General features: G+C 42.2%; 1 protein-coding gene across 5 annotated transcripts; it reads left to right on the forward strand.

Annotated features, from left to right (window-relative positions):
• Nucleotides 1-29,647: 29,647 nt before the first annotated feature.
• Nucleotides 29,648-50,954, forward strand: TCHP (trichoplein keratin filament binding). Of its 5 annotated transcripts, none has more exons than XM_031948793.1 (13): nt 29,708-29,808; nt 30,800-30,894; nt 44,209-44,419; nt 44,927-44,983; nt 45,214-45,282; nt 46,223-46,396; nt 47,550-47,662; nt 47,796-47,862; nt 48,009-48,181; nt 49,212-49,293; nt 49,556-49,741; nt 49,842-49,985; nt 50,386-50,954. In XM_031948793.1, the coding sequence occupies exons 2-13, from the start codon at nt 30,863-30,865 to the stop codon at nt 50,416-50,418; spliced, it is 1,341 nt and encodes a 446-aa protein (XP_031804653.1). In that variant the 5' UTR covers nt 29,708-29,808; nt 30,800-30,862; the 3' UTR covers nt 50,419-50,954. The 5 variants fall into 5 exon arrangements, with proteins under 5 accessions (XP_031804655.1, XP_031804653.1, XP_031804651.1 ...); XM_031948791.1 differs by lacking the exon at nt 30,800-30,894 and adding an exon at nt 41,803-41,993 and having other exon boundaries at nt 29,729-29,808; XM_031948790.1 differs by lacking the exon at nt 29,708-29,808 and adding an exon at nt 41,803-41,993.
• Nucleotides 50,955-59,919: the final 8,965 nt, after the last annotated feature.

A 59,919-nucleotide genomic window follows, 5' to 3' on the forward strand; every position in this document is an offset into this window, starting at 1 on the left:
CCGTGCCCCCAGACGGGCAAAGCCCATCCTCATCTGTGACACTGAAGACTGTGCCACCCGGGTTTCTGGGCAGAGGATGGCACCTCCCTGGCTTGCCCCATGCCTCCCTCCATGCACTCTAAATCACATTCACTTTCTGGGGTGCCAGGTCACCCAGAGGTCACCGGGACCATTGGCCTCCATCCCATCCGTGTGCTTATCTTTTATTCACAATCCTGGTAAAAATCCACCTCAGTGACCTCCCACCTGTGACCCCAAGCCCAGCACCCAATTAGCCAAAATAGCCAAACTTTTGAATAAAGTCATGGAAAGCTCAATTAAATTTGGGACTAGGAGAGCACTAGGTTCAAAACCAAGCTCTACCCGTCACCTTGTGATCCTGGGCAAATCATGTAACCTCACTGAGGCTTCCCTTTCTGGAGCTGCCTCTGCCACAATTGAATCTGTTCTTTAATTTGGAGTAAAAACACTTTTTCCCCCCCAAACCTCAAGACTCCTTAGGATGGAAAATGACTAGGTAAATGTAGCAATCTTTGTCCCATTTTTCTCCCCACAGCTGAAGCTCTGCCCTCCCCCGTGGCACCCAGAAATCCCGTCGTACCTACTTCGCAGGTTTGTGGCGAGGCTCAAATGAGATAATGTACATATCCATCTGTCTCCCATCTGTCGATAGGAACGGAGTATGGACCTTCTGACAAAGACAAAAAGAAAACAACCCTTGTTTCTCTTTTTTCCCTCTCTACTCTCTCACTTCCTGATCTCTTCAGTTCAAGGGCTCCACTTAGCACAGACATCTTATTAAGACTAATGGCAAGTGCTGAGAAGCCCCTGGGTCCTCCCTTCTTGCCCCACCACTATCTCCGGAGTAACAATAGTCTGACTGACTCTCCAGTATGGCTTGTGGTGGATTCTATTTAAAGACTCCCTGGGAGGGGGTCAGGGGGATGACCTGGGATCTTCCCCCACTCAACTCTTATTCCCCTTTGAAACAGAGACACTTCTAGGTGATCTCATGTCTGAACCTCCGATTGCCTTTTCTGCCTTTCTTGAGTAGGGGATCGAACCCCATTCTCAAGATGGACAGATCCAACTAATGCATTGTCGGTGGAATTGTGAACTGGTCTGGAGAGCAACTTGGAACTGTTCCCAAAGGGCTCTAAAACTGTGCACACCCTCTGACCAAGCAATATCCCTAGTAGGCTTATATTCCAAAGGGATTTTTTAAAGGGGGATGGGAGGAGCATCCATGTATACAAAAATATTTATAGCAGCTCTTTGTGTGATGACATAGAATTGGACACTGAGGTTGTGTCCTCTATCGAGGGACAGCCAAACTAGTTGTAGTATATGGTTGTGATAAAATGTTAACAGAGATTATTGTGTGTCCTTCATTCTGGAAAAGGACATCCATGGCATTCAAGTGAATTGGATTTAAGTGAGGGAGAGCTGTGCAAAATCACCAGATTTACTTTCTCTTCCAGAGCCATCTGGGTCCAGTGGTTAGATCAGGGCAACTGGAGATGGCTCTGGATGCAGTGAGGAACCTTGAACTTTTTTTTTATTATAGCTTTTTATTTACAAGATATATGCATGGGTAATTTTCAGCATTGACGATTGCAAAACTTTCTGTTCCAATTTTTCCCCTCCTTCCCCTGACCCCTTCCCCCAGATGGCAGGTTGACCAATACATGTTAAATATGTTAAAGTATAAGTTAAATACAATATAAGTATACATGTCCATACAGTTATTTTGCTGTATAAGAAGAATTGGACTTTGAAATAGTGTACAATTAGCCTGTGAAGGAAATCAAAAATGCAGGTGGACAAAAATAGAGGGACTGGGAATTCTATGTAGTGGTTCATAGTCATCTCCCAGAGTTCTTTCCCTGGATGTAGCTGGTTCAGTTCATTCCTGCTCCATTGGAATTGATTTGGTTCATCTCATTGCTGAAGAGGGCCACGTCCATCAGAACTGATCATCATATAGTGTTGTTGTTGAAGTATATAATGATCTCCTGGCCCCGCTTGTTTCACTCAGCATCAGTTCCTGTAAGTCTCTCCAGGCCTTTCTGAAATCATCTTGCTGGTCATTTCTTATAGAACAATAATATTCCATAACATTCATTTACCCAATTTACCCAACAATTCTCCAACTGATGGGCATCCACTCAATTTCCAGTTTTTAGCCACTATAAAAAGGGCTGCCACAAACATTTTGGCACATACAGGTCCCTTTCCCTCCTTTAAGATCTATTTGGGACATAAGCCCAGTAGAAACATTGCTGGATTAAAGCATATGCACAGTTTGATAACTTTTTGAGCATAATTCCAAATTGTTCTCCAGAATGGCTGGATCCGTTCACAACTCCACCAACAATGCATCAATGTCCCAGTTTTCCCGCATCCCCTCCAACATTCATCATTATTTTTCCCTGTCATGCTAGCCAATCTGACAGGTGTATAGTGGTATCTCAGAGTTGTCTTAATTTGCATTTCTCTGATCAAAAGTTATTTGGAACATCCTTTCATATGAATGGAAATAGTTTCAATTTCATCATCTGAAAATTGTCTGTTCATATCCTTTGACCATTTATCAATTAGAGAATGGCTTGATTTCTCATAAATCAGAGTCAATTCTCTATATGTTTTGGAAATGAGGCCTTTGTCAGAACCTTTAACTGTAAAAATGTTTTCCCAACTTATTCCTTCCCTTCTAATCTTGTCTGCATTAGTTTTGTTTGTACAAAAGCTTTTTAATTTGATATAATCAAAATTTTCTATTTTGTGATCAATAATGATCTCTAGTTCTTCTTTGGTCACAAATTCCTTCCTCCTCCACAAATTTGAGAGATAAACTATCTTATGTTCTTCTAATTTATTTATAATTTCATTCTTTATGCCTAAATCATCAACCCATTTTGATCTTATCTTGGTGTATGGTATTAAGTGTGGGTGCATGCCTAGTTTCTGTCATACTAATTTCCAGGAACCTGTTCTTCTAAATCTCCAGAATCCTCTAACCCTGAATATGTCCATGATTTGATTTTTGTTGTTGTTTTAAATATTTGCACTTGCTTTGTTAATAAATTATGATTATTTTTCTATACACATGTTGTTTTCCTACACATGAAATATGCCTCAAAAAGAGGGAAAAGATGGAGCCTACCTTTAAGGACCTTACCATTTAAGGGGGAAACAATATAAAAACAAATATATACAACGCAAGCTTTGTAAAAAATAAAAAGAAAATATATTTCAAAGTCCAATTCTTCTTGTGCAACAAAATAACTGTATGGATATGTATACATATATTGTATTTAACAAATACTTTAACATATTTAATATGTATTGATCTACCTGCCCTCTGGGGGAGGTGGTGGGGGAAAGGAGGGGAAAAGTTGGAACAGAAGGTTTTGCAAGGTTCAATGCTGAAAAATTACCCATGCATATATCTTGTAAATAAAAAGCTATTAAAAAAAAAAAAGGCCAGGTTAGCAGGAGATAGAACAAAAAATAAATAACTAAATAAATAGTTCCTTGACTATTTAATAAAATAAATCCTTGACTTTCAAAATAAATAGATCCTTGACTTTCAAAAAAAAAAAAAAGAATCCTTGACTTTCAAAAAAAAAAAAGAATAAAAATAAAATAATCAACAGAGAAAAAGTACTGGAATTAGGAGGGGTTGGGGAAAGCCACCCTCAATCAATGATTAAGAATAGGTAAGAAATGAGGCAAAGAATGGTCTTTTTTACTTAATTTTTTTAAAAAATCAATCTGAGAGGTAAAGATCTCCAGAGTTTCTGGCCAAAATAGAAACAGTTGCTATATACATATACTGCTGGGCTATAAGAAATGATGAGGAGGATGGTTTCAGAAAGATTCACACAAACTAATATGAAGTGAGCAGAACTGAAACTGTACGTAGTAACAATAATATTGTAACAGTGATCAGCTGCGAATGACTTAGCCATTCTCAGATATTCAATGGTCCAAGATAATTCTGAAGCAAAAGAACTAATGGAATCCGAATGCAGATGGAGGCATACTATTTTTCACTCTGTTTATTTTTTTGGTGGTTTTTTTTTTTTTGAGTAGGGAGGGGTTGTGTAGTCTTTCACAAACCAGCTATTATGGAAATATGTTTTGCATTACTCCACATACATAATCTATGTCAAATTGCTTGCTTTCTCAATAAAGAGGGAGGGAAGGATGAGAGATAACATATAATTCAAAATTTTAAAAACTAATATTAAAAAGTATTTTTATATGTAATTGGAAAAATAAAATGTTTAGAATAAAAAAAACTAATCATGGACATATTCATGGTTAGAGAGTTCTGGAGATTTTTTTTTCAATATAGGCATACATATTTATACAATAATCTTGCTGCACAAGAAAAATCAGATCAAAGAGGAAAAAAATGAGAAACAAAATAAAATGCAAACAACAACAACAAGAGTGAAAATACTATGCTGTGAACCACAGTCCTCTCTCTGGGTGCAGATGGCTCTCTTCATCACAAGATCATTGGAACTGGTCTGAATCATCTCATTGTTGAAGACAGCCATGTCCATCAGAATTGATCATCGTATAGTTTTGTTGTTACCATGTACAATGATCTCCTAGTTCTGTTCATTGCACTTAGCATCAGTTCCTGTCAGTCTCTCCAGGCCTCTCTGAAATCATCCTGCTGGTTGTTTCTTACAGAACAATAATATTCCATAACATTCCTATGTGACCATAAATTATTCATCCATTCCCCAACTGATGGGCATCCACTCAGTTTCCAGTTCTTTGCCATTTCAAAAAGGGCTACCACAAACATTCTTGCACATGTGGGTCCCTTTCCCTCCTTTAAGATCTTTTTGGGATTATAAGTCCAGTAGAAACACTGCTGGATCAAAGGATAAGCACAGTTTGATAACTTTTTGAGCATAGTTCCAAATTGTTCTCCAGAATAATTGGATCAGTTCACAACTCCACCAACAATGTATCAGTGTCCCAGTTTTCCCCCATCCCCTCCAACATTCCTCATTATTTTTTCCTGTCATCGCAGCCAATCTGAGAGGTATGTAGTGGTATCTCAGAGTTGTCTTAATTTGCATTTCTCTGATCAGTAGTGATTTAGAGCACCTTTTTATGTGACTAGAAATGATTTTAACTTCATCTGAAAACAATCTGTGCATATCCTTTAACCATTTATCAATTGGAGAATGGCTTGAATTCTTATAAATTTGAGTCAATTCTCTATATATTTTAGAAATGAGGCCTTTATCAGGGGTTCTGGAGATTTAAAAGAACAGGTTCCCAGAAGATCATTATACATGGCAACAATAAGACTATACGATGATCAATTCTGACAGACAGGGCTCTCTTCAACAATGAGGTGATTCAAACCAATTCCATTTGTTCAGTAATGAAGAAAGTCATCTACACCCAGAGAACGGCCTGTGGGAACTGTGTGTGGAGCACAACATATCATCTTCACTTTTTTCTGTTGATGTTTGCTTGCTCAGGTTTTTGTTTTCTTTCTCAGGTTTTTTTTTCCTTCTTTACTCAATTTTTCTTGTGCAGCAAGATATCTGTATAAATATAGATAGATATAGATATTGGAATTAAGATATACTTTAACATATCAAGTATTGGACTATCTTCCAGCTAGGGGAAGGAGGGAAAAATCTGGAACTGAAAGTTTTGCAAGGGTCAATGCTGAAAAATTACTTAGGCATATATTTGTAAATAAAAAGCTTTAATAATTCTTTTAATCTAAAAAAAAAAAAAGAACAGGTTTTAATAAGAGAAGCAGAAGGATCCAGCAAATGTTGGGAAAGCCTTTGATGGTAGATAGGACTGATCAAGAAGTTAGAGGAGATTCCAGTTTGGACTAGAACACCAGTACAAGAAGGAGATAAAATGTAGAAAGCTCCAATTCCTCTACTTTCTGATGAGGTGTGAGGATGACTCTCCCAGCAGACTGGATCAATGTTGTTACTGAATACTTTTTCAAGCCAAATGCATCCTTTGTGATCATTCTATGTTTAATATTCTTTTTCTGTGCAAGAAGAAATTACCTGTCCCACACCTGATTCATATTGTACAATGAGTATTTTTTAAGGCCTTCCCTTTTCAGAAAACCTTAACCATAACCTAAGATGTAAGTAATTCTTTCCCCAGATGCTGGTGGGGGCTGGAAGGAACATAAGCAAAGGGCGAGAAAAAGAAGCCAAATTCTGACTATTAGAGGTAGACTCCCCAAGACTGAACTGAGTCCAAACCACATGCCTGGACAGTGATCAGGGAGTGCCATGGCTTTAGATTAGACTGATATGTAAACATTTTGAATATAAGCCCTGTGCTCATAGAAAGTGTTTTGTTTCTGTCTTTTTTCATCCTTAGCATCTACATGGTAGAACTCTCTGGTTTCCTTTAATTCCCATGTAAATTCTCATCTCCTACAGGAAGCTTTCCCCAACTCCTCTTAATTCCAGTGCTTTCTTTCTGTTGATTATTTTCTTTTTATTCTTTACATAGTTTGCTTTGTATATATATTTGTTTTTATATTGCCTTCCCCTTAAATTGTAAGGTCCTTAAGGGCAGGCTCTGTCTTTTGCCTCTTTATTTATTTATTTTTTATTTTTTTGCTGAGGCAATTGCCAGGGTCACACAGCCAGGAAGTGTCAAGTGTCTGAGGTCAGATTTGAACTCAGGTCCTCCTGACTGCAGGGCTGGTGCTCTATCCACTGCACCATCTAGCTGTCCCCTTTTTCTCTTTTTGAGGCATATATTTCATGTGCAGGAAAATAACATATATACAGAAAAATAATCACAATTTATAAACAAAGTAAGTGCAAAATAATTTTTGGGAATGAGCTGTAGCATCTGAGGGAATTGGGATAGACCTTATAAAAAGAAGTATTCGAGCTGATCCTTGAAGGAAGTTATGGATTTTAAGAGGCAGAGTTAGGAAGGAAGAGAGCACCAGGCCTGGTGAAACAGCCTGTGCAAGTGCCAGTGCTAGGGATGAAAGTCAGTTTGGTAGGATGGAGGACAAATGGATAATAAGCTGAGAAATGACAGCTGGAGCCACACTGAGAAGGGCTTTCCAAGGCAATCATTAAATCGACAAGTATTTATTCCAATCAATCGATAAACATTTATTAAGCACCTACTATTCTCCAGGTACTAAGCTGAGTGCCAAGGAAAGGCCAAACCACTCCAATATCTCTGCCAAGAAAACCCCAAATGGGTCATGGGAAGTCAAAGATGAATGAAACAACAATGACAACAAACATGTGTTAGGCATTGAAGGAAGAGATCAAAGAATGAAACAGGAACTCAAGGTAGTAGCCTGGCTAGAATACTAGAATACTGTGTTCAATTCTGGACACCATATTTTAAGAGGGGTCTTAATGAATTGGATGAGTATCCAGAGGAAGGTCACCAGGATGGGGAAGGACATAGAGATCGTACCACATAAAAATAAGTGGAAGCATGTTTAGTTTGGAGAAGAGAGGACTTGGGGGGAATAGCATGGAAGCTATCTATCCTCAAGGATAGAGGATATCTCCACCATATCAAGGTGGGGGAGGAAACAGCAATTTTTCTGCTTGGTCTCAGAGGTTAGAAGCAAAAGCAAGAGGTAGAAGCCAAAAAGAGGAAGATTTAGGATTGATGTCAGGAAAAAGCTTCCTAACAAGGAAAGTCATCCATAAGGGGAGTGGGCTGCCTTGGGAAGTAGTGAGCTCCCCATCAGTGGAGGTCTTTGAGCAGAGGCTGAATAGCCACTTTCTGGGAATGATATAAAGGGGATTTCTGTTCAGATCCAGAACACATACTATTCCCTCTCATTCCCCAGTCCCAAAGACATCTAGTTTCTTTTTATTTTGTTTTAAGTAAGTATTTTCAATTTACTTTACTTTTTTGGAACTTTATAATAATCGATTTTTTTCCCCAAATACCTGCAAAGATAGTTTTCAACATTCACTTGTGCAAAACCTTGTGTTCCAAATTTTTCTCTTTGGAAGAGGGAGAAAGAGAGAAGGAAAGCTTCTCTTCCTCCCTTTCCCTCCCCTAGACAGCAAGCAACCCAATATAGATTTTAAAAGATATCTAGTTTCTAAAACCCACACCTTACACATCAATAAGATTATTAAAAAAATTTTAAATACTAGGTCAGAATATGACACATCATCAGCAACTAGCATCTCTGATAAAATACTGGCCAAGCCAGTTAAAGACTTGCTGGGTGACAATCCTTCCCACCAATCAAAGGAACCAAGCACCAACATGTCAAGATGATTTCACACTCCCCGGGCAGACACATTAATAGATCACAGCCTATGGACCAATTCTCCCTATCACACTAACGATGCTGTCATAACCCAAGTTGCCCCATTCTCAGTGGGGCATCATTGCTACAATGGTGAAATGTAGTCACACACATTTGTATTCAAAAAGTCAACCTCATGAATACACAAAGGGAAGATGCGAGATTAGATAGTAATTCCTGTTTAGAAAAAAAAGATCGGGGGTTTCAATAGGTTATATGCGCAGGTGATAGAACAGCCAAAAAGCTAATGTACTCTTCAGTTACATTAGCAGAGACAACACTGGAAAAGAGATGATTCTCTGTGGTGATAGGACTGTATCTGGGATGTTGCATTTAGTCATGGGCACCATATGTTAGACAGGACATTAATGAACTAGAGATTTAGAGGAGGGTGACCAGGAGGGTGAAAAGCCTTTACTTTAGACTTAGAGATTTAGTTTAAAACTCAGAATGTTGTTGTTATTATTTTGTTGTTGTTTGTCTCTCGTTCCCAAAAAGGATCATGACACTCATCTAAGTGAATTGGATTGGAGGGAGGAAGGGCTGGGCAAGGTCACCTGCCTCACTTCTTTCTCCAGAGCCATCTGGATCCAGTGGCAAGATATGAATCAGGAACTAGAAGTGGCCACAGATGCAATGGGAGACCTTGGTCTTTTTTAAGCTAAAGTCTTTAAACGGTCTCAATTTGACTGAGGCAATGACCGATCAGTGATTAAGGCTAGGTAAGAAATGAGGCAAAGAATGACTTTCTTTGCCTAGTTAAAAAAAATCAGTCTAAGAGGGGAAGATGTCAGGATTTTTTGGACAAAACAGGAACTCATTGCTATTTACTCTCACTTTGAGGCAATCAGAGACCCAACAATGACCAACTGGGAATTGGTAGGGGACTTATTGTTGGCCAGTCAATGAGATCCAGAGTGATCCAGAGTTTGAGGTATGATCCTTAAGAAAAATCTAGCCCCCACACCCCAAGATATCTTGGGAGGTTTCCGTGATCAAAATTATATTCCTTTGGGTAGAGCACCCACAGGTCAATGTATGATACCCGATGTAGATAGAGGGAAGGGGGAAAAAAAGAAAAAGGAAAGGGAAGGGGAGGAAAAGGAAGGGGAAGGAAGGGGAGGAAAAGGAAAAAGAGGAAAGGGGAAGGAACTGGGAATATCTAGCCTGAAGAAGAGCTGGGGAAATGAAAGCTGGCTTCATTTATCTGAAGGGCTGCTATATCAAGGAAGGATTTGCCTTGTTCTTGAAGGCAAATCTAGAAACAATGGGTAGAGAAATCATAGAGAAGATTTAGGCTTGATAGAGGCATAGAAAAAAAAAACAATTAATAATCAGAGCCACCATAGAAGATAGCCAGATTTGGACTCCAGAAGTCTTGGATTCAAATCCTGCCTTGTATTTATACTAGCCCCAAGGCAACTCTCTATACATTACATATGACTAACTGATCTTCATTGATGAAGGGAATTTCCAATCCAGAATTTCCTCACATGGATGAAGTCCTAGGTCTGGATACAATATACAAACAGCCCTCCCCCACCACTATCCTATTCTCCTTAAGTGGAATGGGTACCAGGAGAGATTCCTTTCCAGCAAAAGTTGGTTGGGCTCTTCAGAATATAGATGTCTCACAGACATCTCAGTGGTACAATGGCTAGAGCACAGGGCCTAGAGTTAGGAAGAGTTCAAATCTGGCCTCGTGAACTTGCTAATTATATGACCCTGAACAAGTCATTTAACCTGTTTGCCTCAATGTGCTCAATTGTAAGATGGGTATAATCATCATCCCTACCTCATGAGGTTGTTGTGAAGATCAAATTCGATAACAATTATAAATGTGTATATATTTATAAACTATATGTTTGATATATAATAGATGCTATTTCAATGTTAACTATTATTGATAATATTAACTGATAACAATAATTAATATGGATTTATTGATATTGTTCATAATAGTTAACTATTATATAGTACTTTACATACTTTATCTCATTTGATCCTTCTAAGAGACAGATGGGGAAACTGAGATTGAGAGTGGGTAAATAATGCTAGTAAGTATTCGAACTTCTTAATTCCAAATCTAACACTTTCACCACTAATGCCACTTGTTGGGATGTAGGAGGAGTAACTCAACATATCCAGGGGCTTCTCATTCAGAGGCAGGTTGGTCTAGATGGTCTCTTGTGCCCCTTTGAACTCTGATATCCCATGATACAGCTCCCCAAAGTGATTCAGCTCTAGAGAATATTGCTCGATTCTCTGAGATACATTTCCTTGGATTGTTCAGAAAAATGGCTGCTTCTCCCTCCCTCCCCGCCTCCCACTGCAGAGTGACCTTGCCTCTTTGGGCCATGGGATTGCAGGGGTCCTCAAACTACAGCCAGCCGTGGGCCAGATGCGGCAGCTGAGGACGTTTATCCCCCTCACCCAGGGCTATGAAGTTTCTTTATTTAAAGGCCCACAACACAAAGTTTTTGTTTTTACTATAGTCTGGCCCTCCAACAGTCTGAGGGACAGTGAACTGGTCCCCTATTTTAAAAGTTTGAGGACCCCTAAGACCCTTGAATTCTTTGGGTTGTAGCTTGAACCTATATAATCTCCAGCTTGCCCTGAAATGTACGGCTTTTAAAATAAGATCCAGGACAAAAACAAGATCAGATAGCTTGGGGGTCCCCGGAAAGAAGCCTGGCTTTGGAGTCAGAAGGATTGCTTGCTACCTAGGAGACACAATCTCTGGCACAGTTTTTCTTTTGATTTGACCTGAAATTTCATCAGTGTAGAAAACTCCTTACAAAGAAATCCCATTCAGAATGGCCACTGAGCTTAAAGAGCTGGAGACGGGGGTGAGGGTGACTGCCAGAAGTACACAGACTGAGTCAGAGGTAACACTCAAACACAGATCTTCCCCACTCTCCAAATGAGCCTCTATCCATTATCCCCAAGTTAGCTCTCTCTCAGGACATAGAAGGTATTTAATAAATGTTTTTTTTTTCTAAATTGAATTGTCTTAAATATACTCTTTTCCCCCTCTGGGTCTCAGTTTTCTTCCTCTGTAAAATAAGCCTGTTGAACCACATGATCTCAAAGGTCCTTTCCAGCTCTAGATCCTATCCTTAATGTTCCATACACTTGGGGTCAAGGTCACCCATTCTCCTTGTTACATACTAGTATCAGCTTGCCTTATAGAGTTAACAGGGTTGAGGTTGACTCAGCAAAGCTAAGTAATTTGTTCACCTTGAACCACATCATAATTTTCCACTCCACCCCAATTTAATAGCTTCCCCTCGTCCTTAAAAACCTTGCTTTACCCAATCCTGCTCATCCAGCTACCCTCATTTAAGGATTTCAAACCGAACAGAGTTGACAAAGAATGATAAGTTAATAATTTTCTACCAACTTACCCAATAGTAATCAATCTTCGTAACCTGTAGTCATTGATCCTGGCATTAAATGAGCTCATGGGCTACCAATGACCCCGGCCAGGGTGACTGGCTTCATGTAGGTAAATTCTAAATATGAAGCTAGGATCCACATCCAAAGAGACAACTATGGAGACTGAATGTGGATCGAAGCATAGCATTTTCACCTTGTTTTGTTTGATCGTTTCCCTTTTCTTTCTCATAGTTTTTTCCCTTTTAGTCTGATTATTCTTGTGCAATATAACAACTATGGAAATACACTTAAAAGTATTATACATGTTTAATTTCTATCAGATTGATTGCTGGTAAGGGAGGGAGAGAAAAAAATTGAAACAAAATCTTTACAAAAATGAATATTGGGAACTGTTTTTATATGTATTTTGAAAAATAAAATACTATTGAGAAAAAAATTAAAATTAGAAAATAATAATAATAAATGTAGAGGTAGATGGAGCAATGGATCAAATATTTAACCTGGATTCGGGAAATCTTGAGTTCTAATTCTGCCTCAGACACTAACTTGGGCAAGTCACTTAACTCTGCCTCAGTTCCCCGTCTGTAAAATGGACTGGAGAAGGAAATGGCAAACTACTCCCACCAAGAAAATCCCAAATGGGATTGTAAAAAGTCATACACAAGTGAAAATGAACATCCATAAGAGGTAAATTCTCCCAATGCCAGCCTTCCACAGAAATCCATTACACCGAACTAACCAGCAATCCACCATCTTTTGGTGTTAGCGGCCAACTTAGTTGATTTTTTCAATTAGCCTCACCTGGAAACTCAGATTAAACTAGAGAAGGGCCATTTGTCATCTTAACATTTAACGTTACAGGTCATTTAAATGTTTCTCCAACATTTTAAACCTCATATTTCAAAGACATGGGGGATCTTTGGAAGGCCTCATTCCTTTGATAGGGGGAGAGCAGGCATCATCTATAGGATAAAGTGAAACCCCCTTTGTAGAGCATTTAAAACTGGCCAAGATCTCTCTCCCACTTGCCTTTCCCATCTTGTTCCTTTCACTGAGTGTCCAGGTTAGCCCCAGTTGCTTCGGCCAACCCAGCAGCATGATCTTGAAGCCCTTCACCATAACGGTGGCTTCTCCATTTTTCTTTCCCCATCTGTGAAGCTCCTGAGTTATCAACATCCTTCATAAAATGTGCTCCCCCCCAAGACTGAACAAAATCTTGAATAAAAGACAATTTTCTTTCCTCTCTTACTCTCTTAGAACTCCAGAGATATAATTCTTCTCAGATGGATGCCCAGCATGAAGTAGAATATAAACTTCTTATATTATTGTGCCTCAGTTCCTCATCTATAAAATGTACTGGAGAAGGAAATACATTTTGTAACTTTGCCCGAACGTAATCCTGTTAGTTCAATGAAACTTGAGATGGACTTTTTTTTTTTAATCAGCCAACACCTTAAGAAACCAGAGATTGAACCTCATCATCCTTTAGGTCAAAGAGAGGGAATATATAGCAGACGAGGAGGGTCAAAGCTTTCACAGAGATGAAATACATAGAAAGTCCAGATGACAGCTTAGAACAGAAAGAAGTCGAGAATTCTTGTGGTGCAAGAATAAAAGGACCTTGTCCCAAGAGATATTGCATTTTGATTAACTTTCTCTTTCCTAGAATATCCTCTGTTCTAAGATTCCAGTCAGCCCAGACATTCTCTGTTCTCAGATCCCTTCCAGCTCTGACATTCCATGTTCTAAAACTTCTCCCACCCCTAATATCACTTGTTTCCAAGTCCTGCCATCCCCTGTTTTATGAATAAAAGGACCTTTTCTATTTACCTGATCCGAGTGCTTCTAACCTCTCTGTGTGACTCCCATAAAATTTCAAGGTCCCTCAAAAAGAGCAGAGTGTTCTTGATGGGACTAGAACAGGGCACCAAAAGAAGGAGTTTAAGCTAAAATGGGAATAATCTAATTCAAATTTTTAGTTGATTTGTGGCTTCACTCACAGCCCTCTCCTCTGCTGACATGTCTGTGGAGCCCAGGGCGCATCCTTTAGATTGTTGCCATTTCCACTTCCATTTGTTTGATAATGAATAGAACCAGCTACACTCAGCGAAAGAACTCTGGGAAATGAGTGTGAACCACTACATAGCATTCCCAGTCCCTCTGTTTTTGCCCGCCTGCATTTTTGATTTCCTTCTTAGGTTAATTGTACAATATTTCAGAGTCTGGTTTTTCTTGTGCTGCAAAATAACAGTATGGATATATATATATATATATATATAGTATTTAATTTATACTTTAACATATTTAACATATATTGGTCTACCTGCCATCTGGGGGAGGGGGTGAGGGGAAGGAGGGGAAGAGTTGGAACAAAATGTTTTACAATTGTCAATGCTGTAAAATTACTCATGCATATATCTTGTAAATAAAAAGTTATAATAATAAAAATTAATTAGATTGTTGCCATTTTCTCCCAGGAAAATCATCAAGGCAGAGAGCTTCATTTCCCATGATGCTTGCCTTTAAGAATTCTGGCTTCTCCCTCTTTCGTATTTCCCAATGCTGGCTGAACAAGAATTTCCAAGCACCTCCCTTCTGGGGGCATGAAGAAAACACATCTTAAAATTAATAATAGGTGATAGTAATAGAATGGGGTGATTGAAAGTGCTCCAAGTCAGGAGTCAGGACTTGCCAGTTCTGGTTCTTGATGGGCCTTGAAATGACCATGGGATCTTGAGCAAAGCATTCCTTATCACTGAGCTTATTTCCTCATTTCTTAAAATGAAGATATGGATATTTAAGACTTCTTCCAGCCCTATCTGACATGCCCTGTCCTAGGGCTCCTCCCAGCCCTGACACTGATGTTCAGGGGCCCCTCCCAGCCCTGGTATCCCCTGTTCTGAGGCCCCTCCCAGCCCTGACATCCCCTGTTCTGAGGTCCCTCCCAGCCCTGACATCCCCTGTTCTAAGCCCCTCCCAGCTCTGACATCCCCTGTTTTAAAGTTGCTCCCAGCTCTGACATCCCCTATTCTAAGTTTTTCCTGGCTCTAACATTTTCTATTCTAAGGTCCCTCCCAGCTCTGACATCCCCTGTTCTAAGGTCCCTCCCAGGCCTGACATCCCCTGTTCCAAGGCCCCTCTCAGCCTTAGAATTCCCTGTTCTAAGGGAATATTCAAAGAGTAGAACTGGCGAGATTTGGACGAGATTAGTTTTTGAGTTCCCTCCTCTTACAGCATCCCGATGAGACGTAGATGATTTGTGATTGGCTAAATGTTTGAGACGAGGTTGCCGACTGTGCATGAAACTCACTCGTCTCAGAAGCAGGGGAGACTCTTAAGGATGTTGAAATTGACCATAGGACAAAATTCTCTTTTCAGTCAATCAATTTCAATCCATCAATTTCACTAAGCAGACACTAAGCCGCTACTATGGGCCAGGCCTTGTGCTAGCCAGACACCGGGAACAGATACAAAGACAAAATTGAAACAGTTTCAGCCTTTCGGGAGGTTACATTGTATTCTACTATACATTGTATTTCTACAAAATGAGTTCAGCATTTGTGGGACTCTACAGGTCAGGAAAGGAAGCTAATATAGGAGAGTGGTGATCTGGGCACCTGGGTCCTAGCCTGACTCAGGCACCAACTCATTAGGTGACCTTGTACAAGTCAGATTTCCCTTTAATGTGCCCATTTCCTCACCCAGGACAAAAAAACTTGGCTGTGTTTTGTTTCAATAATGTATGACTCCATTCCTGACCCCGTTGGGGAACATCAGTGTCAGGGCTGGGAGAGATAACTGGCGTTGTTGGCCATTTCCTTCTCCAGTTCATTTTACAGATGAGGAAACTGAGGCAGGCAGGGTGAAATGACTTGTCCTGGGTCACACAACTCGATTCGAACTCAGGAGATGAGGCTTCCTGCCTGCAGAGCTCCATGCTCTGTGCACTATGGCACCCCCAGCCACTTTGTTAAGCCCTATCATTTTCAGCTTTGTGAGGCTCTCAGATCTGCTACCCTTCCCCCCACTTTTTTCTCTTCTGACCCTGGTACAGACCTTTGTCACTTAAGGCTTGATTTTCCTACAGCTCAGGTCTGACCATGTCCACTCCCCTTCTCAATAAGCTTCAATGGCTCCCTAGGGCCTTCGGGAGCAAATACAAAATGTTGTTTGACATTCAAATCCCTTTCTAACCTATTCTTTCACAGCCTTCCAATCTTTTCACACCTGACTTCCTATCATGCATGTTTGGATCCTGGCTATTCCAAGCACACAACACCGCATTTCTGAACCCATACATTTCTACCAGCTGCATCCCCTGTCAGGCTCTCTCTCCCCTCTTCATCTCTGCCTCCTCTCTTCCCTTGCTTCCCTCAAGTCCCACTTTCTGCCCCCAAATCCTTCCCCGCCCTCCTCAATCTCAGTGCTCTCCCTCCGCTATTTATTTCCAATTTATCCCATCTATAACTTGTCCATAGCTGTTTGCTTATTGTCCCTCCATTAGACTGTGAGAGCAGGAACTGTCTCTTGACTTTCTTTGCATCCTCGGTGCTTAGCCCAGTGCCTGGCACATAGTAGGTATTTAATCGATATTAATTGACTGACTGTTTGATGGGCTTCCCACAAAACCAAAGCCACATGGACTCAAAATTAAAGAAATTGAGAATGTTTTAGCTTAGAAAACTTTCAACCCACAGCATGAGATCTCTCTTGTCATACGAGTGAGGGATTAGCTTTGTCTCCTTTGGTCCTAAAAGGCAGAAACTTCTTGAGAGCACATTTAGGTCTGATATAGCTATCACGCTTGAAGATTTGCAAAACGCCTTACAAATAAAATCTTGTTTACAAAATAATATCTTCTACAAAACATATTATTTGTAAACAAGATTTTACAAAATCTTTGGATTTTGTGGATGCTATTATCCCCATTTTACAGATAAGGAAAATAAAGGCTAGATAACTTCATTGACTTTCCAGCTAGCAAGTAACTGAAGCAGGATTCAAACTCAGGACTTCCTGATTCTGAGTCTGGCCTTTTATCTATTATATTACTAAATTCCTTTAAGGGAGAAACTTCCCCAAATCCAAGTCTCATGCTGCCTCCTACAGTCACATCAATATATCACAATGAATTCATTTTCACCAAAGGAAGGGTAGAAGAGAATCTAAGCTCCCTGAGGACAGGGCCAATTTCTTGTATCGCCAATTGTTTCTCCTTCCTTCTCAAAGAGAACCAAGACATCAAGGAGGTGATGTCATGACATGTGAGTGAATTGGATTCAAGTGAGGGAGGGTGGTGGAAGGCCACCTGCCTCACTTTCCCCTCCAGAACCATCTGGGTCCAGTGGCAAGATATAGACCAACATGACTAGAGATGGCCCTGGATGAAATAAGAGATCTCGGCCTTTTTAAGCTAAAGTCTTCAACGGGTCTCAGTTTAACTAAGGTTGAAGCCATTCAGTAATTAAGGTTAGGTAGCAATTGAGGCAAATAATTCTAACACAGTTTGACACATAGTAGGTGCTTTAGCAGGTAGTGCCTGCTCCCTTCCCCCAAAGTTTTCAAACAAAAACTGAACGACCATTTGTTGAGAAAGGTGTAGAAGGATTTTTTTTCTGATTTGGGATGGAGGAGAGGTGATGTTTTAATATGCACGTGACCCCGGGGACATCTTCTGGCTTCCATAGGCCTGTTTCTTCATCTGTGAAATGAGAAGGGCTTTGGACTAGATGAAATCCCTTTCAGTTAGTTCCCTATCTATGATCTCATGTTGTTATGATCTTCCAGAATCTCTTTCAACTACAGAAATTCTCTGATGCTGATTTCCATCCTCTGATAAAAGATGCAGAAATGGAAGGGAAAAGTAAGTAGCATCAGAGAATTTTTAAAGATCCAAAGCTGGAAGGGGTTTCCGAGCATATCTATGCCAGGCCCTTCATTTGACAGATGGGGAAACTGAGACCCAGAGATAAAAATTTACACACAGGAGATCAGTGGAAGAACTAAAAATTTCACGCCTTCAAAGCCACCCTTTCCACAGCAACAGCCCCCTTCACTCCCCTTGGGAGTGAAGAATTTCCCAAGAAGCCTTCACCTGAAGCTCACCTTGTCAAACCTTTTTTTCCCAGGCACTTTTGCTGCCAGGCAGGTTAGGACTTGGGGTATCTGGGATTGTCTCTGTCTCATTTGTTCTCAGGCCCAGAGGTATGGGTGTAGACACACCCACTTAAAAATAATAAATTGAGAACAAACTAGCTTGCAGTTAAAATGCAGACAATGAAGAGATCGTAATCCTTTTCTTCCTAATCTCTCTTTCCTCTCCCCTTGGTGGTTTTCCAGGACAACAAGGAAGGATCAGTCAGTGGGAGTCTTTGGGCACAGCCATTTCCCTGCCTACTGCAATCCTCACTTGGAGTAGGGAATGTAGTCCCCCATTATAGTAAATCTACTAGAGGCCATGGAGTCTTCTCCACCCATTTTTACAGATAAAGAAACTGAGGGTTGAAGCAGTCAAATGACTGGTTCTGGGTCTTACAGTGTCTGAGATGAAATTTGAACCCTTATTTCACTAACTCCAAATCTCATACCATATCCATTATCATTTATCACCAATCAAACAACAAGCATCCCTCCCCTAAATCAACAACAAATGAAAACTTAACATCATCAAATTCAATTTCTATTTCTCCAGTTTTCTCCTGAGTCATATCAATGTCAACTCAAGTCAAAATGCATTTAAGTACCTACTATGTGCCAGGCACTGTGCTGAGTGCTGGAGAGGTAAATAAAGGCAAAAAGTCCTCCTCTTAAGGAGTTTTCAGTCATATGTCAGGGAACAGGTTTTCTTTTCTTTTTTTTTTTTTTTTGAACTAATTTTTTTATTGTTTATGCTTTATTAATCTCTTGGGAGGATGTCACACTAAAAATGTTTTTTTTTAATTTAATAGCCTTTTATTTACAGGTTATATGTATGGGTAACTTTGCATTGACTTAAAATCTTGTTCCAATTTTCCCTCCTTCCCCACCCCTCTCCCCAGATGGCAGGATGAATAGATGTTAAATATATTAAAATATAAATTAGATACAAATAAATAACATACCAACCGTTATTTTTTACAAAAGAATCAGACTCTGAAATATTGTCCAATTAATTAAAGGGAAATCAAAAATCAGGTGGGCAAAAAAAGGGGATTGGAATTCATTTATGGTTCTTAGTCATCTCCCAAGTTCTTTTTCTGGGCAAGCTTTAGCATTACTGCTCCATTGGAAATGATTTGGTTGATCTTTGCTGAGGATGGCCCGTCCATCGAACTGGTCATTATAGTATTTTGTTAAAGTATAAATGACCTCCTGGTCCTCATTTCCTCACATCAGTTCTTAAGTCTCTCCAGGCCTTTCAAATCATCCTGGGGTCATTTCTTACAGAACAATAATTTCCCTTTTTATAAACCACAATTTATTCAGCCATTCTCAACGTGGACATCCACTCAGTTTCAGTTTCTACCCAAAAGAGGGCTGCCACAAAATTCATGCATACAGGTCCCTTTCCTTCTTTGATCTCTTTGGGATATAAATTGACACTGTGGATTAAAAGGGTATCAGTTTATAACTTTTTGAGCATAGTTCCAAAAGCTCTCCAGAATGGTTGGATTATTCAAATTCACCAACAATGTATCATTCCCTTTTTCCACCCCTTCAACATTTATATTTTCCTGCCATTCTAAATCCCAGCAGGTGTGTAGTGGTATCTCAGAGTTGTCTTAATTTGCATTTCTCTGATTAATAATGACTTGCAGCATCTTTTCATATGGTTAGAAATAGTTTCAATTTCTTCATCTGAGAATTGTCTGGAACAGGTTTTCTTTCCCATGGCTATAAACACACTAAATATTCCTGCCTGACTCATCATGATATAGCAATGGTTAACCCTGGGGGAGAGGAGAAATGTGAAGAAGGTGGGGGATTCTCAAAGACTCTGACAGCAAAGTCCAAAGACAAGTACCTCCATGCGGAAAGATTTTGAAGCCGAGCCTATCAGTGTGTGATGCTGGCTGTTTGAGGATGACTCTAATTAAAAATACAGAGACTCTTGCACTGATGGCTGGCCAGTGGGTGATGTTTGTCTCACTAGGGTGGTTCCAACTATTAATTTCTGTATTATTTTACAAGCAGCATCTTTCCCTTAGCATTTTAACAGTGGTTTAACTAGATTTAAAGTCTTAACTGTGAGTTAGCACTAAGTAGATGAAAACTTCCCCAGGGCAGAATGGGCAGATGAGAACAATTTGTTCCAATGGCTACAAAAGCAGATGAAGCAAGTTCTGTGGTGCACGTAGAGTTTGGCAGACATGGAAGCTGCCAAGATCATCCATCCACTGCATCCCGGAACGTTGCCAGTCATCCAGACTTTCGTCCTGCCTCTAGACTGTGAAGACGGGAAGAGAAAGTGAGCTTGATGACCCTGTGCAGATCTGCCTCACTTAAACAACAAGATAACTGTATAAATATGTCTACATATATTGGATTTAACATATGCTTTAACATATTTACCATGTATGGGACTACCTGCCATCTAGGGGAGAAGGTGAAGGGAAGGAGGGGGAAAGTTGGAACAGAAGGTTTTGCAAGGGTCAATGTTGAAAAATTACCCATGCATATGTTTTGTATATGAAAAGCTATAATAAAAAATACCCCCAGAAATTAGTTCCACAACTTTTATTTTTTAGACAAAGATTTACTGTCCAACAGCGAGAAACAAGATGAGCTAATCAGGCAAAGAGTACGTGGTGCTTTGAACTGGTAGTTGATGGAAATAAAATTGGAAAACAAAAACTCAGGCCTTCTAAGGCTTCTGCCACTAAAATTTATCAAATTCAGCCAATGTTCTAAGATTCTGAACAATGCCAGCAGGAGAGCAGCAATGCCATCTATGTTTTTTCTTTTAAAATGGGTTTTAAAAGGCCTGGAGAGACTTACACGAACTGATGCTGAGTGAAGTGAGCAGGACCAGGAGATCATTATATATTTCAACAACAATACTATATGATGACCAGTTCTGATGGCCCTGGCCATCCTCAGCAACGAGATCAACCAAATCATTTCCAATGGAGCAGTAATGAACTGAACCAGCTATGCCCAGAGAAAGAACTCTGGGAGATGATTAAAAACCATTACATTGAAGTCCCAATCCCTATATTTATGCCCACCTGCATTTTTGATTTCCTTCACAAGCTAATTGTACAATATTTCAGAGTCTGATTCTTTTTGTACAGCAAAATAACGGTTTGGTCATGTATACTTATTGTTTATCTAATTTATATTTTAATATATTTAATATCTATTGGTCATCCTGCCATCTGGGGAAGGGGGGGGGGGGGGTAAGAGGTGAAAAATTGTAACAAGAGGTTTGGCAATTGTTAATGCTGTAAAGTTACCCATGCATATAAGCTGTAAATAAAAGGCTATTAAATAAAAAAAAAAATAAAAATAAAATGGGCTTTAAAAGCATTGGTCCTCTTCCATGGAACAGAACTGAGAAGTGATGGCGAGATGCTAGAGATCTGGGGTGGGGGTGGGGGGAAATCGGGGTGGGGGGGGTCAAGCTGAACCAGCTGCAGGAGACTGAACTGTTGGTGCCTTTGACCATCACAACCTAATGAAAAAATGTTTCAGTGCAGATCCACGTAGGCTGTGCAAACATTAATTGTGTTCAAAGAGCAAGCTTCCTCTTGAGTTCTGTAGGCCATGTGATCTGTCGGGCCATTTCTGATGCTTATTATGCTTTTAGATGATCGCAACTGTTACCATCACAACCAGGGAGGGGCGGGTCAAAGTTATGGCCAATTTTTTTATGTTTAGTTCCTTTTATTTTCATCCCTTTGTTTTTTTTTTAATCCAATATCTGTATACATATTTGTTGCGTAATCTTGCTGCGCAAGAAAAAGTCAGATCCAAAAGGAAAAGAAAATGAGAAAGAAAAGAAAATGCAAGCAAACAACAAAAAGAGAGAGGATGCTATATTGTGATCCACACTCAGTTCCTACAGTCTTCTCTCTGGGTGTGGTTGGCTCTCTTCATCACAAGATCATTGGCCTTAATCATCTCATTGTTGGAAAAAGTATGACCATATTTAAAGGACAGAAAGGCTACATATCCAGCCATTGCCATGAGCCACACTAAACCACCTTGAAAGTCTAAATATGATCTAAACAAGGAAAAGAGCTCCAAAAGAAAACACCTCCTACTATGGCTTAAAGATAAAATGCAGCAAGATTTATATACAATCTACAACCAAGCAATTGAAAATAAAATAGCCAAAAGACGTGGATATGGAAAAGCAACTAAATTTCTCTCCAATTTCAAAATGTAATTTGAAAAAAGAATGATTGTGCTACTACGCATTCAAGTTTCTTCAATAAACTTCAATCTCCCTCAAAACAAACAAACAAAAAAGACATCGCCAGTGATTTTATTGGTCTCATTCGAAAATGATGACTGTACAACAACACTAATCCTCAATAATGAAAATACCCTTTGGGACTGTATAGCACTCTTTATATCTCCAAGAAGTTTCCATTATTATTTGATAATGAAAGCAGGCTGAAGAGATCAGCAGGACATTGGGAGTTTTCTTCACAAAGACATCAGAGTGGTTTGCCATTTCCTTCTGCAGTTCATTTTACAGATGAGGAAACTGAGGCAAACAGAGTTAAATGATTTATTTGTTCAGGGTGACACAGCTCGTGTCTGAGATCAGATTTGGACACAGGAAAATGAGGCAAGGAGTGCTACAATTCTTCAAGTCTATGTGCATTTTCTGTTCTGAAGTCACTCCCAGCTCTGATTCCTTATTCTAAGGCCCCTTCCAGCTTAGATATTCTCTGTTCTAAAGTCCCTTCCACTTCTGACATTCCTTGTTCTAAGTTCCCTCACAGCTCTCACATTCCCTGTTCTATGTCTATGAAATGGGACTAAAAGGACCCTTGAGAAGCTCAGTTCTGTTCCTGAGCTGTCCAGTGACTGAGCAAAACTAGCCCATGACCAGCCTGGGAGTTGTTTCCTTCTTTCTGACTGTGGAAATGCCCTCCTCCCCCCTTTTTCCACTTTCATTCTCCCGTCCAAGTGAATAAAAGGCCACCAGATGTTTCCAGGTTGGAAAAAGAAATTCCCTCTCCATAAGTTAATCCTAGCACAGCTGTTCTCACACCAATAGCATCTCCTGACTGCTCTTGCTGGTGGGAGCCCATGCTTCTCTGATGACCTCCTCTTTACCTCTGTCTCCCTTAAGGGTTTTCCTCCCATAAGTTAGAGATCCTTGGAGGTCAGAGACTTCTTTGTTATTTGCCTGTATATCACCAAAGCCTGGCCCAGTTCCTGGCATGGACAAGGCACATAATAAATATTTGCCAAATGAATAGCTCTTATCTCTGCACAGTCACTTTCAAATGTTTGTAGAATGACTCAGTGGCCTCCATCTCTGCAAGTTGTAGGTATTTAATGAATATTGTAGGTGGTAATAAAATCTTGTTGACTAAATAGAATCCATCTAATAATAGCTGGCAATTTGTCAGGTTGAAAACCACTCTACAAATATTTGATTCTCTGGCAAGGAACTGGAAACTGTGTGGATGCCCATCACTTGGAGATGGCTGAATAAGTTATGGTAGATGAATGTTATGGAATATTATTGTTCTATAAGAAATGAGCAGCAGGATGATTTCAGAAAGGCCTCGAGAGACTTACAGGAACTGATGCTGAGTGAAGTGAGTAGAACCAAGAGAATATTGCACACAACAACAAGATTATACATTGATCAGTTCCTGACGGGCGTGACTCTTTTCAAGATGATTCAAGCCAGTTCCAATGATTTTGTAATGGAAAGAGCCATCTGCACCCAGAAATAGGACTTTGGGGACTGAGAGTGGATCACAATATAGCATTTTCATTTTTTTTTTTGGTTATTGTTTGCTTGCATTTTGTTTTCTTTCTCATTTTTTCCCTTTTTGATCTGATTTTTCTTGCACCACATGATAATTGTGGAAATATGTATAGAAGAATTGCACATTTAACATATATTGGATTACTTGTCATCTAGGGAAGGAGGTGGGAGGAAGAAAAATTTTTGGAACACAAGGTTTTGCAAGGGTGAATGTTGAATGTTTTACAACAGAAGAAACTGAGACTCTGAGAAGGGAGTCCAAAGGAACATTAGTCACAGAGCCAGATCTAGAACCTGGCCCTTCTATCTTCAAAGCCAGGGAGCTTGCTGCTGGCTGACAGGAGCTTCTTTTTCATCTTAATCTTTTATGCAGTACTTTACAATTCTCAAAACACTTTATATGCCTTACTTCATTTGAGTCTTATAATAGCTCCATGAATTAAGTACTAAAGTATACCATTATTCCCATTTTTTAAAGGAAGAAAACTGAGGGCTAAAAAAGGTGAAGTAACTTGTCTACCATCACACAGTTAGTTAATGTCAAAGGAATCAATTGAACCCAGCTCTTGCTGATCCCAGATGCACATACTTTCCACTTCTTCATACTGCCTCTCCTGGAGTGCTCAAAACCAGGACTATGATTGACTAGGAAGAAGATCCAAGAAGCATTGTTTTAGCCATTAAGTAATATGATCAGCATACTAGATTGTGTATGTTGAGTAAACCAGGCACTAGGGGGACACTATTCTTTAAGTATGGACAGACGCTACTGTAGATTTTATTCCCTAGCCAAGAATTTAATAACCATGCATTCATTGAAGGACTGCATGACCTTGGGCAAAGCTTTTGTCCTTCCTGTAGCCAGGTTTCTTCCCTATAAAATAAGAGTTGGACTAGGTGAGGATAACCTGATTAATCCGATAGGTATTTATTTCTTAAGAATAATACTTATGGGCAAGGCATTGTGCTAGACATGAAGGATTCACAGTCAAAATGAAAACCAGTCCCTGTCCTCAAGGAGATTAAATTTTCCTGGGAAGAAAAACTTCATAGCATAATCATTTGAGAAGGTCCCTCACAACTCTGACTTTTTATATTTTGATGCTTTATCTTGGTGTAGAGGTGCCTCTACTACTCAAAACTTATGAGAGCAGAGCTCTCTTTAGCCTCTACCATGCAAACAAATAAACAAAAGATTAATTTAAAGTCCTTTCAACAGGTCCATTCTAAGAATTAATGTTATCCCTTTTGGACTGGCCAATTGATAATGGATTCTTTAATCATGGTAACTTATGAAGGAAAATTACAAAATAATCTTTAGTCCTGAACTATACCTTTATGCTTCTGCTGTGATTATAGTAAGGACCAAAAGCAAAAAAATTCACACACTTTGGGGATCATCTATTAATATTAATTAATATGAAATTATATATTATATAACATTAATACTATTACATAACATTCACAAGTGGTATTATATTAATAAGTATTAATTAATGTAATATAAATATTAGTGTAATTAATTGTTGGTCTCTAATGTGAGGCCCTTGTTCATTGATCAATGAGTATTAGCAGTGAAACTGAATTGTATATTTCAGAGTCTGATTCTTTTTGTACAGCAAAATAACGGTTTGGTCATGTATACTTATTGTGTATCTAATTTATATTTTAATATATTTAACATCTACTGGTCATCCTGCCATCTGGGGGAGGGGGTGAGGGGTAAGAGGGGAAAAATTGGAACAAGAAGTTTGGCAATTGTCAATGCTGTAAAGTTACCCATACATATAACCTGTAAATAAAAGGCTATTAAATTAAAAAAAAAAAAAAAAAAAGAAACTGAATTGTATTCATCTTGACATTCTTTCTATTAATGAAACTGGAATAAATGAAAAAGTGTTTAGTATGTCCTTACTGTGTTTAAGCCCTGTGCTAAATGCTGGGGATACTAAGAGAAAAGCAGAGATAGTGCTTACTCTCAAGGAGCTCACATTTTATAGAGGAAGAAGATAGAAAGTTCACCTGCAAATCAGATAAAAAGATCCCATGGTCCTTAGGGTCAAAGGCAAAACAGATGGCAATACATCTTCTGGAAGGCAAAAGGAAACTACAGCTAAATGAAAGGATGGATCATAGGATGAATCCAAGGAGGCCAATTGGCTTATTGGGCATTCAAAGGCAACAAGAAATATCGTTTTGTAGAACATTTGGTCATGTGATATTTGCAGGACTCTCGATATGTTTTCAAAGATTACCTTGAAAATAATTGCAACTTCTAGACCATTTTTTATCCCAAAGAATGAAGAGATAGAAAAGTTTCATAAAGCACTAATGCGACTCTTCCAATGAAACCCAAATAGTCATGGGCAAAGATGGGGATAAGAGCAGTGGGGGGAAATGTTGGAAAATATTGTAGACTATACAAATAATTTATACCTATACATTTATGAATACTTTCTTTGAGAAAAAAATCAATAGGTATTAGACATGGTGAGCACCAAGTAATACAAAAATTGAAACTTGTTATTGGGCAATGGCTTGTTACTAATGTAGGAGTCATCTATAAATTAACTGCTGTGTATAATCAAAGTAGTTAGAGAAAAGCTCAATATGAATACAAAGTGAGAGAGAGAGAGAACGAGAGAGAGAGAGAGAGAGAGAGAGAGAGAGAGAGAAAAGGAGAGAGAGAGAGGGAGGGAGAGAGGAGAGAGAAAGTGTGTTATTTAAACAAGTATTTGATGTCCAAAATATGAATAATATTTGGAAGAAAAGACATTGACACCAATCACAGCAACTTAATTCAGAAATTCAATTAATGAGTAGACCAAAAATGCCTAAAAACCATTTTATTCAGGCCTTTTGCTGTTCAGTTGTATCAATTCTTCATGACCCCATTTGGGGTTTTCTTGACAGAGATACTGAAGAGCTTTGTCAATTTCTTATTCAGTTTATTTGACAGATAAGGAAATGAAGGCTAACAGGGTAAAGTGACTTGCTCAAGGCCATGCAACTAATAAGTGTCTGAGGCCAGATTTGAACTCAAGAAGTTTTCCTTACTGCAAACCTTGCACTCAATCCACTGTGCCATCTAGCTAACCCAACATTGGACCTAGCAATAGGAAATGGCAGTCAAAGGCAAAAAACAGTTTATCAACACATTTGTGAAGATCACAGAATATTAGTTTAGAATATAAATGTATTTACAAATAAAAGATCCTAGGGCATTTTTTTGTACCAAAAAAAAAAATTATTATAACAGAAGCACTGTTACAATAATTCTCCAACAAAGAAGCTCCAATGTGTCAACCATGATACATGTATCATTCCAGAGAAGGAGAGTAGATTATGAATAGATTTGCCTCATAAAATAGAGAAGCAATAAGGGAAAAAAACTAACTTTAAAAAGGTTTGTCAAAAACTTGACCCAAGCAAAATAATAATGAGAGAACTTAAGGATGACACTGTAACAAAAGCAACAAACAGACAAAAGATAGAAAAGATTTGCAATAGTTTTTTTATAAGTCTTTTCATCACCAGGAACAGTGAACTGACCCTGAAAAAACAACCATAATAACAAGTATGGAAAAAGTTACCAGACCAAAAACATACAGAGGTGATGCAGATTAGAGATAATCCAATTACAAGGATGTTGAAGGATCAATTCTCAAGGCATCCGAAAGAGGAAGATACCAAAATATATAAAAAATCTTAGACCTTATTATTATAAAAATAAGATACTCTAAAGAGTAGCAAAAACAACTGACTCATCTGTCTACTTTCTTTATGAAGGTTTTGGTGTTGTTTGCACTGTTGTAAAAAGTCTCTAAACAAAGACTCTTCCAGGTGTCAACTATGATATCTCTAAGGCTTCTAGACTCATGTAAACCCATATCTGATCCTGGCAGCCTGAGCCCAAGGGAGTTACTTTCTTTTATTTGTTGCTCAAACTTCAGAATAAAATTTTAAGAAAACCTCAATAGTATTTTATTTTTCTAATGATATGAGGTAGTTTTCAATATTCCTTTTTATAAGATTTTGAGTTCCACATTTTTTTTCTTTTCTTTTCTTTTCTTTTTCTTTTTTTGTTGAGACAATTGGGGTTAAGTGACTTGCCCAGGGTCACACAGCTAGGAAGTGTTAAGTGTCTGAGATCACATTTGAACTCAGGTCCTCCTGACCTCAGGGCTGGTGCTCACATTTTTTTCTCCATCCTTCCCTCTCTTATCTTCCCACTCCTCTCCCCAAGATGGCAAGAGATCTAAAATAAATTATACACGTTCAATCATTTTAAATGTAGGAAATTTCTAAAATATAATTTAAACATGCCTTATGCTTAGGTCTCCTCAAATGTGTGTAATAGGTTGCCTCTCTAGAGACACAGTGGATAGAATGAAGGGTTTAGGGTCAGGAAACCTTGAGTTTAATTTGGATTCTGACACCTCCTCTGTCCCTTGGGTACCCCAGAACTCAGGATTACTCATAAGGCACCAGCCACCACCTTCTCATCTGTAAAGAGCTGGAGAAGGAATGGCAAACCACTCCAGTATCTCTGCCAGGAAAACCCCTAATGAGGACAAGAGAGAGAGACACGACTGAATACAACTGAACAACCGCATGTGCCAGGTAATGTACAAGGCACAAGCGTTTTTCACATATCACAAATATTCCAGGGGGGAGGGTAGAAATGGAGGCAATGTTGTCTCCCTCCCCTCGAAGTTAATAAAGGAGAGGTGTTCAATTATGTACAATTCCTCAGCTCCTCACCTTGAGTTGTCCTGGGGTGTGTCTCTTACAATGGCTGAAATGTTGTCCTTCTCCTCATCTCCGCTTCCCAGCTTCCCTTGCTTCTGTCATGTCCAGCTAAAAGCCCCGCTTCCGCAACAGGTCTCTCCTGATCCCCCTTAATGCTAGTTAGTCTTCCCTCTGGAATTATCTCCATTTCTCCCTTCTATTTATATCTTGTTTGTTCAGTTATTTGCTTGTTGTCTCCCACATTAGACTATAAGCTCCTTGAGGGCAGGGGCTGGTTTTTGCCATTTTTTATATCCTCAGCACTTAGCGCAGTGCCTGCACATAGTAGGCACTTAATACATGCTAGTTGCTGGACTGACTGTTTAAACTCCAGTCTGAGTCTGTCTATTGTACTATACTTATCGAATGAGTCGATATTTGTAAAGCACATAGCATATTATCTGCACATAGTAGGCACTTAATACATGCTAGTTGATGATGGACTGACTATTTAAACTCCAGTCTGAGGTGAGATCTCTCTGTCCATCACACTGTACTAATCAAATGAGACGATAGTTGTAAAGCACTTAGCATATTATCTGCACATAGTAGGTGCTTAATATATGCACATTGATGGACCGACTATTTAAACTCCAGTCTGAGTCTGAGGTGAGATCTCTCTGTCCATCACACTGTACTAATCAAATGAGACGATAGTTGTAAAGCACTTAGCGCAGTGCCTGCACATAGTAGGTGTTTCATCAGTGTTTGGTCCTTTTCATCCCTGTGGTGGCGGTTGCATTTCATTTTCTTGGAAGAGGACCAGTGACATCAGTCCCTGCTTGTGTGTGAATTAGATGTAAGTGAGAATTGCAGAGGCATCTTTCTTCCAGTCACCGAAATCGGTAAAAAGCCGTGTTGGGTCCCCAGTAACGTCATACAGTTGACCCCCAAGACTTCTTAGATTGCAAGCTCCCCGAGGGCAGGGACTGGAGCCTGTGTGTCCCTGGGGCTTAGCGCAGTGCCTGGCACATAGTAGGTGCTTCATACAGGCTTATTCAATTGAGTTCACAAATGTTTGTAGAGGAAAGACAGGCGGGGGCAGGAGGCCAGCTTGTGCAAAGGCTCGGAGTCGGGAACGCCCGGAGACGCTCCTCCTCACTTCCAGTACTCCCTGGTGCTTTTTGTCTTAGCCGCCGTCCGCCAGGGGGCGCCGTGACATCCAACGCGCCACCTCGCGTCTGTGACTCAGCCAAACGAAACGCGCCCGCGCGAGGTTTGTCCCTAGCCGCCAGCCGTCCCACGACGCCTCTCGTTGCCTTGACTACGGCCCGGAGAGCGCGCTGCTTGGCGGCTGCGGCGCTGAGGCGGCTGAAACGGCGTCCGGGGCCACGGGAAGAGAGCCGAGGTGAGGGCCGGGGGCGCGGGGGCGCGGGGGCGCTCGGGGGCGGCGCCCGCCCGGGGAAAACCGAGTCCCCGCAGGGGGGCGGGGGGTCTCGCGGCCTAGCCCAGGTTTTACAGAAGGGGAAACTGAGGCTCCTGGAGGAGGCGTCGCGGCCTAGCCCGGCGTTGTACGGAGCGGGAAACTGAGGCCCGTGGAGGGAAAGTCTGAACGGGGTGGGGGAGGGGGAGTGGGGGAGGGGGCGTCGCGGCCTAGCCCGGCGTTGTACGGAGCGGGAAACTGAGGCCCGTGGAGGGAAAGTCTGAACGGGGTGGGGGAGGGGGCGTCGCGGCCTAGCCGGGCGTCGTACAGAGCGGGAACCAAGCCCACGGAGGGAAAGTCTGAACGGGTGGGGCGGGGAGTGGGGGAGGGGGCGTCGCGGCCTAGCCCGGCGTTGTACAGAGTGGGAACCAAGCCCACGGAGGGAAAGTCTGAACGGGGTGGGGGAGGGGGAGTGGGGGGGGGCGTCGCGGCCTAGCCCGGCGTTGTACGGAGCGGGAAACTGAGGCCCGTGGAGGGAAAGTCTGAACGGGGTGGGGGAGGGGGCGTCGCGGCCTAGCCGGGCGTCGTACAGAGCGGGAACCAAGCCCACGGAGGGAAAGTCTGAACGGGGTGGGGGTGGGGGCGTCGCGGCCTAGGCCTGGGACTTATAGAAAAAGAGACCGAGGCCCATGGAGGGGAAGGGGTCTGAGCGGTGTGAGGGTGTCGCGGCCTAGCCCGGCTTTTACAGATGGGGAAACTGAGGCCCAGGGAGGGGGAGGGGCTATCAGTCCCATCCAGGTGTTTTACAGATGGGGAAACTGAGGCACAGAGTCTAGCCAGCCCAGAGCTGGGGCCGCAGGGCCATTGAGCCCAGCCCTGGTATTTTACAAAAGAGGGAACCGGCCCAAGGAGGTTTCGGGTCCCTGGTTGGGAGGAATGTTGAAAGCCTTCTTACTCCGACCCCCTCATTTTACAGGGGAGGAAACGGAGACCCAAAGAAAGGAAGCAGTTTGACCAAGGACACCCAGGGAGTGGAGGAATGGGACACAGAATAGATACCTGGAGACAGAGGTAACGCCTTTATCACCTTCAGAAACTACTTCATCTGAGCCTCAGTTTCTCCATCTATAAAAGGAGCGGGTTGAACTTGGTGGCCTGAGGGTCATTTGAGGATTGGATGATGTTGAGAGGTGAGGCTTAGTGGGAGTAGTGTAGGCTTTGAAGTCAGAGGACCTGGGTTCGAATCTTCCTTACTGTACAAGCATTTGTTAAGCTTTAATAACTTAAGAAATTTAAATACTGTAAATTAATAAAAACAATTTGAGAAGTTAATCATTTACATTTTTTGAAATGTGGACGTATTTTTTTTATTAAAATTGAAACCCACTGTCATATGGTCTGCAGCGCTCCAGTTGATTTTCATATTTTGTGAAAACTTCCGTGGGCTCGGTGGCTGAAAGGTCATCCGGACCAGGGGCCGAGGTGGCCCCTCAGGGACCCTCTTCCATGACCCACTGGGCTGAGGAGGTGTCATCCAGACACTGTTGCACATGCCATCCCTAACAATGGGGGCGTGTCTGTTAACATTCAAAATTTATTATGCGAAATTCCCAGCAACACGGTGTAAAAGAAATTTAAGTACTTCAACTTTCCCCCAATGAGATTTTTATAAATTGGCAGCCTAGGAAGTTTCTTACAGCTTCGTATTCCTCTAATACTTTCAGGCACCTTGTAGAATCGAAGGACTAGAAATGGACTGAGAACTCCCTGGTCCAGGGACCTCCCCGAAGAGCAGGCCCCTAGTCATGTGGGACTTGAAGATAGGCCTCAGAACAGGAAGACGTGGGGTCAGCTTCTGTCTGATTGATAAGGGCAGTGACTCCCCTAACATCTCAGTGCTTGACACAACTCTTAGAGAATAAATCTCGAGAGAACAAACACAAAGAAACATAAAGTATTTGGGGAGGGACAGTGCTTGGTGCAGACAGTGTTTTGTGAAATAAATAAATAGTGCTTCAGCTGTTCTGTGAGGTAGAGGGAAGGCCTCCCAGTGCAAAGGCCTGCACAGGAGATGGATCCTTTGGGAGGAATGGAGAAAATCAGTTGGTCTGGATTGAAGATTAGGAGGGGGGGGAGTCACATCCAGTGAAGCTGGAAAGGCAGTTGGGGCTTGGTTGTGAAGGGTTTTAAGAGTTTGCCTTAGTGGCACTAGGGAGCCACGGGAGTTTGTCGGCTGAGGAGTGACACGGCTCTGCGCTTTAGGAGTCACCTGGTAGTTGCACGCTGGAAGCATTTGGGAAACTTTGCAGTAATTTGGACCAGGCCTAGAGGACCCAAACTCAGGGAGTGACGTAGGGAGGCAGAGACGTGCCGGGCGCTGGCAGGCTGGAGTGGCAAGACTTGTTAGCACAGTAGGATGGAGGAGAGTGAGAGACTGAAGAAGGCTCAAGCCCTTGCCAGATGGGTGGAAGAGGGCGAATGTGGAGGGGAAGCAAGGAGTTCTCTTCTGGGTCATCTCTGGAACCTTGGCAGGGTCACTTCATCTCTTGAGCCTCAGTCTGGAAAATGAGGGCCTGAGCAGCCAGGCCTTAACTCCAGATCTTACCCTCTTCCCTCTGTCCCACAGATTTGGGCTCTCGCCCAGGGTTTGGAGTGTGTGGCCTTATTGACAGAGCTTGTAGAGCTGGAAGGGACCTTGGAGACCTTGAGCTTAAAAGGGAGCAAACTGACTTCCCCAGGGTGACACAAGGAATAACTGGACTCCAAACTTGGCTCTCTGACCAATGCAATGTCTTGGCTCCTCCCTCCTGCTCTCAGGCAGCTCTCTGGGCCTCAGTTACTTTCTCTGCCCCTCCAGCATTCACACAGAACCTTATGAGGATCCCAGGAAAGGAGCAGTGCCCAAAGTCAGGGTGTGCCAGGGCTAGACCAGGGCAGGGATTCTTCCCCTGCACTCGGAACTTGAGTTTTGTTGTTTTTTTAAAGTATTTTTATAATTATTTCACAAAAATAAAAATAGAATTTTGAAAAGACGTCCACAGGCTTCATCAGAACGACTGCCAGAGGGTTTCGGTACATAACTTTGTTTGGACTGGAGGTCTCTAAAGCAGAGGTCTCAGTCCTGGCCAGAATCAAATTAAGAACTTGGGAGATGTTTACCAAAATGTGGCTGCAGAGATCATTTCTGCTTGAACGTAACACCACAGCTTGACATGGAATGCCAGCCATGGAAGGGTCTGCATCCTATTTATTCTCTCTGAGTGTTGCCCAATATTAGCATGTAATAGTCTCTTCTGTCCAGATAGCTATTTTCTCATCTATACAAGGAAAAGGTCCCTTGCAGCCCTGACACCCTTAGAACCTGGGACGGCCAGCCAAGAGAAACATCCGGAGGGAATGGGACATAGCAGAAATATCTGGGATCTAAACTCACACTGGCTTCGACTGGAGGCCTTGGTGCCACTATTATATTATGCTAAATTATATTACAGCTTCACATTATATTATATCTTATATTAATAGAATTACTCTAAGAGGCAACGTGGGTACAGTCAAACTCACTGCAGGCAAAACTTAAATATAATTGGGAAATGTTTAACAAAAGAAGTACAAATATAACAGAACCTAGAAAATGTTAATTTGTAGTTTTCTAAGTCAATATGCTGCTGGCATAGATCCCTTTCTGTTTTGAGTTTGACCCCACTGTTGGTGTGACTGGCCTTCATGTCAGAAAGACTAGTTCAGTCCTGCTTCTGACATGTACTGACATTGGTAGGTCATTTCTCAGAATTTAAGATTATAAATTAGGAATCAATTGCTAATCTGCATTGCTATGAGCAGTTTCCTTGTTAGGAGTGTCCTACCAGTGGCAGGAGGGAAGGGAAGGACTGGACGGAAGGAGAAAATTTAAAATAGAAAAGAAAAATATTTTAAATAAAAACAACGCTTCGTCAAAAAAAAAAATTTTCCACATTGATAAAATCATCTCTTTCTACCCCCAAATTGCCCTATATTAATGTAAAAGAAGCAACATAGTAGAATAGATGATGCCATAATTTTAGAATTGGAAAGGACTCCAGTGGCCATCTGGTCCAACTTCCATCTCATTAAAGTAGCCTGATTTCTTATGAGGGTTACCACTCTGTAGATTGTGTCTAGTTTATCTTACATACACATTGTTTTGCACATTATTTCCCTGTTAGACTGGAAGCTTCTTGAGAGCAGAGTTTTTTGCTTTTTAATCTTTGCTGAATTCCCAGAACTTAACATAGTGCCTGGCATATAGTAAGTGCTTAATAAATGCTTATTTTAATTATTTAAAACTAAGTCACAGGCTGACTGCAGTCTGTGGAGGAAGGGAGTTCCCCAGGTCTCTTGGAGTACAATTTCCTATCTCTAAGATAGGAATAGGAGCACTTTTCATGACCTTCCTCTCTAGGGGATGGTGAAGAAAGTAGTTTGTAAACTTAAAAATGAAGGCTTTCCTGCTCAAGGGAGGAGGCACCAACAAGGGAATCTAAAATGTACACAGAGCATAAAGTTAAGTACTACACAAATACACAAAAGTTAAGTAATAGGTTGTTTGGGAGGGATTGGTTATGGACATAAAGATTTCATGCATAGAAATGAAATGAGCAGAACCAGAAGATCATTATACATGGCAACAACAAGGCTATATGATGATCGGTTCTGATGGACAGGGCTCTCTTCAACAGTGAGAGGATTCAGACCATTTCCACTTGTTCAGTGAGGAAGAGAGCCATCACACCCAGAGAGAACCACAGGAACAGTGTGAAACACAACATAGCATTCTCACTCTTTCTGTTATTTGCTTGCATTTTGATTTTTTTTTCCCTCAGTTTTTCTTTTTCTTCCTCCTTGATCTGATTTTTCTTGCACAACAAGATAAATATATAAATATGTTAAGATTCCCAGGAAGAATATCTACAGTCTCTGATAGCCAAATGATACTACTTAGACAATGAAGAAACTTCTTGATGTGGGTAAAAGAAGAGAGGGGAAAAACTAGCTTGAAGCTTAACATCACAAGAACTTACTGTGTTGGCAATTGGTCCCATCACTTTCTGGAAAACAAGAGGGAGAAGAAATGGAAGCTGTATTAGAGTTTGTATTCTTGGGCTCAGAGATCACCTCAAACAGTGATTGCAGCCTTGAAATTAAAATGGGTTTGCTCCTTGGAAAGAAAGCCATGACAAAGTTGGACAGCATATTAAAGAGCAGGGTATCACTGTGCCAGCAAATGTCCTTCTAGACAAAGTTGTGGTTTTTCCAATAGCAACGTATGGCTGTGAGAGTTGGACGATAAGGACAACTGAGCACTACAGAATCAATGCTTTTGAATTGTGGTTCTGTGTAAAGGGCTGAAACTCTTGAGTTAATGTACTGAGGCCGGACAACTGAGCACTTGGGGCTAATTACCGATTGGACAATACAAGCATATGCTTGCAAAAATGGCCCTTCCCATTATCCTGTGCTGGCTCGATAATTGGTGTATACAGAGAATTGTAGGAGGGACTAGGGGGTGGAGTAAAACTAGCCAGGGTCACCATCACTTCTAGGCAGGAGACAAAGAGGAGAGGTCAGGGAGATCCTGCGGTGTCCATCCAATTCACTTCTACCCCTAAAGGCCAAGAATAAAAACCAAGGACTTTTGCTTATCCTGACTCCGGCTGATTCTAAGGTATCCAGGGTGCTAACTCGGTCTTCACAGTTCTGGAAAAGATTTTTGAGAGTCCCCTGGATTGCAAAGGAGAGTAAATCAGTCAATGCTTAAAGAAATTAATTCAGACTATTCACTGGAAGGTCAACTACTAAAATTGAAGCTTAAATTCTTTGGGGAACCTAATGAGAAGATGGGACTCATTGGAAAAGAACCTGGTGTTGGGAAAGATTAAAGACAAAAGGAGAAAAGCATGGCAAAGGAAAGAATGGATAGTATCATGGAAACAAAGAACATGAACTTGGATAAGATTCTGAGAGAGAAATAAAAGGGTACTATGATCCATGGGATTCCAAAGAGTTGGATAATAAAGGAAGGGGAGAGGTTTGGGAGAAAGATGATGAGTTCAGCTTTCTGAGGCAAGTTTGATATCTAATAGGCAATTGGTGATGCCAGACTTGAGGAGAGATTGGGCCACATATACAGATTTGAAACTCACCTGCCTGAAGATGATAATTAAACCCTTGGGAGTTGATAAGGTTATCAGAGGAGACAGTGTAGAGCAGGGGTCCTCAAACTTTTCAAAGAGGGGGCCAGTTCCCTGTCCCTCAGACTTTTGGTGGGCCGGACTATCGTAAAAACAAAAACTTTGTTTTGTGGGCCTTTAAATTAAGAAACTTCATAGCTCTGGGTGAGGGGGATAAAAGTCCTCAGCTGGTACATCTGGCCCACGGGCCGTAGTTTGAGGACCCCTGGGTAGAACAAAGGTTCTTAACCTGAAGTCCATTGACTCCCCTCCCCCTAAGAGTTTCCCAGAGAGATTTTGGGGGTCCTTGAACTTGAAATGAAAAGCAAATTATATCTTTATTTTTACTAACCTCTGACTGAAATCAAGCATTTCCCTCAATTATTTAAAGATAATATTCTGAGAAATGACACATAAAAAGTTAAGAACTCTTGATATATAAGGAGGAAAGAAGGGGATCCAGGATAGATCCTTGTGGAATATCCAGTCGGGAGCAAGATATGGATGATGAACCAACAAGGGAGACTTAAAAAGAGTAATCAGACAGGTAAGAAACAAACCAAGAGAGAAGAACAGTCATGAAAATCCAGAGAAGAGAGAGTGTACAAGAAGAGTGAGTGGCCAGTGAGGCTAACGACTGAGAAAGACTATCAGAGTTGACAACTTAAGAGGTCATTGCTAACTCTGGAGAAAGCAGATTCCACTGAGTTATGAGGTACAAAGCCAGGTTACAGAAAATTGAGAAGTGAGTAAGAAAAGAGGAAGCAAGAGAAGACAGCTTTGGGAGCAAGGGGGGGTGGAAGGGGAAGGAGAGGGGGGAAAATGGAGGGGTTGAAGGGGGTGCCAAGAAGCAGAGGCAGTCTTTTCAAGGAATTTGGTTGAAAAGAAAGAGCAAGATGCGACAATGGGTTGCCAGGATGGTGGGTTCTTTTGAAGGTCTTGGTTTTAATATATTTTATTTCGCACTCGATTACATATTAAACAATTTTTTAAAACTTTTTAAGTTTTGAGTTCCAAATTCTGTCCTCCCCCCTCCCTGAATGGGTAAGCACTTCAGTATAGTTTATATATGCATATTCATGTGAAATATTTTCGTATTAGTCATTTGGTACAAGAAAATTCAAATAAGAATGAAAGAAAGAAGGTGAAAAATATCATGCTTCAGTCTATATTTACATAGTATTAGTTCTTTCTCTGGAGGCAGATAGTATGCATCATCACGAGTCCTTTGGGATTGGTTTTGATTATATTGAGCAGAGAATAGCTCTTTTTAATCTCTTTGTAATATAGACCTGGAAGTGTGTTGCTGGATCAACGGGTACACACTTTTATAGTCCTTTAAGCTTAGTTCCTAATCATTCTCCAGAATGATTGGATCAGTTCACAACTCCACCAACAATGTATCAGTGTCCCAATTTTCCCACATCTCCTCCCAACCAAAGATCTTTTTAAGGGGGGGAAGACAGGCATCTTTGAAGACAGCAGAAGAGAACCAGTTGACAGAAGGTGAAGAGTCCAGAAAGGGGGAATAATTGAGGATGTCATCTGCTGGAGAAAATAGAAGGAGATGGGAAAACGGAGAGACTAGGACATGACATCGGATATTTCGATGAGGTGATTGGGAGGAGGAGGAGGAGTTCTGTTTTCTCAGTAGTAGTGGGCAAGTCTTTAGCTGAGCCAGAGAGAGGAGAGAATATGAGAGGGAAGAGGTGAGATAAGGAACCAATTAAAGAGACACAGGACTGCCTTTTGCAGCAGTGAGGGCCCAGCTGAGGTGGGATACCTAGGTGTCATGCGTCCAGTCAGCAATTAAGGGTGTGAGGTCAAGCAGGAGCAGAAGGGACTAGTCCAGGGCTTTGGTTTGCTGAGAGAAGAGCACTGGGGAGATGTCTGTGACAAGGATGGCTCTTCTTACAAGCCTGGCTTTGTCACTAACTTACTCTGTGATGCTGAACAAGCTAACTGGCCTTTTTTTGGCTTTTATTTTCTCATTTGTAGAATAAAGGATTGAATTTGATAGAAAAAGTCTCTTTAAATTCTAAAATACTGGGATTTTAAAACATACGTATATGAGGAGAGAAAGGTTTCTCTGTGTGTGTGTGTGTGTGTGTGTGTACGTGTGTACACACACACATACCATCATTTGCATACTATACTTTTATTTCATGAGAAAGAAGTGATGGCCCCTAGACAAAATACAGAAAGCTCTGCAAATATTTGAGACTATTTTGGCATCTCCTCAATACACACCTGGTCAGGAGGAGAACAGCCACGATCTAACACCAGCATAGAAAAATTAAGTTAGTTCATGGTGACTCCATGGCCCAAAGGAAGGAGGGCTGGAGGTGGATTCAAAGGAGCTCAATTCAAATAACATTTCTCTCTCTCTCTCTCCCTCTCTCTCTTTTTGGCTGAGGAAATTGGGGTTAAATGATTGGCCCATGGTCACACAGTCAGGAAGTGTTAAGTGTCCGAGGCCAGATTTGAACTCAGGTCCTCCTGACTTAAGGGCCGGTGCTCTACCTACTGGGCCACCTAGCTGCCCCTCAAATGCCATTTCTCTTACTGCCTGGATGACGCCTTGGTTTCCCCATGTGTAAATGAGCCACAAGATGATCTGAGCTGCTCTCTGGGCTTTCAGGGCACTTTTCTTGGCAGAGGGTTCTCCAGGGGTAGATGCCCCAAAAGCTCGTTGATGGTGGCCTGGACTCGGCACTCTCATGCCAGCTCCTATAGCCTGCAGGTGGTTGTGTATGAGAACAAATGGATTCCAAGGTCTGGGCTTATGGTACCTCCTGTGGGCAGGGAGGTCACTTAGCATTCATTGTTACAAAACATTCCAGCCTCACCTGGTCCAGTCTCTTTTAATAGATGAGGACCTGCCCAGGAGCAGGCCAGCCTGGATCCAGGCAGATCTCTGGTTTGCAAGGCCAAGCTTCAAGCCTCCAGACCCTGAGCTTTTTTCCCAGAAGACACTGTTTTGACCGTGTCCCCAGACAAGCAGAGGCAGCCCAGGAGAAAAGGATGGATGCGTTTATTAAGCACACAGGTTTCAGGCACTCTGCTAAATGCTGGGGGAGCACATGTATGCCCTGGCCTCAAGGGGCTTATATTCTAGTGAGAAGAAAACAAAGGAGAGCTGGAAAAGGGAATGGAGTGGGGGCAGAGGCGGGAGAAGAAGGTACCAGAGCACCAGGGAAGAAAGCTGGGCCAGAGGAGTCGGGAGAGGAAGTCCAGTCTGGGGTGAAGAGAAGCACAGCTGGGCCTTTCAAGCATGGCTGAACTTCCTTGGCATAACCGAGAACTGGGATATCGGGCAGAGAAGGGGTCCGGGGCACTGGCGTGTCGGGCATTAAGTTCCAGAGCTGTAACAGCCATGTTTCTTCCTGAAGGAATTCGTTCCTGGCAATTTAGTGACTTCCTAGGTCTTGTTCCCCCCAAATCAATCAAAACTACCTCCTAGGGTTCTTTGGGAGCAGAAGAGGAGATAAGAAGTTTAAGGCTTTCCAGACCTTAAGGCCAGACTGAACTGTCCTGTGAACTCTTAGTGTGCTCTGTTGTTGAGTTGTGGGAAAGTTGCACATCTTCATTGGGAGAGGGAATTCTCAGGGGTTTAGAAAGGGATTCCCTAAACCAGTAAAATGTAACATTCTCTCCTCCCCCCAAAAAACACAACCAAATCCAAACTCCCGTCCTTTCCAAAAAATCACTTCAGTCAATATTTAACCAAAACTACATCCAACCCCAGCAGATGCACAATTTCATTTATCTTCTTGTTTCATTTTTAACTAAAGCTTCTGCCCTTTGGAAATAATATATCACAACATATGTATGGTAGTAGCTCACATTTCTGTTGTCAGGTGGTAGGCTGTGCATTTATGGCTCCCTTTTTGTAAAAACAAATAAATAAACCAAATCAGAAAGACCAAGTAACTCTAGTCATATAGGAAGGTGGCAGGGGAGTCAAGACTCCCAGGTATGCTCTAAGTCCGTTGTGTTCTTTCTGCCCCGTCTTGCTTTGCTCGGCCCACAACCCTTTTCTGGGTCCAGAGCCAGGGAAAACAAAGATCCATAAGCTGGAATTCTTTCTGTCTAGGAACTTACGGCCTAGCAGTAGAGACCGGATTCAACTAATAAGTCTAGTGGGAGACAGAAGGGGATATGCACCAAGTCAGGGTCTACACTTGGTACTGGGAAGGACTGGAGAAAGAAGAGATTCCTCACTAGCTGAAGAGAAAAGCAGAAAAGGAGGGCAGACAGGGTGCATTGAGTTGAGGGGGGAGGCCAGCCTTGAAGTCTGAAGGCAGGGAGCCCCAAAGGCAATGTCTGAGCAAAGATACCGCCAGGTGTTTCACCTTCACAGGCACCAACAATGGACAGTTCACCACGGTACTGCCCTGAGTACCACACCCTAATGGGATGAGTCTTACACCTTTCCCCCCAGCATCAGATAATACGGCTCAGAATTAGGAGTCAGACCATCCAGAGGCCGAACCAGATCCCTGCTGCTTCTTGGGCGCTCAGCTAATGTCCTGATCACTTTGGCCCATTTACTTCGGTCTATATAGGTCTCCTGGGGGATGGACTGTGGTTCTCTCAGAGGGTCAGTGTTCCTCGGTGTGAGTGGGTCGTGACCTCCACCCCTCACTGGGTGGACTTTGCCCAGATGCCTTTCTAAATTACCCATAGAGCATCTCTCTGTGCTGGGCATGGCCTCTTCTAGCTCTTTTACTGCTCTGTGTTCTCCTGCCTGGCCCTGGTCTCCCTTTTCTCACCCAAGGTCTGTCCCCTTACTTCAGCCTGCATGTCTGGGTGGGATGTCTATGACATCATTCCTCATCAGCCTTCTTAGGCCCACTGTATGTCTCTGCTTTGCCCCTTGGGTCACCCAAAACGTTGGCTTTTCTTACATTGTGGTGTAGTATCAAGATATATAATGGTCAGGTGGATGTTCTGGTTTTTGCCATGGGTTGGTGACTTAGGGACATTTAGTTAAAAACAAAACAAAGCACCAGAAATCACCTAGATGGTGTCATGGGGAAGCAGGACCATTCTGCCCTTTCCGTCTGGCGCAGCTCTGTGACATTGCCAGGAGTGGCAGACCACAGGTGTTCTTTGCCAAGCTGGCAGACCCAGCTGTGCGAGCCCAGCCATATTGCACAGCATCCCTGACACGGGCTCCTCCTCTTGGCTTGATGTGTTGTGACTGTCTCCTGTGATGGCCACCCCCACTTCTGGATAGCTTTGAGAGCTAGGGCTTTTTTTCCTTACATTGCACCAAAGCTGCTTACCTTTTTGCAGCATAGTTTTGCCCGCTGGGGCCCAGCTGAACAAGTCTGCCCTTCTCCACCTGAGAGCTTCCCTGATCTTCACGGGAAGATGCTCTCATGCTCTCCCTGCTCCACAAACTAATCATCTTCAGCAGATGGTTGAGCTCATGGACACTCGCCATCTAGACATTGGAGCATGAGCTCCTATGGGCAGACTCGAGTTTGTTGGTGCCCTTCCTAAAATGGGGCACCTGGAATTGAGCGTGGTCTGACCGGGTCCCAGCACGGGGCGAGTAGAGCCTTCCTCCCGCTGTGCCTGGGGCTTGGGAGCTCAGTGATTTGTGGGGCTGCTGGGTCATTCCGTCTCCTCTCAAGCTCACAGGCCACAAAACCGTCTGAATCCTTTGATCTCCTATTTCCTTTGGTCGAACAAGACATGTGGCGAACATGGGGTCAGGCCTGCAGCAATTAATTCCCCCCTCTCAATTGTCCTTGTTGCCCAGATGGCACTACCTACCATTCCCTCCTGTTGGCCGGCCCGCAACAGAATTCTGGAAAGGCAGATTGTGCGTCAGCGAGAACAAGAAGCCCGATTTCGGCAACAATGGGATGTCAATAGTCGCTATTTCAAAGAATTTGATGTCTGGAGCTCCAAACAGGCCCATTGGAGCTCAAGGATGTGCTATCAGCAGAGGTAATCATGGGTGGTTTGGGGCCTGGTCAGCACCATGGCCAGAAGATGTTGGTAGAGATGTGAAGAGTAGCTCGCCTTTTCTAGAGCAGTGGCCTTCAAAGTGTTGTGACTGTGCACCCCACCAGGAATGCCCCAATAAAGACACACGTGACAATTCACAAATGCTACACACACACTCTTGTGCTACTCCAGGTTGTTCATTTTAAAGTGCACACAAAAAGAGTTGAAATGTTAAAAAGAAGATGAAATAAAGAATATTTTAAAATCATTTATCAATGGAATAGAAAACCTTTTGTTCTCACTAATTATTAACAATTAGTTGTCTTCACTATTTGTAATAATTTTGGTGAGAACTGTGTGATTGTATATGTGCTTTTTTTGTTTGTTTTAGAAAATTTTGATTTGTCTCATCCTAATCGTGGTCTGTTGAGACTTTAGAAGAGGCATGATGTAACATATCTCCTACTCTTGGCAAAAGTGCCAAGGTAATTACCTGTGCAGAAGAAGCTTTACATCCTTAGATGTGGCTGATGACACTGATTTCCTTTGTTTGACTGCACATATTTGTTGAGAGGGAAAGCTTTTCTTTAAAGGAGGTGTGTGAGAAAATGGGTAGTGCTCAAGATCCAAAGAAGAGCATCAATAAACAAAAAAGAGAAAAGACCAATTGGGGTACTATTATGCTAAGTTTAATATAGCTATCTTTAATAACAATTTCTTAATATAGTTCACTTATATTTATATATTAAAATGTTTCTATTCACAATAAAAAATATTTTTTAAAACAATTTTTTAAAAAATCTTAGTTTAACACTTTGTGATCCTAAAACTTGAAAATCCAGTTCATTCTATTACTTGATTCTTACTAAAAGTGACACCTCACAAATATATATCAATTCAAATGGAAGAGTAGAGATGGCACAGTGGAGTGGGGCCCAATGGAAGAAGCAGCTGTCTTGGGTTCAGAAAATATAGTTTCAAATCCTGCCCTTGCCATTCCCTGATTGACCTTGGGAACAAGTCCTTTTGCCTCCCTCAGCCTCTGTTTTTACAGCTTTTAAGTGAACAGTTGGACTAGTTGACCTCTGAAGGTCTTTCCCATTTTTTCTAATCCCATCTACTAGTTCTACAGAGGTTTGTTGTAATTCAGCTATTAAATTTCCATCTTTGCAGATATGTGATCTGGTAAATTCATCAAAAAGTTTCTCATTTTGATATTTTTAACAAATGGATTCAAGGCAACTGAAATGATTCTTATAGAAAATTCTGTTTCCAAGTTCAAATGAATAGATCAATTTTTATAGGTGACATTTTCAGCCTTAAAGGCCTACCTTTCAAACGTCTTGCAATCATGATCACTTTGTATGACTATTAGTTAATATCTCAAAACATGCTATTATACACTTAGCATCAGGTTCATTATTAATGATAGTAGATGACATTTCAAATAATCTTGATAATTTCCAAGTTTTCTATTTGATCTTATCTGATCTAAGTCATTGTTGTTTTTACCTTGAAGTATGGCTGATGAGCCCATACTAAAAATAGGAAGCCTTTTTCTAAATTTGAATAGGCTCTTATCAATTGGGCTTATCAATAAGCTCTTTCTTTCTTTCAGGGTTAAGTGACTTGCCCAGGATCACACAGTTAGGAAGTGTTAAATGTCTGAGGCCAGATTTGAACTCCAGTCCTCCTGACTTCAAGGCTGGTGCTCTATCCACTGTGCCATCTAGCTGCTCCTCAATAAGCTCTTTCAATCAGTTTTCTTTGCAGAAATCTTTTTTAAAGTATATGTTCAGTTTGTGAGTTAATTTTATGAGTTAATGACTTAAAGTTATATAATATAACCTTTAAATATATTTGGCCACAAACATGCTAACACATCTGTATGGAATGTATCTGAAGATGTGGACAGTAGATGAACATGAGAGTTTTGCATCATGGAACAACTACCCTTCCTGCACAGTTTCTCATGAATTTACTATGTGCATTTTCTGACATGGACCAAGCAGAGGACACTAGGGATCATCTATATTAAATTTTAATGATGCCCATTTCTCATTTTTTGATAAGAATAAAAGTGGTATTTCCTTCCTGCCCCCTGCTAGACCATCTTAAGCATTCCCTATGGGCTGTGCGCTTCATTTTGGAGACCACTGTTCTAGAAAAGTTTGCACAGTTCTATTCTAATTGTGGCAATATTTTTCTCGAGTAGCATGCAAGCATACGAACAGCAGAAGCTGAAGGAGGAAAAGAAAAGGAGTTTGGCAGAACGAAGAAAACGTCTCTGTAAACTCCTGGCAGAGGAGAGGACTCAGCTCACCAAAGAACTGAAAGAAAAGAGATTGAATGTGGCTCTGAGAGAGTGTGAAATGAGAGAGAGAAGCGAGAAACTGAAGTCAGCAAGAGAACAAGAAAGGAAAACGGTACCTTGGGTACAGGGGGTCCGGGTGGATGGTGACCAAAGATGCCAGCTCTTGGGCCCTTGACGTGTAGATTCTGAGTTCTTTGAGAGCCAGCCACAGTATTTGTGGCAATATCTGAGTTCCATAATTAGATGTAGAATAATGCTTTATCCCCATTTCCAGTGCTCCCAGTGTGATGTCATTTAGTGGTGATTTACCAGCCGGAGGCAATTTGCCTACTGCTCAATGCTTTAAAAGACCAGGGCATCTAGGTTATACTAAATTTCTAGCCTACCTTTTCTCATGACTACGAAAAGGCCCTTTCATTAATGCTAATGGAATCTTCTGCACAGATCAATTGATATCTTTGCTTCCAGAGTAGAATGAGAGAAATAGGATATATGATGAAAGGATTGTTGCAGGAGTTAAAATGGGAACTGGAGATCTTTTCCCAAATCTGCTCTCAGTTTAGCTAGTTTCTGAAATTTGGGGATTTGCCACCTCTCAGTTTTGGCATGTTTTTCATAGGTTGCTGAACAACTTCTATATGAACACTGGAAGAAGACTAACCCCCGATTTCGAGAGGTAAAAGCTGAGGAGACCATCCAGTCCTGTTCTCCTTCCTGCATAGATAAACCGAGTTTGCCAGACTTTGTATCTTTGCATTTGTATCTCTTGCTAGTTTGAGTTGAGTAGTAGAATATTTGACATTTGAATTATATGCTTCAAAAAAGTGTTGAAGGGAACATGAGCCCCTGGGGTGTAGGAGTAGGGGGACTGCTCTCTCACATCTCCTGCTATTCTTCTCTCTCCAGATTGAATCAGCTCTTCATAGGAAACATGTGGTCAACTCCTGGGAATCTCAGTTGTCAGAAAGAAAACAGGTACAGAGGGTTGGGTCTTTGGCTTGCCTTGGCTTCTTGGAGCATGTCCCAAGCTTTAAAGCATATTCTAGGAGGAAGTTGGAGCCGTTCAGTGGTTCACTGAGCAGATTTTCATTTTGAGGAGGAAGTGACATAGTGGAGAGCAGTGTATTGAATGTGGAGTTAGGAGAGACTTTTCAAAAGCTCTTTTCAAAGCTTGCTTTCTTCACTTCCTGGCTCTGAGACTCAGCTCCTTCACTTCTTGGATCCTCAGTTTCTTCCCCTGTAAAACGAGCGCCATGGGCATTTGGAAAACCCCCATGAACCTTCAGGCGCTTGAGTCTGTGTCAGATTGTGTGACAGTCCAGGGCTTCTCTTGCAGTAGATCATGCTATAGACAATCTTGGGTGAAGATACCAGAAGGAGACCAAGGCTGGCCGGCCATTGGGAAGCATGTAGATTCCCTGTTTGTAGGATCACAGAGTGAGAAGAGACCTAACAGGCCTTCTGCCTCGTCCCTTCCTGTGTTGCCGGGGACCCTGCACAGTTCTGTGACCTTTTAAGGTTGATAAAGAGTTTTCCTCACAAGAGCTCCATGAGGAAGGTAGCGAAAGAAGCCTTCTCCTTAGTCTTTGGGTGAGGGAAGTGGGACTCATTTGGGCCCAGACCCTCAGTCTTCTCCTTCCTTCTTGGCCCAAAGGCCTGTTCCCTTGGAGCAGAAGCGGTGGCCCGGAGAGGTAGCATGTTGGGGCACAGGTGCCGAGCTGGGGCTCACTCCCGCTCCTCTGGTGCCCCTGGCTTTCGCTCTGCTGCTGTCACTGAGCACACCAGCCCCTTCCCCACCCAGCTGGACATGTGAGCGCGGCCATGTCTCAGAGCTTTGCCTTGCCTTTGTTGTGGAGGATTTTGCTAGGGCCCCTGGTCAGCCCCCTCTCACAGTGTGGATTGTTTATTTGTCCAGCAAGAGACTGCTGAGAAAGAAGAAAAAATACGCTTTGAAAACCAGTATGAACTTGCCAGAAGGTTAGCCCTCGAACGGATAAAACGTGAAGAGGAGGAGAAACGCCTGGAGGACAAGCAGCAGGCAGAGGCTTTGCTCCGACAGATGGAAGAGCTGAAGCTCAAGGAGATGGAGGTAAAGGAGGCCGTCCCCCGGGGCTCAGCAAGGCAGTCTGAGGGGCAGGGTCCCTAGTCTGGAGGAGAATGACAACGGCTAGAGCTTTGGGCTCTGTCTGACCACATGGGGCTCATGAGACTTTCCTGTCCCTGTTCCCTCCCTCCCCCCCACTGCCTTGTAGCAATCTGAGGGGGGCCTTGAACTCTGTTTTTCACCTGAACTTATATTTTCCCCTCTTTATGTAGATACATTTGTACATATACATATCTGTATATAGGATTTATTTTTTTACTTTTCTGCAATTTCATTGGGGATGAGTAGGCTCCCTCTATTGATACAAATCACAAACCTCCCGTGTCATAAATTGTTGGTCTTTGATAATTGTTATTGCTAAAAATTATCCATTTTTAGCATCTTTCTGAACTTAGGCTAGTTTTCAAACCAGAGACATACATTGGCTCCTCGATCCATATCCAAGTTTTTTCAGGTTAATGAAAAATTCCTAAATGTGTGTTCCACTAGCCTCGCCTTTGGGAACCATCGGGTCATCTCTGGGCCACAGTGAAGCCCAGTAGGAGGTTTTTAGTGAGAGACAGACAGAGACAGAGAGACACAGAGGGAGAGAGAGAGAATGTATATGTATGTGTGATACTTTTAAAAACACATATACATGTATCTGTATCACATACACTCATATACATCTTAATATCCTGTTCTAGTAGAATATTTAACATTCACGCCATATTTGGGTTGTACAATATTTCTGTGCCTTTATTACACACACGTGTTTTCTGTGTTTAGATCCTAAAGCATTAATGAGATGTAGTTAATATAAATTCCCTTAGGTTTATTTAGAAAACTGCTCTTACAGTTCTTTTCTCTTAAGTTGTTCGATGATTGCTGTGTAGACCCACTTTATTCTAGTTTTCTCCCATTGCTCAGGGCCAAACAAAGGTAACAGGGTTAGCGTTCTTTCCTTGGGGGACCTGGGAAGCATCTGAACCAAGGCTCTTGACTTCAGGGGTGTTGAAGAGGACGGAGCCTTTCCTGCCGCTCTGGGGGCCCCCTGGGGTTCTGCCCCTCAGAGTCTGGCCCTGGCGACCCAGGCCGTCGGTATTGGCTGGTGGCTGAGGGGGATGGAATTCAACTTTTTTTGTTGTTGTGGCAACAGGCAACGAAGCTGAAGAAAGAGCAAGAGAATCTTCTGAGGCAGCAGTGGGAGCTCGGCTTACTGGAGGAGGAGAGGAGAAGCATGGAGGAGTACAGGAAAAAGGCAGAACTGGGGTATGTGAAGGGGGGGCACCGGGCCTCTCATGTGCCCCTTCCGCCCAAGGCCCGTGGCAGCCACTTGGAGTTTCCCCCGGACGCAGCGGATGCTGAGGTGCTCAGTGCTCTTTGTGTCTCCTTTCGTGTGCAGGCGCTTTTTGAGACACCAGTACAATGCGCAGCTGAACCGACGTGCCCAGCAGATTCAGGAGGAGCTGGTGAGGGAAGCCTGGGATCGGCAGCCCGGTGTCTCCGGGGGGCCGAGATGGGGTGGGTGGGGAAGACATTGTCCCCGTGGTGTCTTGAGCCTGAGCAGAGGGCCCCCCGGGGACAAAGATCTGAAGCCCCCCTCGACTTCCCTCAGGAGGCCGACAAGCGCATCCTGTTGGCCCTTCTGGAGAAGGAGGATGAGCACCAGCGCCAGGACTCGGCCCGGCGGGAGCAGGCGGCCGCGGATGCAGCGTGGATGAAACAGGTCATCGAGGACCAGCTGGAGGTGGAGCGAGTGCGGGAGGCAGAGCTGCAGCTGTTGTACAGGTGAGGGCTCGGGCTGGGCACTGCTCCCTCCTGCACAGCTAAGGTTGGAACGAGGCGTGATGGGGGTAGCGCAGAATTCCCTTGCCAAGTGAGCATCGGCATCTGCCAGGGCCTGCGTCCCCGCTCCGGTCTGTCCTGCACCCTGCTCTGGTCTGTTCTCCACCCAGCCACTGCCAGGATTTTCCTGACGTTCAGATGTGACGATGGCCCACCCAGTCCATTCTGGGGCTCCCTGAGACCTCCTGCAAAGTGAATGTTCTGTTTGTATTTGAAGCCCTTCCTCCCCTTCCTTCTTCCCTCTTCCCTCCAAATCCTCTGCATTCCAGGGAGCCCCAAGAGCCTCCATCTCTGGCTGTCCCTGAGCCTGGACTGTTCTCCCTACCTCCTGGCATCCTAGACTTCTTTCTAGTCCCTTCTATAGGAAGCCTTTCCTGGCCCCGCCGTGCTCCTGTGAATCATCCCCAGATGACCCTGCCTTAGCGCTCTGTGTGTGGGGTGCACAAGTGGTCTCCCCCCTTAGCCCTCGGGCTCCTTGCAGGCAGGGGCTGCCTCCTTCAAAGCCCGGTACTTAGCAGAGTGCCCGGCTCACAGCTGGCACTTAGTAGGTGTTTGTTTCTTTTAGATTGTTTAAAGAAGGCGGCCTGGGGGCTAAAAAAAGCAGCTCCCTGAACTGGCACTTTTCTGGCCATGTGACTTTAAACAAGTCATTTCACATGTAAAAGAGAAATCATGACAAGGTGCGTTGCTTGCACTCTTTCCATTGGAAAACCCCAGAGAAAAGCAACCTCTCCTAAAGGGGATGCTGGGTCACCGTGCCAGTCACGGAGGCTGCCTGCGTTCCCAGGAAACTTGCTGGAGGCTCGAGGGAAGGTGTGGCCCCAGCTCTGTTCCTTGGATGCCTGATTTCAGACATTGGGAGATGAAAGTTGGCTTTGTGGGCCCAGCAGTGAAATGGCTGCCAGGAGTTCTTGGGCTCGGAGTGGTCAGAATGGGTGGCTGAGGCTCGGCCTCCTCTATTGTTTTTCTCCAGGGAAGAAGCCAAGCAGATGTGGGAAAAGAGAGAAGCCGAGTGGGAGAAGGAGCGGCAGGCTCGAGACCGCCTGATGAAAGAGGTAGGGGGACGTGCCTGTGGCTGGGGGGCATCCTCAAGGCTGGGGGTGTGTGCCCGTGGCAAGGGAGTGTGTCCCGTTGCTAGGGAACGTCCCTGTGACGAAGGGGGGGTAAGGAGGCATCCCATGGCTGGAAGGGTGTCCCCACGGCAGGGCAACAAGCCTCGGTCTGGCTACCGGATTTCTGTTCTGCCATTTTCCAGAACCATTTCCTCTCATTAGTTGGGTTGCTCCTTCCTTGTTCCCTCCTCCTGTTGGAGAACAGGTTCTTACCGAGAGACAGCATCAGCTCCAAGAAAAGATTGAGTTGAACCGGCGTGCACAAGAGGAAGCCTTGAAGTACAGGGAGCAGCTGATCCGAGGCCTGGAGGAGGCGAGGGAAGAGACCCGCAGAGCGAGAGCAGAAGAGGCCGAGCTGAAAACGTCTCGAAAGCAGGAGCTGGAGGCCCAGGTGAGTCCGGTCCCCAGCCCGAGGTTTCCAGCTCTGGGTTCTGATCCCGTCCAGCCCAGGGGCTGCCCCGAATTCTGACTGTCCTCTGACCCTCACCCAGATTGCAGAGCGCCACCTCCAGGACCGGGAAGAATACGTGAAGCAAAGAAAGGAGGAAGAAGAGACGAGACTCGCGGACCAGTTGTCAGAGGAACTCGTGGAGCAGGAGGCACGCCTGATGAGCGAGCGCGGTTTTCAGTCCAAGGTACCACACTGGGGCCGGGCCTGCGGTTCTGCAATTGGGGATCAGACTTAGAACATGGAAGAAAAAGCGGTGGGGGTGGTGCAAGGTGCTGGTATTTGCAGGGTTGGTTCCTTCTCGGTACCACCTATTCCTTGAGTCAACGTCTGATTTGCTTCTGGCGACTTCTCCCCATTGTTCCCAGCTTTCCTCTGGGGGGTCGGGCAAAACTGGGCTAGTCCTTTTTCCATGTAAAAGCACCCTAGGAACAGCCCCTCTCTCCCCTCCCCCATCTTCTCTCTAAGCCCCTTCCCCATTCTAGCTGCTGCTTCTGGGTACCTCCTTTACCTTGAACTTGAGGAGGGCTGTTCTGTACTGCCCACGATGGGAACGCTCAGGGCTGTCTTTGCTCCCTCTTTCCTAGCCGTATGGTCACCCCAAAGTTGCCTGGAATTGAACCTGGATACCCAGCGAGCACTAGGACTGCGGTGCTGAGGTGTAGGTGTTGCTAACAGACCTGACCAGGTATTCTGGGGATTAAAAATAAACATTATATTATGCTCACCATTCAGACAGGGTCGCTGTCATGTTGGTCAGAGTGAAGCGAATGGTAGAGGGCTGAGCCCGCCCGCCAGGGGCCGGGGACCTGTGCAGACCTTTTGCTTGTGAAAATGGAATGGAATATAGGTAAACGTTTAGAATATTTTCAGATGATTTTCTAAGGAAACTAACATTATTTATAAACAGCAGAAAGTTCTTAGTTATTACGTGTTGAGAGTTTGACTCTTCAGGAAGACTTTCCACATAAATTCTAAGATGTGACACACAAGACAGAATGTGTCTTCCATTGGCTCACACTCCACTCCAAACTCCCCACCCTTACCCCCTGACCCCCAGTTACTAGTAAATGTAATGTTTAGTGATGTGGTCAATGTTTTGTTAAAATATAATTGAGGCCGTTTATTTATTAGAGGTGTTTTTCAATAAATTTTTTTTTTAAAGAATATGTCTAGCGTTTTATCTTACATATTCTATTTACTGCTAGTCATAGGCTGAGTTTTTTCTAGCAAATTTATTTATTTTTAATACACATTACTTTATGAATCATGTTGGGAGAGAAAAATCAGAGCAAAAGGGAAAAACTATGGGAGAGAGAAAACAACAGAAAAAAAGTGAACGTAGCGTGAGTTGACTTACATTCAATCTCCTTAGATCTTTTTCTGGATGCAGATGGCATTTTCTGTCCAAAGTCTATTGGGATTGCTTTGGAGCACTGAACCACTGAGAAGAACCAAGTCTTTCATAGTTGACCATTGTACATTCTTGCTGTTATTGTTTTCAATGTATTCCTGGTTCTGCTTGTTTCGCTCAGCATCGGTTCATGTAAATCTTTCCAGACCTTTCTAAAATCAGCTTGTTTATCATTTTTTTATAGAACAATAATATTCCATTTTCTTCATATACCACAACTTGTTCAGCCATTCTCCAATTGATGGTCATTGACTCATTTTCCAAGTCTTTGACGTCACAAAAAAAGCTGCTACAAACATTTTTGCACATGTGAGAACTTTTCCCTCCTTTAAGATTTCCTTGGGATACAGACTCAGTAATGGCACTGCTGGGTCAAAGGGCATGCAGTTTTATAGTTCTTTGGGCATAGTTCGATTGCTCTCCAGAATGGTTGGATCATTTCACAACTCCACCAACAATGTATTAGTGTCCCAGTTTTTCTACATCCCCTCAACATTTATCATTATCTTTTCCTGTCATCTTAGCCAATCTGAAAGGGGTGAGGTGGTACTTCAGAGTTGTCTTAATCTTTATTCCTCTAATCAATTGTTATTTAGAGCATTTTTTCATATAACTATAGATGGCTTTAATTTGGTCACTTGAAAATTGCCTTCTTATCTTTTGACCATTTATCAATTGGGGAATGACTTGTATTCTTACACATTTAACAGAGTTCTTTATATATTTTAGAAGTGAGACCTTTATCAGAAACACTGGATTAAAGGTTTTTTCCCAGCTTTGTACTTCCTTTTAAATCTTGTTTCTGTTGGAACCTTTTTTTTGTTTGTTTGTGCAGAACTTTTTTTTTTAATAGCTTTTTATTTACAAAACATGCAGGGTAATTTTTCAACATTGATCCTTGCAAAACCTTCTGTTCCAACTTTTCCCCTCCTTCCCCCCACCCTCTCACCTAGATGGCAGGTGGTCCAATACATGTTAAATATGTTAAAGTATATGTTAAATCTAATATATGTATACATAATTATACAATTATCTTGCTGCATAAGGAAAATTGGATCTAGAAAGAAAAAAAAAAAAACCTGAGAAGGAAAATAAAAATGCAAGCAAACAATAGAAAGAATGCAAATGCTATGTTGAGTGATCCACACTCATTTCCCATAGTTCTCTCTCTGGGTGTAGCTGATTCTCTTCTTTACTGAACAATTGGAACTGGTTTGAATCGAGCCACATCCATCAGAGTTGATCATCGTATAATTTTGTTGTTGCCATGTATGATGATCTCCTGGTTCTGCTCATTTCACTCAACATCAGTTCCTGTAAGTCTCTCCAGGACTCTCTGAAATCATCTTGCTGGTCGTTTCTTAGAGAACAATAATATTCCATAACATCCATATACCATAATAACTTATCCAGCCATTCTCCAATTGATGGGCATCCACTCAGTTTCCAATTTCTGGCCACTACAAAGAGGGCTGCCACAAACATTTTGGCACATACTTGGGATATAATCCCAGTAGTAACACTGCTGGATCAAAGGGTATTGTGCAAAACCTTTTTAATTTAATGTAATCAGAGTTGTCCATTTTTAGGCTAAGAGTTTTTGTTCAGTTTACTAATTGCTAAATTTAAGATCCTTTGTAAGTCAATAAAGAGTTGAATTATACTATCTCTACTGTTCAATTGGGTAGAAAGTCTATGGGAAAAATAAATGCAATTGCTTGAAAGATGGTAAGTTATACAATGAGAATCTTGAAATATTGAGACATTTTACCTAGAAAACCTGTGGAATAAAGCTAAACTAGCCAAGCATACAACAAGAACCTAAGAAAAGAAAATCAACTCTTGTTCCAGATGCTAACCCTATCCTTAAGATATTTTGATCCAATCTCTGGAGTATATATAGATGTGGAATGATGTCCTTTAATCTAAAAATGAGATGATGGCTCAGAGATTTTCACCAAGATGATGAGTCTCCTGAAGAAAATGGTAGGGGATGGCTTGACTTAAATGTCCCAGAATGGGATTTGTATTTCTGGATTGCCAGTTAAATTATAGGAATGACATTCCCAACCAGAGGTGGATAATGCCCAGAGAAGATCAATCATGTATTTATAAGAAATCTTGAAAATCCAGCAAAAGAACTTTAAAAAAGAAAAGGCCTCCATATGCTTATCACAGTGAGGTACCACTAGCAGTGGCATAAAATGGGACCCAAACAGGAACAAGAGACAAAAATGCCAATAAAACCCCTGCCCTTGAGCAGAAGTATCAATCAAAAGAGCTAGCCATAGACCTCTTCATTGAGCTTCAAAGGTCAACTAGGACAGCAGGATTCAAACTTTGTTCTGGATCACTTTGGGAGCGCTGAAATCTTGCAGAAGTTTAACTTGAGCTGTTTCTGAGATTTTAGAATAAGTCAGCACTGCACCCCCAAGGAAACAACAAAACCAGTCTGGACCTTCCCTCCAGAAGTGCTGCAGAGGTCAGCCTTTACATCAAATTTAAAGTCAAGAAGGAGGCTAGAAAAATACCCCACCATAAAGAGCTATTATGGAGGCAGGAAAACCCAAGATAGAAAACTAATAGAAGAGAATGACTCCAAAAGATCTATGAGCAACACCTCAGGGAACAACATAGTTTGGGCATAAACTCAGTCAAAATGCCTACAAGAGATGAAACTTTAAAGAGGTATTTTTCCCCCAAAATATGAAATGTTTTGTTTTATGAACAGAGTGAGAGCACACAAGGAAAAAAATGGAAAAGAAACAAGAACTGTGGAAGAAAGATGTAGAAATGGAATTAACTTGACAAACAAAATCTTACCCAAGCAACAAACTCCTGGAAATTAGAATGATCTATATAGAAGCTGGTGATTCCATGTGGCAACAAGAAATATTAAAGTCAAAAGACTGGCCAGAAATAGAATTTAAAATATGATCTGGAAAACAGATTGAGAAGAAAAACATTTAAGAATAACAACCAAAAATGCTGAGTAATTCTATAGGGAGAGAAAAGATTTTTAATGAAACAAAGAATTTCCAGGCATTCCTATTGAAAAGACCAAAGAATCTTTGAAGTTCACACAAAAGCCAGAAGAAAACAAAAAAGATAAACATGAATTAACAATGATAAAGGATTAAACAAAGACAATTTACTTACATTTAAATATGGAGAGAAGATACATGTCTTCCCTCTGAACCTTAACATCATCAGGAATCATAGAGGGAATCCAAGTAGAGAAAGCTTGGAAATGGTTCTGTTATGTCTTGGTCTTAAAAAAAAAAATGGAAAAACTTCACATATGCCTTCTTCATAGAGGTTAAGGGTGGGGAGGAAGGAAGAGAATCTTGAACTTAAAACTTGAAAAACAAATATAAAATTTATTTTGCATGAAACTGGAAAAAATAAAAATATTAAGAATGGAAAAAAAAGGGGGGAGAGGAATAGATTGGAGAGGAAGATGGAGCAGGAAGGGAAAAGAAGGCTAGGGAAAGTTATCCTACATAATCAAGGTATACAAGTCAACATATTTACAAAGGAGGAGGAAGGGGAAACATTTAAATCATATGAAATGGTTCAAAAAAATAGAATACACAAGGTTAGATATAGAAATAGAAGAAAGGAGAGAAGGTGGGGGAAATCAGAAAGAGGGTAGATTAAGGACAAAAACTGAGCAAAAAACGAACTCAAGTATATATAAAAATATAGTTTATTTTGAGATGGCAGAGTGAGGACCTGAGAGAGTGCCCATAAGTTAGATAATCAACAATATAAATGTGATGGAATACTGTTGTGCTGAATTCTCATCAGCATAATGACCAATGTACCATTCCAGAGGACTAACGAGAAGGCATATTATCCACCTCCTGTTAGAAGTGGCAGCTAAGCTGCCCTGGATGACACACTAAATGCCACGGCTGAATCTGATTGGGTGAAACTCAAAAAGAGTTGTAAATGTAAAATTGCACACTTGGCTTCCAAAACTTCCCAAGTATGAGATTTAGGGAGTTGTAACTAGACAGTTCTTTTTAAAAACTATCTGGGGGCTTCAGCAGAGTCAGGAAATATGGCAGCCAAAAGACTGCCAGGAATATGGAGGTTTGAATCCCACTGTACTCTGCCCTAAAAAAAACTACATCCAAAGCACGGCCTGCAGATCTAGGTACCACTTTTTTTTTCTTTCTTTTTTTGATGAGGCAGTTGGGGTTAAGTGACTTACCCAGGATCACACTGCTAGGAAGTGTTAAATGTCTGAAGCCAGATTTGAACTCAGTTCCTCCTGACTGCTGAGCTGGTGCTCTATCCACTGCACCCACTTAGTAGCTGTCCCTAGGTACCACATTTAAAGAAGGATATTGATAAACTGAGGAACATCCAGAGGACAACAACCTAGATGATGAAGGGTGATGAGATCATGTTGCATGAAACTCAGTTCAGTCAATTAGCATTTATGAAACACCCTCTATGTGCCAAATATTGTTCCAGATGCAAGGGATAAGAGACAAAATAGAAACAAGATATCTGGAGAGATGGATAGCAGAAGTACCAAACAAAAGGTCCACAAAAAAGCCTCTTCATTGAGCTTCAAAGGTCAACTAAGACGGCAGGATTCAAATTTTGCTCTGGATCACTTTGTGGGCCCTGAAGTGCTCCCAAACCTTCAAGAAGTTTACATTCTATTGGAAAAGATGGCATATGTATGTATAATGAAACATGGTATGTATACCCAAAAAAGTAATTTTGAAAGGGAGGGCACTAAGAACTATGGGAATTAGGAAAAGAAAGCTTCGTGTTAAAAGGAATTTAGTTGAATTGAGTATTTTCCCCCAAATACATCAAATTAAAAAAACCCATTCATTTCTAAAATTTTGAGTTCCAAATTTCTCCCCCTCATCATCACTGAGAAGGCAAGCAGTTAGATATAGGTTATACTAATGCAGTCATACAAAACATATTTCTATTTTGAGGGTAGTTGTTTTTCATTCTCAAGAAACAACAAAATGTTATCACCGGGTTGGAGTCAAGTTTCAGTGTGTCTGACTGGTCGATCAGATCCAGTACGAGCTCAGAAGGCTCTCCCAGAGGTTGGGTACAAATGGTGCAGGTGACTATTTGGAGTGAAGTTATCTCCACATTTGTACATCTCACATTTCTTTTGAGCTACTGCAGTTCTGTTTTGCTCATAAAACACAGCACGGGCACACAGATTAGATAGGCCTGTATCATTCTCTCCCATGTCTCACCATTCCAGAGTTGTTCAGAGTCCTCAAGAGTCCTTGCAGCATTTTTGTGTGACGCTTGCTTGTGTGAGCTCTCTGTAAAATAGCTTTTTAGACAAATGTACATTTGACAGTTGAACAGCAGGGCCAGGGCAGCGGGGCTGTGCTCTCTGCAGGAGAATTGGACATTTGGCAGTTAAGCTTGAGACAGGACCTCCGTGTCTGGTCCCTGGTCCTGCCAGTTGATAGTCAGCATCTCCCTAAGACAGTACAAATGGAAGTGGTTTGGGTTCCTGGTCTGGCTGTCCACATTTCACAAGTGCCCGGCCACGAGGTCGGCACCTTCAGTTTGGGAAGCAGCCTCCCCCACTTTTCTCTCCTCCACTTTCCTTCAGAGCCTCCCAAACACTGAGCGAGCTTTGGCATTGCATGCATCAGTCTCATGTACAGCCCCAGAAAGTAGGCAGCCTACATAAGTGAACTTGTCCCCAGTGGTTCCATGTATGAATGATGGCTGGTGGGAAACTCTTTTCTTGTTGTTCTAAAATGAGCACAAGAGGCAAAGAATCAATCCATAGCCTCCTGCATCTGCTTTGAGCATACGATCAATGAACAACAGTCACAGACCAACTATCCCTCCACTTCAGTCCTGGTCCGTGGCCTTGAGTTAAATAATTTCTGGTGAGTGAGACAAGGATGGGGGTGTCCAGATGCAGATGACGAATTAGGAAAGGAGGGGTTAAGCAAGTAATAGGAGGAAACCTTGCTGAAATATGCTAAAAAGCTATGGAAGCAAGCACACATCCCTGCTGGCCATGAGGAAAGCACGAGAGCCCATGCGAAGACACCATCACGCTTCTAGATGTGACCAGACTTTGACATAATTTTCCACAAATCCTCAGGGCAGTGTGAAAGGCCTCTGTCAGATGATTGCCTGCTGTATACAGACCCCTGTTCTGCTCTTGACATCTCCCTCCCCCCGCATTGAGAAGGGAAGGAAAGGCATGGGGTATGTAATCCATGCAAATGAAGCTATTAGGTGAGGAAGAACTTCTTGTCCTTTTTGATGAGCCAGTTTGGGCCATAGAATTTTAGAGAGGGAATTACCCATAGTCAGTCTGAAAAGGGAGGATGGGGCCATGTCGGGAAGAGTTTGAAATAACAGAGTTTTTATTTGATCCCAAAGGCAAGAGGGAACCCCTAATTAACACGGTCAGATCTAAGCTTTAGGAAAATCACTTTGGCAGCCACACAGAAGGGAAATTACAGAGGGCAAAGATGAAGCGAAGAAACTAATGAGAAGGTTAAAGTGAATGTGCATAGTGATCATGGCCCGAACCTTGTAGATATATTGAATTTGAGATAACTGGTACATTCAGGTTGAAATGTTAATCTGAGTCATTTTCTGTTTCTGCCCCCATTCTTGGCAGAGATATTGGAGAGGTTGGCCATTTCCCTCTCATTTTACAAATAAGGAAACTGAGGCAAAAGGAGTTAAGTCACGTTCTCAGCATCACATGGCTACTAAGACTCTCAGGCTGAATTCGAATTCAGGAAAGTCAGTCTTCCTGACTTCAGGTCCAGAATTCTGTGCATTATGGCGCCACCTGGCAGCTATGACACTACCTGGTTGCTATGGCATCACCTAGCTTTCCGAGCTACCTGGCTGCTGTGGCGCCACCTGGCTTCTGTGGCTCCACCTGGCAAAGATGCCCATACAACTGACAAGATTATCTAAACAGGGAATTAAGAACATAGGATAGAGAGAAGAAAGAGGGCCCAGGAAAGCACCTTAAGGAATACCCCAAGTTGGGGTGGGGAGGTGGGGATGGACGGGGATCCAGATGCAGATGAAAGGAGGGGTTAAACAGGTAACAGGAGGAGCAAGGGGAAACCAAGGTATCATGGAAACCCAGAAAGGAGAGAATCTAGAAGGTGGTCACCAGCCTTATAAAGAGAATTAAGAAAACGCCATTGGATTTGGAAAGTAGTTGCTCATCAGTGACTTTGGAGAGAACAGTTTCCACTGTAAAATGAGGTTGGAAGCCAGATTTAAAAGGTTGAAAAATGAGCGAGTTGAAAGGAAATGGAGGTAATTGGACCAGTCTAATATGGACTTCTCTCTACTTTGACCTAATAGCTCCCGCCTTGAGATCCAGACCTTTTAATGCAAACCAAATATTTCCTCTCTAAGGCAGGGAATGCTTATTTTCTCTTCCTTTCATTTATAAAACAAAATATGAGAAACAGCTCAGGTTTAAGTGGATCAACATTTTTTTTTAATCACATTTCATAAACTTGGAAACAAAAAAGAGGCTCAAATTTCCCCAGTCCAGAGAGAAACAGGAAGTTTAGAGTGAGTAAACAGCTCAAGCTGTCTGGATAAAGGAGGAGGAGATGGGGAGGCTGTGTCATCTTTTGCTATCAATGAATAGTGAGGTTTCACCCAGGATTTAGTCCAAGTTTAGGTCATCCTCACCACCCTGATGCAGGACTCTGCTGCTGCTTGCTCTGGCCAGACCTCCATTGTCCTGCACCCGTACCCTCCCACTCACATCCAGTCCATTCCCTCTGCTGCCCAAGTGATTTTTCTGAAGCATAGATCCGACTGTCATCTGTCCCCTTCCCATAATGAGCTCCACTGGGTCCTGAATCTCTCTAGCATCAGATATAAAAATCCCTGTTTGACCTTTAAATCCCCTTCCTACCTTTTTGGTCTTCTTACACTTGACTTCCCTCCATTAACTAACCCTTATGTATAAAATGCTGTCCCCTTATCATCTTCTTGCAGTTTCCCTAGCTGCCTTTCCCATCTCCTTCCCCCTCCCATCCAATCTGCTAATAATGCCTTCCTTTCTGAGTTCATCTTTTCTGTTTCTGTCTTATAGCTACCTGGTTGTTTACATATTGTTTCTTCCCTATTAGAATTCCCTGCTCCTTGAGAGCAGGGACCATGTTTTTGCCTTTCTTGGCATCTAGCTATGTGATTCTGGGCAAATCATTGAATCTCCTTCAACCCCAGTTCCACATCTGTAAAACAGTGATAAATAACAGCATCTACTTCTCAGAGTGCTTGTGGGAATAAAATGAGATAAAGTGTCAAATGCTTTGTGTGCTATATGCGAGCTTTAATTATTATTATTATTATTAGCATAGTGACTGGCAATAGGAGCACTTAAATGCTTCTCTTGCTTTCTTTTCTTCCTGGGTCTTTTAGCTACAAAACTACAAGGGGAAGCTCAGGCATCCAAATACTGTCCCTCAGTTTGAATCCTTCCCTCCCTCCCCCCAGTCCCCAGGCCTTTTCAGGTAAGGTTAAGTCACAGCTACATTTGGAAACAAATTCATTATTGAAGGTTTTCCCCACGGCCCAGCCTTCCCCCAGCCTCAGCGCCTGAGTCTCTTTCTGATGCCCCTATTGGATCAGGTTTAAGTTACAAATCCCCCTTTCCCAAAGGATTTCTCCTTAGCCAAATCTCCTGTTACCT

The sequence above is a fragment of the Sarcophilus harrisii genome, chromosome 1 (assembly GCF_902635505.1).
Source record: "Sarcophilus harrisii chromosome 1, mSarHar1.11, whole genome shotgun sequence".
Classification (NCBI taxonomy): domain Eukaryota; kingdom Metazoa; phylum Chordata; class Mammalia; order Dasyuromorphia; family Dasyuridae; genus Sarcophilus; species Sarcophilus harrisii.

Bases quoted from the DNA above. Each gene is read 5' to 3' on its own strand.
- TCHP (XM_031948791.1), top strand. From the start codon at position 41,803: ATGGCACTACCTACCATTCCCTCCTGTTGGCCGGCCCGCAACAGAATT. The intron at 47,663-47,795 runs GTATGTGAAGGG...TTTCGTGTGCAG, and splicing joins AGGAAAAAGGCAGAACTGGG to GCGCTTTTTGAGACACCAGT. The intron at 49,742-49,841 runs GTGAGTCCGGTC...ACCCTCACCCAG, and splicing joins AGCAGGAGCTGGAGGCCCAG to ATTGCAGAGCGCCACCTCCA.